We start from the raw sequence: 62,713 nt of genomic DNA, 5'->3' as shown, positions 1-62,713 counted from the left end.
TTAATTCTAGAGCCAACAATCATATGTGTGGCCAACGAGATTTATTTGGTGATTTAGATGAGACCATATAAGGTTTTGTCACCTTTGGAGATACCTCAAAAGTTCCATTCAAAGGTAAAGGCAACATCCCAATCAAGTTGAAGAATGATGATCATAGCTACATCATCGATGTCTACTATGTCCCGCCATAAAGTAGAACTTGGTGAGCATAGGTCAACTTTTGGAGAAAGGTTAAACACTTTACATGAAGAATTGTCATCTGACAATTACTGACAACAATGGGAGATTAATTGTCTGTGTGAAAATGTCCAAGAATAAGATATTTCCTTTAAACATCCAATATGGTGCAACAAGTGTTTGATTGTCATCACCAACAGTGAAGAATGGCTTTGGCACCTGAGGTTTGGACATCTGAATTTCACAAGTTTGAAGATGCTAGGAAGCAAGAAGATGGTCAAAGTTATGCCCCACATTGATCATCCAAAGTCTGTGAGAGCTTTGTCCTCATCAAACATCACAGATCTAATTTTGCCAAAGAAGTTAACTGGAAAGCAAAGAAGCCACTAGAGTTAGTGCACACAGATGTGTGTGGTCCTATAAAGCCTATGTCGAATGGATAAAATAGGTACTTCCTCACTTTCATTGATGATTTTAGCAGAAAGATATAGGTATATTTTTTGAAGAGAAAATTAGAAGTGTTCAATTGTTTTAAAGATTTTAAAGCAATTGTTGAGAAGCAAAGTGGCTATAAGATCAAAATCGTGAAATCTGATCAAGGTGGAGAATATACAGCAAATGACTTTGAAGCCTTTTGTACAAAACAAGGCATCAGACAACACTAGTTTATGCACCACAACTGAATGGTGTAGCTGGGAGGAAGAATCAAATGATTCTTGACATGGCAAAAAGTCTACTCAAAGCAAAGAAGTTGCCCAAACAATATTGGGTTGAAACTGTATCATGTGTAGTGTATTTACTGAATCACTGCCCAACCAAAAGTTTGCAAGCTGTCACTCCACAAGAAGCATGGAGTGGTCACAAACTAAGTGTTACTCATCTTCGAGTCTTTGGTTATGTGACATATACAAAGATCCCAGATGCAAGAAGGACAAACTTGCTGATAAAAGCGAGAAATGCATCTTTTTCGGATACGGTGATAGAAGGATGGGATATAAGCTATATAATCCCATCACAAAGAAGGTAATTATGAGTAGAGATATTATCTTTAAAGAAGATAAAACTTGGCAATAGAATGATGACTAAGAAGCAGTTAAATGGATCAATACTGATTTAATCCTTGAAGATGAAGAAGTACCACAGTACTTGCAGAAGGTCTGATAGGACTAGAAGATGAGTCACAAAGTCCGGTACATAGATTTCCTATATTTAATAGGAGAAACACACCAGAATCATCATCATCACCATCATTACCAGATCCATCATTAGCATCCTCATTAGAAGGACCAAGAAGGATGATAAATCTAGAAGAGTTGGATGATGCCACTTAAGTAATGGAAGATACAACTTTATTTTGTTTCTTTACAAATAGTGACCTACTTAGCTTCAATGAAGCTATCACAGAAGAGAAGTGGATAAAAGCAATGGATGAAGAAATACATGCCATTGAGAAGAATGATACTTGGAAGCTAACTTATCTACCATAAAATAAGAAAGCAATAGGTGTCAAATGGGTTTATAAGACAAAGAAGAATGCAAAAGGAGAAGTGCAAAGATATAAAGCAAGATTAGTGGTGAAAGGCTATAAACAGAGAGAAGGCATTGACTATGGAGAAGTGTTTGCTCCAGTAGCCCGATTAAAGACAATCAGACTGATGATCTCACTAGCAGCACAACATAGATGGAAGATCTATCAACTTAATATGAAGTCAGCATTTCTAAATGGCTTCCTAGAAGAAGAGATCTATATTGAACAACCACTTGGATACATTGATGCTGAAAATGAAGGCAAAGTATACAAGTTGAAGAAAGCCCTCTACGGTTTGAAGCAAGCTCTGCGTGCTTGGAATACCAGAATTGATAGGTATTTTCAAGATAATGGATTTGAAAAATATCCATATGAACATGCAATTTATGTGAAGAAAAAAGCAGATGGCAGCATATTATTTGTGTGCCTATATGTTGATGACTTGATATTCGTTGGTAGCAATCCTAGCATGTTCGAATACTTCAAGAAAAGCATGGTACAAAAGTTTAAGATGACAGACATTGGTCTGATGGCACATTTTCTTGGTTTAAAAGTGGTGCAGAAAGAAGAAGGGATTTTTATATCCCAAAGCGGTTATACCAAAGATATTCTTAAAAGGTTCAAAATGGAAAGTTGCAATTCGGTATCAACTCTAATTGAGAATGGAGTAGAATTGGAAATGTTGATCCAACTTACTTCAGGAGCTTAGTAGGAAGCTTAAGGTACTTGATGACATGACTAAAAAATTGATGTCTTCTCCCAAGTGTAGAAGTGTCGAAGTAATAAATAACCTGGCAAGACCGGGGTCGAACCATAGGGAGGTTAATTGTACAAATTATAAATAAAAATAATACAACAACAATAACAATAACAATAACAACAACAACAACAACAACAACAACAACAACAACAACAACAACAATAATAATAATAATAATAATAATAAAGAAAAAGAAGGAGAAGAAGAGGAAAAAGATGAGAACTTTGAGAAGGAATATTAATGTAACGATTAAACAATGATAATAGCAAATATGAAGGTTAGAGATTCCACTAAGTATAATATAAACTCTTATTATTCAATTGGAAACCACACATAAAGGAGGTTCCAATCAGATTATAGATTGTTAACATGATTACATTAATCATCTTATTCGATTAATGCTAATACTTGTAAATCTCATCAAGCATTCATGATTATAACTTATGTTAACAACAAATCAAGTTCCTTTCATAGCTCAGGTGTCGGTTGTACCATACAGTATGAACTATGAAAGTGCTAAGCATTTGTTGTGCCAAGCATTTGCTATACCAAGTGTTATACAACATAAATCAAGATTAGTTATTTAACAAGCATAGTATTAAAGAGTGAACAAGATAACAAATATAAAACATGTTAGTATCAAACATTAAAGTCCATATTAAGTGTACATTATACTTATTCTTACACCATTAGTGTAACCTTTTCACCTTGACATAATAAACTTAGCTAGACATAATGAAAGAAAGAAAAATAAATAAACAAAATAAGAACATAAATAAGATAAGAGTTAACTAAGTAAAGGAAAGGAAATGAAAGGCATAAATTTGATATTAATGAAAGCAAAGCATAAACATTACAAAAAGTACAAATAGATAAAGCAAGAGCATGATCTTGATCTAGACACCAAGATGCCTAAATGCATGGCAAATGCCTCCTTTTATAGGCCAAAATTGGGAACTATTGATTTGATGACTAATTGATGAGTGGGTGGCCAACTCTTGACTTGGTGACAATCCTTATATTCTCTTGTCTACCCAAAACATCATTGATAACATCAAAATTGGAGCCACTCGAAAACATAAAAGTTATAGGCAATTGTCTCAGCGTCTTTGTGTAAAACATTCAGCTCATTTGGACTTCTAGAACTCCAGATATGGCCAAAATACTGAAGAGTGCTTGGGCTGGAGGACAAATTCAAGCTTTTTTGTTGTTGCTACAATTTGGACTTGAAAATGGCCTTTTTAGATCTTGGGCTCCATATGAAAGTTGTAGGCCTAAATCTGAGATCTATAGCTCTAGATATGACCCAATTACCGAACAGTGTTCTAGTTTGGATTGCATCGACATCTCTTTTCTAATTTTGGTCATCTCTTTGCCCTTGCAATTTAAGTTCTTAAAGTCATCAATCAATCCTTTAATTTATATGATAGGCTTGCATTTAAAATGAACATTTACCATAAATTAAAGGTATCTTATATTATTAGATATATTATTATAAAACATGTTTTAGTTAAGGAGTTATTGATACTTCAAGTGCAAAATGATGATATAAAACCATGATAAAAATGCACTTTTAAGTATTAATCCTTTGACATGTACCAGATCAGATATACTCTACGGAGTCAGACTGATTAGCAGATATATGGAGAAACTAGACCAGTCTCACTTGAATGTAGCCAAGAGAATTCTTCGCTACATCAAAGACATAATAAATAAAGGTATGTTTTATAACTCAATAGTGATTGGGGTAGAGATTTGGATGAAAGGAAAAGCTCAACAGGGTTTGTCTTTTTCATAGGAGATACATCTTTCACATGGTCATCCAAGAAGCAATCGATTGTCATGTTATCAAGCTGTAAAGCTGAGTATGTTGCTGCCAACTCAGCTGTATGCCATTAATATGGTTAAGGAATTTGCTGAAGTTTTTGGAATTTCCTCAAGAAAATCTTATAGAGATTTATATCGATCAACAATTGCATTGGCAAAGAACTCGGTGTATCATGAAAGAAGTAAACATATTGATACACGTCATCATTTTATTCAAGAGAATGTAAAGAAGAAAGAAGTCGAGCTGATATCCTGCAAGACAAATGATCAAGTTGCAGATATCTTTACCAAGCCATTAAAGAGAGAAGTATTTATCAGATTGAAATTCATGCTTGGAATGACATCTCTTGATTGAGTTTAAAGGGGAGATTTGTTGAAGTAAACTCAATTTAGAAGGTCAATGAAGGCAACCACCAGCTGTCACCGCCCAACCAGCCACCGGCCGCCATCCACCAGCCCCAACCGCCTTCATACCATCAGTCACAACCACCTTCACGCTTAAAGGTTGAATTTTCTTGTTTTGAATTCATGTATAAATAGGCAGTTAAGTTTATGCAATTATATGTGGAGAGATTTAAGAGAAACACTATAGAGAAAGAGAGGATGTGTATTCAAAGCTTTTGTTTAAATATTATAAGCTTTTGTTCTTAAAATAAAGAGTGTGTTTTTATCCCCTCTGAGTGTTTCAAAGCCACCACTAGTGGTTTCTTCCACCAACACATATATATAAAGTGATTGAACTCATCTGATTCCTCCATAAATTTTTTAGCCACCAGGTTTTCATTATCATATATAGAGATATAACAACAGGATAATCCTCGCAATTTTCCCTGAGATATGTCCATCGCCAATATAGGGTTTGGCAAGAGAATATAGATTGTGAGTAGCTTTCTGCTATGTAATTGCTATCAGAAAACAATTGTGAAAAGAAACTTGAGACATGGGAAGAAAACATCAACGGGTACATCCAGAATAATATTAGAACCCAATTTTAAAACCACCAGTGTTTTCCAAGCAAAATATACAGGAGGCATACAATGAAGTTTTTATGTTGATCCATAAATCTAGCTCTTGAATATCATGGTGCAAAACATATCCATGAATTAATCCTTGAAGAATCGATAGCTTGCTTTCATTTCAGGTGGTATTTATCTATGTGTGATCTATATTACATTGAAACATCATCTGATCCACAAAATTCATGAAACTCTGCTCTATTTCTTTAACTTATTTTTGGATGGATGCAAGACCATTGAATCATCAAAATCAAGGTTAGGAACTGAAACGAAAAGAACTTTCTACCTGGAATATATTGCATCTTTTATTAGAAGGAATAATAACATATGGGAAAGAATTGTCTGATAGATCACTTATCCTATCTACGTTGGCCTTTAGTTGCTCTTGCTTAGTCATTGAGAAGATAAGACCTAAATGTATGCTGGTAGCTAATCAAGCATCGATGCATGCAGAAATAGTTAACAACTCACTAATTTGTTGTAGCTCAATGAAGCAAACAAGTGTTGAAGCTATTGAACAATGGAGATTACTGACGCTATAGTTGCCTGTACCTCTTCTTGGTCCGATCTTTCTTCAAAAGAAAGAGAGTCAATAGCATGCAAATAATGATAAACATGAAAGACATCACATATAAAAGCTAAAAACCAAGGTTTTGCTTTCATTGGTAACAGTACCTTTCTAATTTAAGCATAGAAGCACTTCCATGAACTCAATCTAACCCACTCTTCACAAACTGAATCTGAAAGTACCAATCCTTATCATAAATGCTTTATAGTAGTTTTGCCCATAACATCAAAGAAAAATGGGGAACACAGTATGATTACCCTTACTAGTCGTAGATAATAAAGTCCTGAAAACTCAAGTAAAAGATTGTATAGTTTGTCCCAAATTAGCTATGAATGGTAATTAATTTTCAAATATACCATAAAGAGATATGGATGGGTAGTCGTGGAGATAATCAAGACAATTTTAGAATAGAACTAGTTATTGATTTCTTTACCACAGTTGTAGCCCTTACACAACCAATTTTTCAACAACTCATGGAAAAAATTAAGTTCCTCACCCAAGGAATGTTGAAAAATCAATAAGCTAGAGAAAACCCATCTTTATAAATCTCGGCTCCTTAGCAAGTTGTTGCATCTCTCTACTCTCTATAATAATAGGCTCCATGATACAATCAAAAGATTGATGTCTTCTTCCAAATGTAGGAGTGTCGAAGTAATAAATAACCCAGCAAGACCAGGATCGAACCACAAGAAGGTTAATTGTATAAATTATAGATAACAATAGCACAATAACAACAACAACAATAGTAGCAATAGTAGTAGTAGTAGTAGTAGTAACAATAATAATAACAATAAGAATAATAATAGAAGAAGAAGATGATGATGATGAAAGATCAATGTAAGGATTAAACAATGATAACAATAAATGTTAAAGTTAGAGGGTCTACTAATAATATGTCAAACAAGTATAGTATAAACTCTTATTACTCAATTATAAACGACATACAAAGGAGATTCCAATCAGATTATAAATTCTTAACATGATTACATTAGTTATCTTATTCAATTAATGCTAGTACTTGTAAATCTTGTCAGACATTCATGATTATAACTTATGTTAACAACAAATCAAGTTATTTTAATAGCTCAGGTGTCGATTATACCATATATTATAGGTTATGAGAGTGCTAAGCATTTGTTCTACCAAGTGTTATACAACATAAATCTAGATTAGTCGTTTAACAAATATAAAACATGTTAGTATCAAACATTAAAATCCATGTTAAGTTTGCACTATACTTATTCTTACACCATTAGTATAACCTTTTCATCTTGACATAATAAACTTAACTAAACATAATGAAAAAAAAATAAACAAAATAAGAACATAAATAAGATAAAAGTTAACTAAGTAAAGGAAAGAAAATGAAAGACATAAACTTGATATTAATGAAAGCAAAATTTCAACAATACAAAAATACAAGAAGAGAAAGCAAGAGCATGATCTTCATCTAAAGACCAATACCTAAATGCATGGCAAACGTCTCTTTTTATAGGCCAAAACTAGGAACTATTGATTTGATGACTAATTGATGAGTGAGTGGCTAACTCTTGACTTAATGTCAATCCTTATCTTCTTTTGTCTACCCAAAACATCATTGATAATGTCAGAATTAGAACCACTTGAACATGAAAATTATAGGAAATTATCTCAGCTTTCTAGGAAAAAATAAATAAATATCATTTGGACTTCTAGAACTTTAGATATAGGTCAAACACTAAACAATGTTTAGGCTGTAGGACAGATTCAGGCTTCTTCATTATTGCTATAATTTGGACTTGAAAATAGCCTTTTTAAATCTTGGGCTTTGTATGAAAGTTGTAGGCCTATGTCTTACCTTTTCATCCATATAAAGTAGACCTAAATCCGAGATCTACAGCTCCAGATATGACCTAATTACCGAACAGTGTTTCATTTTGGACTGCACCAATATCTCTTTTCTAAATTTGGCCATCTCTTTATCCTTTCAATTTCATTTCTTCAACTCATCAATCAATCCTTTCATTTATATGATAGGCTTGTATTTAAATAAAATATTTACTATAAATTAAAAGTATCTTATATTATTAGATATGTTATTATAAAACATGCTTTAGTTAAGGAGTTATTGATACCTCAAGTGCAAAATAATGATATACAACCTTGATAAAAATACATTTTTAAGTAATAATAACTCCACCTAGTGTCCGTAGATGATTACACTATAAAAAAATATAGAAAAAATGATTCAATAGAGGGTTTTTAATCTTAGGGGTCATCGAGCCATTCCAAGCAGCATACATGCCCTCATGATGTTTGAGCGTAAAGTGGTTTTTCTAGACATCCATCTGGGTAACATATAAAAGATGTTGTTTGTCTATCATGTCATTCTACACCAAAGACATCAAGTTCCTTTAAGCTTGAAAGGTGTAAAAGTGGTAAACGACTAAAAAAAGAATTCATCCATGAAGATTTCTACACTCATTCGATTGGAGATTCTTCGCTATCCAAACATCTGCTAAACACCTGCATACCCAAATATTACATCACCACCAAAATGACCTTGGATAATTATAATAGGCTTACATATCCCAGGAAACATGTATAAAATGTACACCACAATCTGAAACTAGTCATTTGGGATAACCACATTATGTGCAAGATTCTCCTTACGACCTTTAGAGGTTCAGTAAGAGCGTGGTACTATAACTTAAAACCAGGTTCAGTCTCCAGCTTCAGTGACCTCTATGCCAAACTGGTAGCATGTTTCAGTACAAGTATTCTAGCTAAAAAGAGTTCAACTAAACTCTTTGGAATTAACCAAGCAAAGGATGAGTCTAGACATACCTTACAAGATTTAATGAGAAAATGCTTAAGGTTGAAGACTTAATCAAATGTAGCTTCAGAAGCCCTTATCAGTGGAATGAAGGTAAAACCCTGTGGAGGGAGTTATAAGATCTATCATATAGAAGATTACTAAAGGTGAAGCAAACCATAAAGAGCTATATTTTGGTTGAGGAAAGTATGCTGCATTACAGTCCTCCTTGTTTTACTAAGGAAAACAACCAGAAAGGTTCCCCAAACGAGGTTGTTCTCCTAAGTGGGATCGTTCTCCTAAAAAATTCAATAATCTCAAGAGGAGTCAGAAGAAACTATTTAAGGAATGTCTGGGTTATTATAAAGCACGTGCTTCTCCATTGAACTCCTCCCTTAACTCCTCCCTTATTGAAGTCCTTACAACCATCTAAGAAAAAAGGTTTGTCAAAAATCATTCGTCTATGAAGTCTTTTTACATGTATATCTAAAAAATACTACTTTTTTCATAAATACGAGAGACATGAGAAAGAAATTGAAAGACTGATAGCTAAGGGCTACCTTCGTTAGTTTTTAAAGAAGGATTTTTGTCCTGAGTATAATAGAGAAGACCTTAGTTAATCCACTATAGCTTTACTTGAAATCAATATAATCCTAGAAAAAACCTCTGCTAGGGGGGATTCTAACAATGGAAAGAGAAAGTATGGGAAAACAAGTCCTTATAATTGTTTGATCGCTGGTTTAATGGCACGAGTCAATAGTCTTCACTCCTAAAGATGGAAAATGAGTGACTTTTTCATATGAGGATGTTCTCATTATTTTCATTATTATCTCTAATCACATAGTAGATGATGACAGTGCAATTAACACGACTAAAAGATTGACGTCTTCTCCCAAGTGCAAGAGTGTCGAAGTAATAAATAACCCGGCAAGACTAGGGTCGAACCATAGGGAGGTTAATTGTACAAATTATAAACAACAACAATAGTAACAATAACAACAACAATAATAATAATAATAGCAATAATAATACTAATAATAATAGTAGTAGTACTACTACTACTAATAATAATAATAAGAACAACAACAACAACAATAAAGAAGAAGAAGAAAAGTTGATGAAAACTTTGAGATGAAAAATTAACGTAAGGATTAAACAATGACAACAAACAATGTCAAGGTTAGAGGATCCACTAATGGTATGTCAAACAAGTATAGTATAAACTCTTATTATTCAATTAGAAACCACACACAAAGGAGGTTCCAATCAGATTATAGATTGTTAACATGATTACGATAGTTATCTTATTCAATTAATGTTAATACTTGTAAATCTCGTCAAGCATTCATGATTATAACTTATGTTAACAACAAATCAAGTTCCTTTCATAGCTCAGGGGTATACCATATAGTATGGGCTATGAAAGTGCTAAGCATTTGTTGTACCAAGTGTTATACAACATAAATCAAGATTAGTCATTTAACAAGCAAAGTATTAAAGAGTGAACAAGATAACAAATGTAAAACATGTTAGTATCAAACATTAAAGTCCATATTAAGTTTACATTATAATTATTCTTACACTATTAGTGTAATGACACAGTAAACTTAGCTAGACATAATGAAAGAAACAAAAATAGATAAATAAAATAAGAACATAAATAAGATAAAAGTTAACTAAGAAAAGGAAAGGAAATGAAAGGCATAAACTTGATATTAATGAAAACAAAGCATAAACATTACAAAAAAATACAAATTCATGCTTTTTTGTTGTTGCTACAATTTGGACTTGCAAATAACCTTTTTAGATCTTGGGCTCCATATAAAAGTTATAGGCTTATGTCTTACCTTTTCATCCATATAAAGTAGACCTAAATCTAAGGTCTATAGCTCCAGATATGACCCAATTACTAAATAGTGTTCTGGTTTGGATTGCACCGACATCTCTTTTCTAAATTTGGCCATCTCTTTATCCTTTCAATTTCAGTTCTTAAATTTATCAATCAATCCTTTCATTTAAGTGATAGGCCTGTATTTAAAATGAATGTTTACCATAAATTAAAGGTATTTTATATTATTAGATATATTATTATAAAACATGCTTTAGTTAAGGAGTTATTGATACTTCAAGTGCAAAATGATGATATAAAACCTTGATAAAAATACACTTTTAAGTATCGATCACACCCCCCAACTAGCTTATTACTAGTCCCTAGTAATCAAAGCATTAAAATAGAAAAATACTTTGCAAATTCCATAAAGCAAGGTAGTCATCATTTAACTTTCATTAATCTATCTAGATAAACAAACTCTCATTAAATTTATATACCTGCTCAATACCTCTTAATAAGATATTCATAAACCTTTCTTTTGTGCTCAATATATCAATACATAATTATAGGGCTTTTCTTAGAAGAAGAAAAAATTTTTGTTCTAATGTTTAAGGTTAACTTCCTTGGGTTGGGATTATTTTTTTTGTTTTTTTTTTAATATATATACATATAATTTAAAACACCATGGATCTTTAACCCATGTAACGAGCTTTTAGCTAATGACTCCCAGACCAGTTGGTCTTAGAGCATTAGGTATTAAGACACCTCTACGAGCTTAGTAACTCTGGTCGCAGATACTAAATTGTAGATAATGCAATGTTTGATTCCCTTAAGCTTTTCTCCTCAACCCATGTAATAAGCATTGGGCCAATAGCTCCCAAGTCAGTTGACTTTAGGATATTAGGTGTTAAAACACCCCTTCGGACTTAATTGCTTAGGTTAGGGAGGCTACGAAACCAAACTTATCTATATTTTTATTATTATTATTATTTTCTTTTTTTTTCTTTTTTTAATTATATACTATCCATTTTCCTTAGTTGTTACCTTTAACAAAAGAACATAAATAATGTAATAATCCAATATGCAACTCACAATCATATGTTAAAGTGTGTGCGTGTAAATTAAGGTTTAAGAATACATGTTAAATAAGTATATGAGCAAAATTAAGTGATAATAATGCGAGAGTTTATAAATCTGAATATTTCAAGAAGTATTATGATAGACCTTGTTACAAATTATTACTAAGATGCGTCTTAAGAGTCATAAAAAATTCTCCTTACTCTGCCATTATAGTAACAACAATTTTGCACATGCTTAATGAAATAAAAAACACAATTTTTTTTTAGCTACTACCCTCTCCCCCCAACTAAAACAAGATATTGTCCTTAATATTTAAAAGTAGAAAGATAGAGTCTAGAAGATATCACCTGAAATAACGAACACTGACAAACCTGAAACACACTAAAACAAATATAAGAAGCAACAAAACACAATAATAAAACCAAAAGACACAAAGATTCACAAATAAAGGCTCAAATCCAATCTAAGCTTTTTACAGCTTTCCTAAGTTGACCAATTTATGCGACTCATGGAAGGATCAATTACAGGAATGAAAGATTATAGTTGGTCAATTAATTGTTCAGCAGTAGCAGCAGAGATTATGATTTGTCATGCAAAAGATGTTAAAAATTCTTGTTCCACAGCATGATCAAGAAAAGACAACAACTTATCATAATAACCATTAACATTTAACAAACATATGGGTTTATGGTGAATGTACAGTTGGGCCTAAGAGGAAATATAAAAGATCTCTTCCAATGTGCCTAGACCACGTGGTAAAGCAATGAAGGCATCAATATGGTTAAACATTGCATTTATTTGAGCGGACATTGTGGAGACTTGAAGTTCCTCTTCAATTATTTTTCCAATTATGTCCCCTTGTGCTAAAGCTTCGGGGACGACCCCTAAAACTTGACTACCTCCTAAAAATGCGTTATTGACACACCTCCCATTAACCCAAGACTGCCTCCCCCATACACTAAATGAATCTTTCTCTCAACTAGCACGTGAGCAAGATGATTTACTGATTCTAAAAACTCCTTTTCTTTCTCAAGACTAGATCCACCGAAAACACAAATATTTCTTATATAATGACCTGAGAAACTTGTCATTTCTACACACTTCTGTATTTGTTAAATGTATAGGTTGAGTAAAAATGAAAGGAAGGAAGAGGATTTTATAGATGAAAAATTAGAAAGGCAATCATATCATCTATATATAGGCCAACTAGAGTCTCACACACACACACTCTCTCTCTCTCTCTTTATTTATTTATTTGTTTACTTTTAAAAAAGCATGTGTATGTACAGGTAGTTGTGATTATGGCTCACATCTTCCCTTGGTTTTATATCCAAGAACGACTTAAACACTCTCTATGGGTCAGGGATAACCTTCCCATCCAGTTTTCTTAAAAACTAGCAAATAGGGTCATTTTTAGTCAAATTCCCAAGACTAAGTCGATTATGTTCTTTATGAAATAGTGGCCATAAATCATGAATTACATGATGCACATCTCTACTAGGATGCATCTCAAGAGTCAATAGAAGATTATCTAAAGACTCCTTACTCAGGCCATCCTTAATGAATTGTATTTTATCTTCACAGTTTATAGATACCTTTCCTAAAGAACGACATTTACAAGTCCATCTAGCGCATCAATGACAGACTTTCAATCGTTTTGCACGACGTTTCTTTCCAATAGTGCTTTTACCTGTTCCAGGCATGTGCCAAATAAAGAAGTTAGAGGACTCACCTGATAATCGGACCTTTTCTTCAATCAACCAGCGAATATCTTCACGAATTCCATGGTTCATTAACAATCTCAATCTTGCACATCTAACATGGTAAATTTTTGTAATCGCATTCTGAGGCAGAGCAGGAAAATACTTTTTCAAGATTAGTGTCCATTTTCAAATGAGAATTGGAAGAGAAATTCAAATAATTGCACAAATATATACACAAATATTAGTTATTGTGGGAAACTAAAAGAACCGACATAAGTCATGAATGGATCCTAGTCTTCACTCTTTATTTTAAGAACAAAAGCTTACAATATTTAAACAAAAGTTTTGAATAAACACCCTCTTTCTTTCTCTTTTTCTCTTTAGTGTTTCTCTTAAATCTTTCCACAGATAATTGTATAAGCTTAACTGCTTATTTATACACGAATTCAAAACAAGAAAATTTAACCTTCAAGTATGAAGGTGGTTGTAGCTGACGGTTGGTAACTAGTGGCTAGCGGCTGAATGATTGGGCGATGATAACTGGTGATTGCCTTCATTGATCTTCTAGATTGAGTTAACTTCAAGAATATATTGGTTTTATAAAGGTTAGCTCTCTTAACTCTTTTCTTCTTATACTTTTGCTGTTTTTCCAATTTTGGGTTAGTAAAGTACAATTGGCTTATTCACCTAGTAATCATGCAATGCTTCCAACAAGTATAGAAACTTTATATATGCTTTTAAATCATAAAGGATTCTAGGAAGAGTGCAAACGATTTCAATCATTTCTTCTTTGAAGGCTCTCTTAGAATCCTGCTATCCACAGGCTAAGTTCAATAACTTGACCTGCTTGAAACTTGAATTTTGCTGACATTTTAGGTGTGAAGCTCAAGAAAAGTTTATTGAAAGTTCTCCTAACCTGGAAACTATTTTTATCATAAGCTCAAGCATATCACAGAGTCAATAATGGAGAGCATTAAAGAAGAAGAAGAAGAACTATTGACACAACCAAGCGCCTCAGATAAGTTCCAGGCCAAAATCCTCTGATATTGAAAGTGTCAGTGTTCCTTGTATAGCATTAACGTTCTTTTAACTCATTTCTTACTACTGCCATTGGCCCAATAAACTGCATCAGTACTCCCATTTCTTCGACGTGAAGGAGAAGAGACTACAGGTCGATTTTGATGAAGAGGATCTTATAGAAGCTGCTGTCCTCAACTTTTCTGTGCGCTCACGTGCATCCGGTGTGATACACTACCATAATTCTTAAATTTTAAAATAATTAAATTAATATAAATCTACACTTAATAATACTCAAAAACTAAATTACTTATTAAAAAATCAACTCAAATAAATTTACAACAAATAAATATACAACAACAACAAAAATAAAATAAAATAAAATAAAATAACTAAAAATCATTTTCATCTAATCTAGAAAATCTATTCCAAAACCCAACATCCAACAACAAATAAATTAATTTAATTGAAATTAAATAATAAAATTTAAAAAAAAATAATTAAAATCCAACAAAATTGACCTTATATGAAAAAAATCATACAATAACATTCATACAATTATTTAAAATAAAAAAATTAAAAATAAAATAAAATAACAAATATAATGTAAAAATAACACAAAAAAAAATCTTACCTTAATTTAATTTTAAGTGAAGTTGAGAAGAGAAAAAAAAAATAAATTAAAAAAATATGTTAATTAAAAAAATGAAAAGAAAAAAGAAGAAGATATACCTTAATATAAATTTGAAAAAAAAATATGGATGGTTTATCTAATACTTGATTGTAAAACACTTAATTTCAACATAGATAATTATTTAAAAAAAAACATGATAATTCATATCAGAATATTGTATTTATGCAATGAAGAATGTGTTTAAAATTATAGTAAATATTATTTTTTAAAATATTTTTTATTTAAAAGTTTATTAAAAGATTTTTTATTATTTTATTTTTTATACCAAAATATTGAAACAATCCAAAAACATTTAAAAATTTAATTGAAAAATTAAAAAATTAAAAAACTTGTTCAACTGCACGAACCAACATCTGATGAAATTCAATTGCAACCCAAATCTACTTTAGCTTCAACGTTACCAAAAAGTCCTTGGCAGCCACCATCTTGCAATACGGGAGAAAGCAGTAGTTGAACTTTCGTTGGTGAATCACTATATAATTTCAATACCTAGCAATTAAATCATATGGTATAATTTTTTTTATCACCTTTCCCTTTTTTATCCAAATCAAAATTTACGAAATTCGAGAGAAATCAACTCTGAATTCAACGAGTATTGTGTAGAGACTTAGGTCTCTTCTCTCAATCTAGGAAAAAGCAAATTATGTATATCCTTTGAACATCCTGAGAACATGGAACTCTCAAGAGAATCGAAAACCTAGCAGAAGTCATCTCCTCTTTAGCTTTGTCAAAGTCTTTGAGCCCATGTCAAATTCTTCATGTTCATGCTTCACGCAAACACAAAAAGGTCAACACGTGTACATTGCTCGATTGGTTAGAGCCTGAGAACCCATTCTGCCAACAACAAATCTTTGCACACAGTAACATTTGCCGCCCCCATTGACACCAAACTCTTTTCTTTTTTTTTTTCGCTTCCCTTCTACCTTTTCCAAGAGGAAAGTTGTTGAAAAGAAGGAAACTTCATTAAAACGTATAAAATAGATCACATGAATTGATGCCGAACGTCAGTCTTGAATTTCTATTTGGACTGAGACTTCAGAGAAAGTAAAATTAAAAGCCACCTTCTTCTCCTGTCCTCTCTTTGTACCCACCCACCACCAATAAAAAAAGAGACTCTTTTTTTATTTCACACTATTTTAAAAAAATATTTCAGCTACTCCGTAGATTATAAATCAGTGATTTTTTTTATTTTATTCGGAAACAAATATATAACCCTCCAAGATCTTTATGTTTCCCTGCCTTTTACCCTTTGGTCGATATTTTAAGAGAGAGTCTTAGGGTAAAGACATTGGTTTGTTAGAGTTTGTGTTGTTTTTGAAACTTTCTCTTGATCTTTGATCTTCACGGGTTGGTATTTAGATTTTGAGTTCGTTTTTTGAGATTTTGAGATAAACCCATTAGACCCTTTTGGATTTTGAGTCAAACGATCAAATTTTTACATCATGATTTGCAGTGTCAAGCAATCTGTTATAACGCCAACAATCAACGGATCTGACACTATTTTTCGCCGAAAAAACCCGTCGGCTATACAAAGATCTTTGATTTTGCCTTCACTTAATGGCAATAAGAGTTCAAAACCAGTTCTTTCGATGTCCAAGCCTTTGCATGTGTCAAAGGTTGAGTCTTTTGCTTTGTCAAAGCCTCAAAAGAGGAGCTTGATCACATGCAATGCCTATGAGGCTGATCGATCAGAGCCAATTGAGGCACCTGTGGTGAAATCAGAGGCTGCAAAAAAGGTTAAGATTGGGATTTACTTTGCTACCTGGTGGGCTTTGAATGTTGTGTTTAATATTTACAACAAGAAGGTTTTGAATGCTTTTCCATATCCATGGTTGACTTCTACACTCTCCCTCGCTTGTGGATCTCTGATGATGTTGATCTCATGGGCTACCCGGATTGCTGAGACACCAAAGACTGATTTTGAGTTTTGGAAGACTCTATTCCCTGTAAGTTTTTATATCTGGGTTTTGTTTGGTTTGATAGAAAAGTGAGAGAATTGATGGGAAAGTGAAGTTTTTGTTTGGTTTGTCAGGAAAAACAAATGATGGAAAACATGGGAAAGTGATGTTTTATTTCTGGTTTGGTTATTAAGAAAATATCCCTTTTGTATGATTGCTGAGGAAAGCTGAGAGATTAGTGAAGGAAAATTATGATGGCTTGTTATTCGTGCTTTTTATGTTGTTTTGGTTTTTTTTTAATTTATTTATTCTGATAAATGAAATAACCCTTGTTTGATTGCTGATAAAGCTGAGAAAGTAAAGTTTCAAATCGCTTGTTTTAATTTTACTGGTTTCAAATGGATACAAATTAAGAATGCACTTCAGGTCAGGATGATATTTGAATTTGGTTCGGTTTATAGTGGCTTTTGATGCTAGAATTCAAATTAGGGAAATTTCCAAGGTCTGGAATTCTTTTAGCAATTTATACTAGATTTTTGTTATTCCAATTTTCTTGTCTTCAAAATATAATTTGATGTTTGTTGGATTTGTAATCTGGTTATGATATGCTTTCATTTTTTTTTTCTTTTTTGGCAACTCTGTGCTTGCTAATAATTATTTTCTCCTTAAGGTTGCTGTGGCACATACAATTGGGCATGTAGCAGCAACTGTGAGTATGTCGAAGGTTGCAGTTTCCTTTACCCATATCATTAAGAGTGGTGAGCCTGCTTTCAGCGTATTGGTATCTAGATTCCTATTGGGTGAGACTTTCCCTTCATCAGTTTACCTGTCCCTTGTTCCAATCATCGGTGGCTGTGCATTAGCTGCTGTTACTGAGCTCAACTTCAACATGATTGGTAAGAATATTAGCTTTCATTTGTTGAAATTTGATTTGTTTGTCTTAAGATATTCTGTAACTTATTTATAGTTTTGCTAAGAAGATATAGGGAAAAAAAACAAACAGCAGTTTTGATCTCTGAGCTTTCATTACATGGAATTTGAGATGGCAAAAAAGCCAACACTCAAGCTATACTCCATTTAAATAAAAGATTGGACCAAAATTTGTGCTGTCTAAAACCAAATTCAATGCTCTCTTTACTTTTCCTTTCTTTGTTCATGATAATCAAACCAAAATTACGATCTGAGTTCCTATCATTCATATTAATTCTGTTGCATTGTTTCTGACTGTATTGGAGTCAAGCTGTCAGCCTGTTTTTCTTTTTATGGTGATTGGTTTCTAGCAGGTCATGTGACACGGGTTTGGCATTTTCCTTGTATTTCAGTCATTATAGGAAATTATCAGGGCTTAGAACATGATTTCAATAATTTTGCTCTTATGGGTTGTTTTCAGAATTATGAATTTGATTAGCTGCCTGTTTCAGGTTTTATGGGGGCCATGATTTCCAACTTGGCTTTTGTTTTCCGCAACATATTTTCAAAGAAGGGCATGAAGGGGAAGTCTGTTAGTGGGATGAACTACTATGCTTGTCTCTCTATGTTGTCACTCTTGATTCTCACACCTTTTGCTATCGCTGTGGAGGGACCACAGATGTGGGCTGCAGGTTGGCAGACAGCCCTCTCTGAAATCGGACCGAATTTTGTATGGTAATTGCTGACAACTACGAACTCAATTTTCCTTGTATTGGTTGGATTGCTTACTTTTCATCCACTTGGATTTGTTTTTACGTGGTAGAAATTTTTAAAAATCATAATGTAAATTAAATTTGCAAGAATTTGTTTGATTGACCAATAATAAGATCACCTAGTATTCTTATCCCTTGTTGTCAAGAAAGTTGAGGTCTATAGGTATTTTGTTATCTGAAAAACTTAATGGTTTATATTGCAAAACAATTTAGACATCCTGATAAAATTCCATGTGATGGCTCACAATTAGATTTCTATGCAGTGTTGCTTTTAATCAAATAGCTTAATTTTACTTGTGCATGTCATGTCTGATGTACAACATATTGAATTGAGTTGGTACCAGACATCAAGCACAATCTGAAGGCTTTAATCGCTAATTTGGTCCTGTTTGGTTTATGCTTGATGAGTGTGAAATGAATTCTGGTCATTTTGTTCCGATTAATCAGCCATGCGTTTTATTGACAAGAATATATTTTTGAATTGACCACCTTTTTGTGAATATTTCACTGCAATGTACTGCAAGCTTTTTTTAATTTTCTTGTACAATAATCAAAAGCATGTATTTCATCTTCTTTGGAATTTGACATCAGATTTCTGCATTTGTTCATGTGGTGATATTTATACCTTTTCCCGTTGCTTTTCGTTAAACGAATGCTTATGTGACTCTTATTTTGCCTTGTAGGTGGATTGCAGCACAAAGTGTATTCTATCATCTTTACAATCAAGTGTCATACATGTCCCTAGATGAGATCTCTCCCTTGACCTTTAGCATTGGAAATACCATGAAGCGTATATCTGTCATAGTCTCATCCATTATCATTTTCCACACACCCGTCCAGCCTGTCAATGCTCTTGGAGCGGCCATCGCTGTCCTTGGAACCTTCTTGTATTCCCAGGTAATTTTCCCGCGTCTCTGGATGAATATAGTATGACACTTCATAATTCACCTTTTTCACCCCTGAGATCTTCAAAAAGACATGCATGCCCTCGAGACAATTCTGTATGCTACGTACTGAAATTTTATCTGTATACATTTTCCCCTGTCAATTGTCTGAATGTTAAAGATGCCAAATGAAAAGCTGAAAATGCTTGCGGTGGGAATAAGATGTATCGGCTATCAGGGGCTCATGAGAGAGTTTTCATGTTGCATCCTAAGCATAAAAGGCTGCCTCTATAAGTTTCAGAAATATCACTCACCTGCTTAAGAAATATACAATACACATACAATATAGCCGGACCACACTACCGAATTCATCTCAACTTCCTCTTTGGCAGTTAATGCTTTTGAATACAAAAGAAAGTTGAATATCAGATGCAAGGGTAGTTGAACTCCTGATCCAAGATTTAGGTTTAGGGAACTATGCCATGTGCTTCTCCTCTGATAAAAACAGATATGGGAGATCGATCTTTTACCTACATCACGTGCACAATGTGATGATTAGCTTCAGTTCCAAGGGAAATTTTACAACTTCAGTAACCGTGCTATAGTGACTCTGAGAGTTATGTAAAATTGGCAATAAATGGATCGAGATTTTACGGGATTGTGTTTGACTGTTAGATGCGGTAGAAAATGTAATTACTGCACTTTTCTTTTCATCGTCTAATCTTGCAGCATGGAGTCACTGACAGTAGAGACGTCAGCTGACTGCAGCAAGCAAGCACTCGAACAAGTTAATGATGGGGTTAGGTGTTAACTACCCATTTTGAAAGCTGATCGCCTAGGTGACGTAATATTTTTGGAGTTAGTTGACTTAAACATTCTCTGTTAGGTTGGGCCATACAGGATGCCTACCTAACATTAATAATGTTGTAAGGTAGGTACATATTATTTATTTCTCTTTGTGAAGACAACGGTTTCAATCTGTTCAGAGGTACACCTACTGTTTATGTCTCGGAACATTCTTGGTTTCTTCCTTAAGAGGAAGAGATCTATGCTTAAGATTCTAAATCTTGTTAACCCTCTGGTAAACATGATTTATCTATGTAATTTAATCATTTGTTTTGGTTTTTTGCAGGCTAAGCAGTGATTGCACCAGACTCGGCAATTTTAGTACTCATGTAATTATGATGAGAGAACAAGCATGCCGACAGCCGGAGACCTTCAGATTAGGGTAGTGGTGTGTCAATAACTATCCGCGGGTTGATAATAAAAAACAAATGATGGAAGTCATTATATATGTAGTAGTTTTAGTTCTGTGTATTTTTCAAGAATAATTGGCAGTACATGGAAATTGAAATGAGAGAAGAATTTTGTTGATGAAATCTCAATCATCATTGTTTAATTCAAGGATACAGCCCTTAATGCCCTAGCTGATGCAAGGTTCTTGGTGACATATCCTTTGGTTTTCACTGTTGCAGAAGTCTAGGAGCAACTATCTTGAACAAAACTTAGAGTAAGGCTAGATATAATAATCGATCTTGTAACTTATTAGTACTCTGGATCAAAATATTATCTATGGATTTGGCAATCAACTGTGCTAAGTGGTGTAAAACGATCATATCCAAATAAAAGCTGAACAACAAAACTAAAGTTGTTGAACAGCCTCTAGATTTCATCACTAATGAGGCTCATGTGAACATTTCTTCGTGCGCAAAAACGTGGCAATGCTACATGTCGTCAACATTGAGATATGGAGAGTTTATACCTGCCATCTGACTGTCCATGAGTCCATGTGCCCGAGTATAATATGATACTGCTCATGTCTCAAAGCTCGCGTCTCTTTCGAAGGGCATGAGGTCATATTGTCGGCTAAGATTTATTAACATATCTTACTCAGGGATTGATTGAGGAGTGGGTGGCTGTGGTGGCTCCTTCACCCATTAAGGTGCAAATAGACTCTACTGGCAACTGGAGGCACCGTCTCTCCATGGCACTGAAAGGTCGACGTATTTCTCAGCATTTCCATTGTCAATCTACACGATAATATATACTCTCAAAGTGTTGTCTCATATGGGTTAAGATTATTTTTTTTTGTGAATATTCTACTTCACGTATAAATCTTTGGGAAAATCATAATATTTTATATGTAAATAGCAGGATTAAATTGTCTGGATCAAGTTACCTCTCACAACTTTTCGCCTGGAAAAGAAGTATAGTTTCTGAATTGCTCACAGATACTCATCAACTTTTCCTATCAAGTACCGCAAAAATGATTCATGTTGTTGCTCTTGATGTCTTCATGGTTTTTTTTTTTTTTTGCAGAGCTGATTCACAAAAAGAAAATGAAATATAAATTGGTTGATTGGTTTTACATGAGCTGAATTGCAAATTATGCTTGGTCTAAAACCTATGAGCTGGAGACCCCCAGCACAGTAAAGAGAAAAAAAATAATACAATGGGCCATCATTTAAGCAAGACTAGGCCATGGACTGTTGAGGATTTTGTGACCTTGATGGAAGAGCCTCCCTGCTCTGTGGGCTCTCCTCAAATATGAAAATCAGTTACATCACAAAGATGGGGTTTTGGGTATTGTTTATGTGTTTTCAAGAACAATCTTTCTCTGTCTAAATCTAAATCACATCTTTATTTTATACGAATGTTAAAAATAATTTCAAATGAATAATAATTTAAAAAACAATTATTATCGTAACCCTAAACAATATCACAGTTATCACAGTTCTAAACAATAGCTACATCTGCAAGTTTGCTTTCACTTTCGTTTTCAAAACAAAATAGCATCGAAATATTGTTATATCCTGCAGAATAACATCACCTCAATTATTTTGCAATATCAAATATGCATGCTTTACTCCAATTTCTGGATTGATACATATTCTAGCACATCCCGCATACATTAGATGCACCAACTTTGCTGATACATATATGGAGTGCGTGCATGTCTGTATTTCAAGTAAATGAACAAAAATTCACAATTTGATTTGACGAAAAATGGAGTTCTGCCAACACATTTGACAGCATCGAAGCTTTTCATATAGAAAAAAGCTGCAAGACTTTCATGACCAAGATAGCATTTGCCTATTATTCCTCTATCAAGTAAACAAACAGCATCACAAACACCATTAAACCTGCAAATACTTTATGGCAGTTTGAACATCTTTGTCCCCTCTGCCACTGCAGTTAACAACCAACTTTGTTCCATCAGGGAGAGTGGGGCAGAGATGCTCCAAATACGCCAGTGCATGTGATGTCTCCAAGGCAGGGATTATGCCCTCTAATCGTGATAATCTCTTGAATGCTGCACGTGAAGATTAAAAAACTAGTTAACAAGAGAGAAAGGACATGTCATAATTTTGTTGCATCACATGACAAGAAACCCAGTAATACTGAGAAGGTATGGTTTACATAGAGAATCAGAAAGCACTAATGAAAATCAGTGATGTGAAATCTTTAAAGCCTGAAAATGGAGCAAACAATAAATCTTAATAGGATTTCCATACCATCCAAGGCTTCTTCATCTGTGACGCTATAGTATTCAGCACGTCCTTTATCTTTCAAGAAGCTGTGCTCGGGTCCTACTCCAGGGTAGTCCAACCTACGCAAAACAATGATATTGTATAAGCACAGGGAAGAATGTGATAGTACGAAACAAATAAAAGCAATCAAAAAAGTCGACTACAAGTCTTACCCTGCACTAATAGAATGAGGCTCAATTATTTGTCCATCTTCATCTTGTAACAAATAGCTCATAGCTCCATGCAACACCCCCACTTCTCCTTTGGTCAGAGTGGCAGCATGCTTGCCGCTATCTACACCTAAACCCGCAGCCTCCACACCAATCAACCTAACATCCTTGTCCTTAATGAAATCATCAAAGAGTCCCATTGCGTTTGAACCACCACCAACACATGCAACCAGCACATCTGGCTTCCCACCCCATTTTTCCAGCGCCTGTTTTCTTGTTTCTATACCAATAACCCTATGGAACTCTCGCACCATCATGGGAAAAGGATGTGGCCCTGCAACAGATCCCAGAATATAATGGGTTGTCTCCACGTTAGTTACCCAATCTCGTATAGCTTCTGACGTAGCATCTTTCAAGGTTGCAGTGCCAGAATGAACTCCTCTCACTTCAGCCCCAAGAAGACGCATCCTGAAAACATTAAGCGATTGTCTTTCCATATCTTGTGCGCCCATATAAACAACACATGGAAAACCGAACCGTGCACAAACGGTAGCAGTTGCAACTCCATGCTGACCAGCTCCAGTTTCAGCAATTATCCGCTGTTTTCCCAAACGCTTTGCTAGCAAGACTTGGCCAATCGCATTATTAATCTTATGAGCACCTGTGTGGTTTAAATCTTCCCTCTTGAGATAAATATGAGGCCCTTCACCATTAGGACGCTTATAATGCTCCGTAAGCCGCTCAGCAAAATAAAGAGGGTTTTCCCTTCCAACATAATCTTTCAATATCCCGTCTAGTTCTTTCTGCAATATACAAATATTCATTCCATAAATTTTATTCAATTAATAGAAATATTCTGGCATCATTGCATTACATCCTTAGTCCTCACTCAACCAAAATCTGTCAAAACATGTTCCATCCAAATTCAGTATTTTGAAAACCCACATTCATATTTTAAGTTCATGAATCCCACAAATACTTAAATTCTTTACAGGCAATGTGCTGTATAAAAAAACAGAAAAACACTTCAAGATTCCGAATTTTTATATACCAGAAACGCTAAATAATTGCTTCAAATGTGTAATTCTTTACTTTATTATATACATAATAGGCACCGAAAATGAAAGAAACATTCTTTTACAGAGAAATTAAGTAAGCCCACAAATGCAATATATAGAGAAAGGCCAATGTATGTGCAGATAGGCAGAGATACCTTAAATTCAGGGTCATCTTTTAAGGAATGGAAAGCAGATTCAAGCTCAGTGAGTGCATGCATAAGGGTTTCAGGTACATATTTCCCGCCAAATTTACCAAACCGACCAAAAGAATCAGGTCGTTGCCATTGGACCGGGTCAGAATCCACCACGTCCTCCATTTTAACCACAGCCTCTCGGGCCAAAGTGCAAGAAATTGCCAGCCTTGAAGGTGCGCGAGATGCTGTGAATTTGGAAAATTTGAGGGGTAACTGCGAACAAGAGTTGGGTTTGAGGAGAGAGGAAGATTGAGATTTGGTGATGGTTGCAGCGGTGGTCGCTGCTGCTGCTGCGGTCATGGATGCGGCGGTGGTGGTGGTAGCAGCCATTAGGATTTGATTGATTTTTTTTATGGATTTATGTCACTTTGAAGTTTGATTTGAAGGATTGTTTTGTAGTTTGAACATGAGTAAGTACACGTGGGATTTGTTTGGTTAGTGGACAAGACAGATTGCAGGATGTCGGCTGGTGATGTGGAAGATTGTGGACGATGAGTTTTTTCTCTCGCTCTTTAAAATACTGCCTCAGAAAAATGTGAGGAGTGCTAGACAGATTTGATTCCTTGATATTAAAAATAAAAATAATTATTTTAATATATTTTTAAATAAAAATTATATATATATATATATATGAATATATCACAATACGAAATATATATTAAGTATTTGTTAGTTATCACAATAAAAAATTACTAAAAAACTATTAATTTAATATTTTTTTCAAATTAAAACACAATTAAATATAATTTCAAATATAAAAACAAATTTTTTTTATCAGATTTCATATAATTATATTAGTTGATACTTGATTCAAAAATAACCAATTCCATAATTTTTTTCATTAATATTCAATACTTAATAAAGTGATGGATCTAATTAGTAATTTTTATAGTTGATGATGTTAGGTAAGAGGCTTGTTTGTTTGAATTCAATATTTTATAATCACTAAGTTATTTATTAAAATATTTAGAAGTGAAGGTCTTAAAATGTTTAATAAATATTTAAGGTTAATAAGGATTATTTTTGTTACCAGCTTACGTAAAATTGATATAATAAAAAGAAGTTATTATATGTTGGATAATAATATAAGAAGTATTGTAATTATCAATCAAATTAGGTTTTAAAAATATTAAAATAATTAAAACTAAATATAAAAAAAATGCTAGAATTCTAGATGTTCTGTATATAACAAGTATATAATAAGTGCCTAATTTTAATTTAAATATAAATAAAAATATATATAGATTAAACTGAAAGTATTATTTTATTTTTAATAAATAAAATTATATAAATATTATTTAATAAAATAATAATAATAATAATTAAAAGGATAGTGAATTATTTTGCTCCTTGACCAACCTTTCCTTGTGAATTTATATTAATCTTCTTCCATTGAACAAAAACATCATTTTTATCCAAATATTTAGTAAAAGATGGGATAAATCTTATACAAGGAAATTGGAAGATAAAGAAAGATTTGTATTCTGATTAAAGTGATATGCAATTCAATGTATCTTCCTTTATTTTGTATGCTCTATATCATGAATAATTGAATTTTTTTTAAGATTAATATAAATATTCTGGCCAGTTTATATCATAACTAATTTTATAGGTCTCGAAGTTAACGACCATGTAAGTTTTCAATAACCATTATATAAGCAACTAATGACTCGAACAATTGAAATTTGTTTTCAATAACCATTATATAAGCAACTAAGGACTCGAAAAGTTAAAAAAATTTAATTTTATAAAACAAGGATTTTAATGTGTTATAGGCAGAAGTTAATGTGGTTTGTCAAATTTGATAATTTGTTATAAAATGTTTTTTAAATATAATTTTTAATTATATATATATATATATATATGTATGTATATGTATTACATTTTACTCTTTGATTATATATACATATATATCTTCTTGCATTGTAAAAGAAATCATGTTTATCCAAAAACAATGTAGTAATAGATTGTAAGCAAAAGGATTAACAAAAGCTACCTGGGAATGCACTTTTTATGCAAGGAAATTTAGTGATAATGATTTCATGGTTCCACTTAAAAAAACTTAACATTAGTAATTGGAATTATTTTTATCATTTGACAAGGTCCATTGAACCATAACAAGTTGATTTTAGGTAAATAAATCTCTTTTTTTTTTCCTTTTAGATTGTACAATGAAATAACTAAAACATCCTTAAAATAAAAATATATAAAATTAGAGTCAAATGATAATTTTTTTATTTTTACAATAGTTTTTACACAATTATCATGTTAAATGAGGGGTCCTTTGCTCTTTCACTAAGCATTGAAAATAATAATTAAAAAAAAAAAGCATGGTGAAACAACTATACAACTTTTGAAAGCTAAAAAAAAAAAAAGATTTCAACGGGCTTTTCCATCTATTTCCAAAAAAATTTTAAATTGATATGTGATAAACGTAAAGGCTTAATGCATACATATCACTTTAAAAATATCATACCATTAATAATAATTAAAAAAAAAAGCATGGTGAAACAACTATACAACTCTTGAAAGCTAAAAAAAAAAAAAAAAGATTTCAACGAGCTTTTCCATCTATTTCCAAAAAACTTTTAAGTTAATATGTGATAAGCGTAAAGGCTTAATGCATACATAGCATTTTAAAAATATCATACCATCATAGTTACCACCATGGTTATAAAAGTGCCTCTATGTTTTTGTTTTTTCAAGTAATATGTGTTTTTATTGGATGGTTGGTTTGTGAAGCTTTCTTTTTATTTTATTATTTTGAAATGACACACTAATCTTCTTTATTATTTATATTTCAAATTTATTTATTTTTTTTTTTATCTTTTTATAAAAAAATATTTGTTTCCAAATTCATCCATCAATTCCAATTATATATATATAAATATTTGATTCTTATTCTTTTGATTTATAATTTTTTTCCCTTGTTATTTTCTAAAGATTTTATTATTATTTTTATTATATCCTTCAATGCAAATTTATGGTATTATGTTTTTTGATTTGATTCTTATTTTTTTTTTTTAACTTTTTTCTTAGTTTTTTTGTAAAACATTAATTTATTTTTAATTTTATCCTTCAATTCAAAATTATAATATATTATTTTTATCAATTTTCCCTTCTATTAAAGTAATTTTTCTTCTCAATTTCATCCTTCAATAAAAAAATTAAATTATTTTTTATGTCAATTTTACATTTCAATTTCACATTTCAATCCAATATAAAATTAATTTTATATTTCAATTTTTATCATCATTCTTTTAATTATTGTTTTGTTAATCCTTTTGTAAAATTCAAAATAGTTTTTTAAAAATTGGACTTCATAGTTTTTCTAGATAATGTATTTTGGTTTAATGATCTAATTTATGGGTTTGAAAAATTAACAAGGCTTGATGTTTTTCTTTTAAAAAATATGCTTTACAATTTTTTTTATTTTTTTATTAGGTTATTCTAACATCATGATTCAAGTAATGATTTTAGCAAAATATCTTGAATTGGCATGATCTTAATTATTGAAATTATAAATTTATCATACTAACTTAAATTAACCAAAACCTTTTTATTTTTTTATCTCATTTTGTTTTTTTCATTTTTAATGGGTTATTAATTGAGATGCATCAATTATCTCTTTTTGAAACAATATTTATTTTTAAATTATTTTAATCATTTATTTTATTAAATTTAATCTATTTATTATAATTTTCTATTTTTTCCCTCTAATTAAAAAAAAATCAAACTTATCTTATCTAACCCAATCAAATCTACAAGTAAAACCACAAAATTTTATCTTTTAAATTAAGAAAAAACATAGTATGGCTCCACGATGAAACGCGGGCAGAAAGCCTAGTTGACTTCTAACATGCAATTCAATGCATCTTTCCCCGGTGCAGATGCTGTGTTGGATGAGCAATTGAAATTTCTGAATTTGACTAGACAAGGAGTTCGGCTAGAAAAATAGTAAACTTGGCTCGCCGTTGCCCATTTCAAGGCCAAGTGGCTAGGTATTTAAGGCTAAACGTGGTTCGATCTTTTTCACTAGTGCATTTGCTCATTGGGATGAGCAATTGAAAATTTCCATTTTCGCAAGACAAGGAGCTTGGGAAGTGTGGTTGGAAGAAGTTAACATGGCTTGTCGTCCCCATTTCAAGGCTTTAGGGTTTATACAGTCTAGACCCTTTTTTTTTAATCATATTTTGTGTAATATTTAACATTATTTTTAATGAAAATTCCATTGTTTTATAAAAAAAATTATATATAAGTCAGCCAATAAAACAAGAAAACAACATCTAATGGCACCATCCAACTTGGAGATGAGCTCCACTTTTCCTTCCTTTTCTTTTGTTGCAAATTACATTTGGAATATCATGTGCCGTCCTTTTATACAATTACATCCCATTTAGTCCCAAACCTACATACTAATTCTTAATTGAATCCCTAACTTATAAATTCTATCAATTAGGCCGCGAATGTATCACAAAATTCTCAATCAAGTCTTTTTTATTTTGAATCTCATGATATACCTATCAATTAGACTGCGAACATTGATATTCATTAATATTTTTATGAATTGTTTTTAGAGTAAAAAACACTCTAGTGCATAAATTTTTCCTTCCTTTTCTTTTGTTGCAAATTACATTTGGAATATCATGTGCCGTCCTTTTATACAATTACATCCCATTTAGTCCCAAACCTACATACTAATTCTTAATTGAATCCCTAACTTATAAATTCTATCAATTAGGCCATCCTTTTATCCTTTTATATAAATTCTATCACGAAATTCTCAATCAAGTATTTTTTATTTTGAATCTCATGATATACCTATAAATTAGACCGCGAAAGTTGATATTTATTAATATTTTTGTGAATTGTTTTTAGGGTTAAAAACACTTTAGTGTATAAATATATATGCATTAGACATAAACTATTAAAATAACACGATTTAGAAATAGAGAAAACATTTGAGACCTAATTGATTAAATTTATAGATTTGGCATGCAATTGAGATTGAATAAATAGTTTTGGTACTAAATTTAGGTCTTCCTTATTTCTTTGTAGGAGTGATGGCCTGGGATTAACGATGAAAGCCCATTGAAGCAGATGAGTCGACAATGAAAAAGGCAGGCCTAGCTTAAGCAGAATCCATGAAATAAAGAAAACATTTGAGACCTAATTGATTAAATTTATGGATTTGGCATGCAATTGAGATTGAATAAATTGGTTTGTTGCTAAATTTAAGTCTTCCTTATTTCTTTGTAGGAGTGATAGCTTGGGATTAACTATGAAAGCCCATTGAAGCAGATAAATCAGCAATGAAAAGGGTAGGCCTAGCTTAAGCAGAATCCATGAAACCCAGGTCCAAAGCCCAGGATTATGGCCCATGTAAAATAAACAAACACTTCAGCGTTCGTTATCAATAGCCATTTTCTGCTCACAGATTGGATTCCCATTGAAAACCCGTTTTGGGCTTCTAGCCCATTAATGTAATTCAATCCTTCTTCTTTTCATCAAGATGCAATTAAGTCCTTGAAACATCACTAAGCCATTTTGTATTGTTTCTTTTCCATTTTATTTCAAGAAATCGAAAAGGTAAAATTAAAATTATTGATGAAAAGGGAATAAATGTTTTGAAATAAATAATATTAAATTATGCATGATGGTTTTTGAAACTAAAAAGACTATTTAATTCATTTTGTAAAACTAGAGGGACTACTTTATAATTTACATAGAAAATATGTGACCTTTAGTCTTAATATTACCGTAAAACCATGCTCTATATTATTCTCAAATATTTGTTTAATATCCATGGAAAGTGTTAAGGGATTAATATTTATGTTTTTCTTCAATTTAAAATCCAAACTTTTCTTTTCTTTTCTTTTCTTTTTTATCAAACATTAGATTTATTTACCGTGAATATGTTGTTATTCTCACCATAATAATTGCAAGTTTTTCTTTATAACATTTTTTATTAACCAAAATAATCTATCTTTATATTTCTATTTAGTGTTATAATTGAAGTTTAGAATATAAAAATCACAAAAATAAAAAAAATGCATTTACAGGTGATTTTATTATGTTTTTTTAATGGAAAATAGCTTTTTCCCCTCAGTAACTATTCAGTTAAGAAAATATTTTATGATTATTAAGTATGTTGAAAAAAATATATTATGTCCATATATGTGATTGGAAGCTAAAACGATGATAAATATATTAAAATCATATAAAAAATCAAGTTAAAAATTTAAAAAAAAAAAATTCACAAGCAAATTATTAGTATTATTATTTTCATATTAGATATATAATAATTAAGAAAATAATAAAAACTTAAATATAATTTATAATATTATTTAAAAACCATATTAAAATTAAAAAATAAATAAATCAACATAATTTCTTTTTAGTATATATAAACAAAAAAACAACTTAAAAGGGTTAGGCTGAACATTTAGCCCCATAGTAGCAATTGCGCAAGGGCTTGGAGGCCAAGGGTGCACACCTAAGCTACTTTTTTTTTTTATTATTATTATTAACATGTCATTTATCTCATATTCTTGTGATTGAAAAAACATAAATTGGACAATGTGTCATTTATTAAGGGAGATAATATGTTATCTGTTTTTCTAGATTCCAATAGTCTAAGTAGCCCAAAACTCGCATTTTATTTTTTTGAACCAAATAACATGCTTTACTTGCAAACATATAAAAACGTAAAATATATAACTCAACAAATCTAGATATGTTCTTGAAATTACCAAAATCAGTCAAAAAAATATAAAATCAATTCGAGAGCACAAATATTTCCAAGTCTCAATTTATTTTTTTGAATAATTTTAATATTAATAATAAATAATAGTTTAAATTATTAGATAAGATCTCGTGATATAATTTATATTATTTTTTAATACAATCTCTTAATTGAAAGCTCTTTTCAGGTTTTAAAATTTATACAGATATATATTACTTTGTATTTAAATTTTATCAAATAAATAAAAATAATGAGATTCAAATTCATAATCATTTAGTTATGAAAGTTTTGATACCATATCAAAGAATTATCTCAACCCAATAACTTAAACTATTAGATAAGATTTTAAAATATAATTTATATTATTCTTTAACATATCAAATTTTAAAATATTTAGACACCAAATTTAATTGTTTTTCAGCTAAAATCACAAGAATTAATTATTTTCTCCCTCCACTAATTTTTTTGCGAGTTTATCTCTTATTTAGAGGCTAAAAAACAAATAAAATAAATATGATAAAATAAATTTATTATTTTCCATATTTTACATTTTAGTATTTTTTGTATTTAGTTATTATACCATAATGACAATACGAATTCCATCTAATTATGCCATTGAAGAATGTAAACGAATGAAACAATAAATTGAAAATGAAAGCAAAAAGAAACAACTGCTTTATTGCTTGACAGTGGAGTGCCTTCAAATAGTCCAATTCTTTTAAATGTTTTAAATAATTAAATAGTTTAGTTTCTCCTTTGCCACCAAACATTATTTAGTATTAATTTATTCTTAATTTTTTATAAATTTTCAATTAAAAGCTTCAAGCCTTTCATTTGTATTTTAATTTCAAATTGTACGTTTATCAACAAGAACTAATTAAAGGAGGGAAACCTTTACATATTATTTTTTTTATTCATTTTATTATTTAACAATTAAATTTCATTATTTAACAATTCTTATTGAAAATTAAAATTTATAATTTATTTTAATTTTTTATAAGATTATTTTATTATTATGACCCGAGTCTTGAGTTTGATGGATTAAACCAACTAGATTGGTTTTGTTGTTCTTTTTTTATTCAATTTTATTTATCAACAATTGATTGAGAATTATGATTTATTATTTATTTTAATTTTTTTATATAAGGTTATTTAATTTTATAATGCAGGTCGCAAATTTGGTGAGTTAACCTGATTGATCTAGATTATTTTTGAAAAAACTTTAATTAGTTTTTTTATTTTTTAATTTCATCCATCAACCTTGAGTTGATTAAAAATTAAACTTTATAATTTATTTTAATTTATTATCTATGATGTTATTTCAGTTTAATTACTTATATTATAGGTTTGGCTGGTTAACTTAAGTTGACTTAGGTCTTTTATTTTGCTTTTGATTAAATTTTTTAAAATTTTATCATTTAATATTGGGTTAATAAATAATTATAGTTTATAATTTAATTTAATTTATTTTTTATACGAATATCTTGATTTTATAATTCAAGTTGCATATTTAAATATATATTACAGTCTGATTAAAGTCAATTTAGTATATTATTATTTTAATATGTTATTAAAATATTATTTTTTAATTTTTTTAAAATTAAATTATAATTTTATTAATTATTCATGTTATTTTTGAATTTATAAAAAAATCAATATATTAATTCTACACAACTTATTTTTTTATTAGAAAATATATTAATAATATTTATATTTTTTTTATACGTTGAAATAAAATTTAACCTAATTCCCAAAATAACATGAGTAAATAATTAAAAGAAAGTAGCTCATTTTATGAAAAGCTTAACCTTTTTTTTTATTAAGTGATTTTAACGAGAATTCTAATTAAAAATCAAAACAATTTACAGGTATAATTAAAATAAAAATAGTTTGAATGTAAAAATTTTACCCATTAGTCAGAGAATATATTTTAAGCTTTCCTTTTCTTAAGACCACACCCATGGTTACAAGACGGTTCTCACGGTTTGGGCCAACTCAAAGCAAATCATGGATTAATTTATGGATTAGTTGATTAATTCAAATTTTTTATTAAAATAATATTGTTTTATTTTTTTAAAATAAAATAATGCAGTTTTTATATAAAATCTGGTTTAAAATGAAACCCAACTGATTACTGGGTTAACTGATCAGACCGGTCCGGATTTTATAACATTGACCGAACCGGGCATGTGGGGAAAGAAATAATCAGAAAAGGAAAACCCTATCTTCACTTTCTCTGGACGTTACAGGCGACTATTAGCTGTCAAAGTGTTCGCCAAGTTCTTGCTTTTGTTTTCTTCCCTCAAAATCTTAGGGTTTAAGTGAGGTTTATATTATTATTACTATCATCAGTGTCCATTGGAATTGAAAAATCAGTGGCAATGGGGCGCAATTTATCCCAATCTCCACACAGGGATCGACATAGAAGCTCTCATAGAGATAGAGATAGAGATAGAGATAGAGATGCTTCCCCAGTGAAAGAGAAACAACAACAACAACAGCAACGCTCTAGCCGCAGTAATAATAATAATAAATCTCCCAAGAAGCGGGAGATGTCTCCTCCTCAATCTCCTCCAGCAAGACACAGGAGCTCGCAAAGGGACCGCTCCCCAGTTGAAAAAGAGAGAAGTTCAAATCGCGGGAGGTCTCCTTCGCCAAGAACGAAAAGATTAAGGAGATCCCAAGATGAGAAAGAGGGTGCAAAAATGAGAGATAGAGAGGTTGACAGGAATCACGACAAAAAGGGAAGCGAGAAGGGTGGCACACGAAGGGAAAGAGAGGGTGAGGGAGAAGATTATGAAAGGAGTCTTGGAAAGGGAGGCGATAGGGGTTTGCAAAGGGAGGGAGAAGCTGAGAGGAATCGTAGAGAAAGAGGAGAGAGGGAAATAGGGAAGGACAGAAGGTCAGGGAGGGATGAGATTGAAGGAAAGTCTTCTTCTAGAGGAAGACATAGGGGGCGGTCTACTTCACCATTGGAATCAGGCCGTCGCAACAGGAGCAAGCATGGGTCTCGATCGCCGCTGCCTCAAACAGAGAGAGACCGCAATGAGGTGTCTGGTGATATTCACCCCTAACAACACTTTGGTCTAAACATCTTTTTTTTCCTTCTTCTTATTAAATTATCTTATTATCGTGTTGTTTGTGGTTAAAAATTGTCTGCTTCACAATGTTGCTGATGAATGTAGGCTAATTTGTGTTGTTTTTCTGTTTGCAATTCGATAAAATTACAAACTAAATGTAATTTGTGTATTTGAATTTTGATAAATTCGTTTTTCCCTTTTGTGTAATTTTTATTGTTTGATTCAAAGGTTTGTATATGTTTTCATGAAGTTGTTGGAAACTTGGTAGTATTAAAAGCTGATAACCTTTACAAACAATGCCATTCAATTCCCATTGTTAACTTACTGGTTGCACTTTGCATATGAATTTCAAATCATTAACTTTAACATAAATCTCATCCAGAAACCCCACCAAACCCCTTAATCTCTCATTATAACCATAAATCTCCTCTTTTGCCCCTTTCCCTAACTGCTTTCACACTGTAATGCTAATCCATAGCAAAAACCAAACAAGTAGCCACTAGCCAGAAACATTATAATTAACAAAATCCCAACCCTAGAAGTTGCAAGAGTATAAAGAATCCCAATGGAAACCTATGGAATGTTTTGCTAGAAAATTAAGGCCCCAAATCATTTTGGCCGGAAGTCTACTTTTCCTTGAACAGAAAGTGCCTTGTGGATTGTGTATATCTTTTAAGATTTCAAACTTGATGAATCTTTGGAATTGCTTTTCTTGAAAAGATTCTCTAACAAACGCTAATTGAAAAAACTAATCATTTCAGGAGACAAACTCAAGGGGAGGTGAACAAAGGTAGGCTGCTTCTTAAGCTTTTCTTTTTCTCATGTTTGGACTGGAACATTGGTAATGTGCCTCTGCCATGGAAATGCTATTTAGAAACACCTCAATAATAATAATAATAATAAATTTTCCTACTTAAATTTGCTTGGGCAGGAATAGCGATGATGACAATTATGATGATTCTGTGGCTAAGATGAAGGCTGCTGAGGAGGCTTTGGAAGTCAAGAAGAAGGTAGGAACAGCTTGTGTGTTTGCTTTACTTCCCCATGCTTAATGCTCTTTATTTAGTTTGTAAACATACTTTTGTTTGGCTAAGAAATACATCTTCCTTTTGTCTGGCTAATGACCTTAGTATTGATCATTATCTTTACAAATTGCAGCAAGAACCTTCTTTTGAGCTATCTGGAAAGCTTGCTGCCGAAACCAATAGAGTTAGAGGTGGGTGATATGTACATTGCTTTTAGTTTCACTGAAGAGAATTTCCTTTCTTTTTTTTTTTCCCTTATCACTAATAATTCTGCTGAACCTCTCTCTCTCCTCTTTTATACAAATCTGGTGGCAAGCTAAAAGTTGGCATCTTTGGTTAGTTGGTTTAGATATAGGGGTCTTTTTGTCGTGCAATTGCTTTACATATTTTGACATAAACGCATCATTTTTCTGGTCAGTTTAGTTGAACCCATGTAGAGTTACTCAGTTATTTTGTCATTTGAAAAATAATTGGGGAAGTTTAACAGCATTTGGGAGGCAAGAAAGAAAACAGTAGATTCCCTGAAGTGACATATAGGCTATACCTTTTGAAATTACATCCATATGAGAGGAAGAATTAGGCACGGGCACTTGAGGCTTCTTGATTGATGGTGGATTTGATCTCCGTAAGCAGTTTTACAAATTGAGCCAAAACATGTTCTGTTTTTGTTTTCTTTCTTTCATTGGTTCATGCCTGATGCGAAAAAGCTTTACCAACACATGCTGTGTGTAGTTTCCTTTTTCATATTCACTTATGCTAATTGGTTTTTTCATTTTCTAGGTGTTACATTGCTGTTCACCGAGCCCCCAGATGCTAAGAAACCCAATATAAGATGGCGACTTTATGTTTTTAAGGGCGGTGAGGCTCTGAATGGTAAGTCCTGCATATGCATGTTGTATATGTATATGTTTCTGGGAGACATGGAAATCCATGAATCAGACATCATCCATTGCCTTCTCAAATCATGCAATTTTACTGTCATCAAATTAAAATGTGTCTGGCTTGCTTTGATGCTGGGTTATCTGACTGTATAGTCGAAACAAATTTGTATATAGTAGCTGCAAAATCTTAGTAGAATTCAGGGTTACATTTCAATACATATGTAAGATGCCAGGATACAGGTCAGAAGTGGACCTTTTGGTTAGGTCTTGAAGCTTTCACTTCTTAAGGGGAAAATTCAATTATTTTTTGTAGTCTTGTGAAGAACTTACATGACTTCTTTTGTTTTCCTGACAATTTCTTTCCCTGCTTCTCAAGGACAGAACTGTACTTTATTATGAGGGTGCCACCGAAGTCTTAGAAATTTTAAATTTTAGTCCTTCAAATTTGAAGATTTTTAGTCTACCCCTCCATTTAAGGCTTATTTAATAGGAATACATGTTTTGCACCCCCAAACAATTATGTATTATTAATATGGATTTTTCTTTGTTATTTAATTTTCAAGTCTACCCTGATTGCTTTCATATTGTGCCCCTTCCCCATTCCAAAAACTCAAGTTCTGCCCCCTGCTAGTTGTCCTTGAAGAGCTCTTTAAAATACTTTAATGCTCCCAAAAACAAGAGTGTATAAACGTTGAACAATTTAATTTTCCAATCTAAACAAAATAATTTTTTTTCCTCTGAAAAGAGTGCACAGCCTTTAGCCCTTATCTGAAAGGAGTCAATAGTCAGTTAATTTCCTTCTGTTTTTACCAGAGCTTTTCTGTACTTGGTGTGTTGATATTGCATGTGGATTTTTTTCTCTTATGGTCAGTCCTTGTTCAGGATGGAATTTCTGATTATGGAAGAAACCTGTTAACTCACCCTTTGGCTGATGTTTATGTTTCTAACAATTGTATTGGTGAACAGAACCCCTTTATATACATCGTCAGAGCTGTTACCTTTTTGGGAGAGAAAGGAGGGTGGCAGATATTCCTACAGACCATCCATCATGCAGCAAGCAACATGCTGTTATTCAATTCCGGTAGATCTAAAATTAGCAGTTTAATTTTTCTTCTTTGCTGTTTCAGGACATTTTTATGATTTCATGTTTCTGGTTGTTAGGCAAGTAGAAAAGGAGCAGCCTGATGGCATGTTAAAAAAGCAAGTAAGGTAAGAATCAGCTGTGTCATGACTATTTTCATTGATGAATGGCAATTTATCACATCTCATAGTAACTTTTTATTTTCCATATGCCATGGACAGGCCTTACGTAATGGACCTTGGAAGTACAAATAAAACTTTCATTAATGTGAGCAATCTCTCTTAATATCAAGTTAGCATATACTGAGCTTTTCTCTTATTTATTGCTGTGATTAAATCTAAAATTTCTTCTGCACTTGCAGGATAATCCCATTGAACCTCAGCGTTATTATGAACTATTTGAAAAGGACACAATAAAATTTGGTAATAGTAGGTAGGCCTCCAATCAAAATGCAATTTCTATTTTTTATTGTATGAATCATGCTAAACTTTCTTTGCCTCTCCGCTGTTATTATACTGGCTGAAGTAGGTTCTTTTTCTTTGGTATTCATACAATATATGCTTTGTCTGTGATTTGATTGTGTTCATCTCTTTGGGCATTTGGGTCTGCTTTTCCATGTTCTTCAAAAGCTATTGGGAAGTGGAGTGGCATACCATTGTCTCTGATTCTAAAAGTTGAAGCTGTGATTTTTTTATCCCTTGATGCTTATATATTTGATATAGCTTCAATCTATTCTATTTTATCTTGGCCATTTTTCTCCTATATAAGAGTATAATTTCTTTTTTTTTCCTGCTTATAGATGGAGCTTATAGATCTCATAATTTTTTGCCTTACCATTTATACATAACAAAACTCTCTTTTTTGTTAGAAGGCAAACTTTGAATCTGAATGTTGTGCAATTTAGTAGTAGTCACGGCCTATTTGTTTCCTGCTTTGTGCAATTTAGTAGTAGTCACAGCCTATTTGTTTCCTGCTTTGCAAAACGAAAGTCGGAAGCTAATTATGTATTAGTAAGTTGCATTTTGATGTGTGAAACACTATTTTGTATAGAGATTAATTCCAGTGGAAAGTTGACATTTCGAAAAATCTGTTCTATTCTTGACCAGTATGAAATGCTTCACATTGACATGAATGTTTGTAGAACTCTGAATGAGTTTTCCCAAGCTGGTTATGCTCTGCTCATTGTAAATAATTTACATGTCCTGTTTTTGTTTCAGCCGAGAATATGTACTGCTGCACGAGAACTCATCTGAATGATGTTCATTATGTGGCTTCTCCAGTATGATTTTCTGACATCAGCATTCTGGAGAATCAAGAACATTTTGTTTATCCATCAAATCCATATTCTGATATGTATGAGACCTTGTAGTAGTGCTTATTTTGCTTCATCTGGGGATCGGAGTGGTCTTGTGTCAAATGTGAGAACTCAGTTGGTTCGCTCTTGCCTAGGCTCAGGAGGTCTTATTATGGTAGTTTTTTTGCCGATTGAGGTTTGTGGCCATTCCAGTCATGTGTACTGCATAACTGGCCGTTGTATTTGATCCTTTCTTGACTAATCACATTGATGGTATGGTTATTTGTTATCTTGGTTTATTTGTTTGTCCAATATAAAAGTAATGGAAAGAAAATGGACCAAGGTTTAGACTGAGGTTGAGGATATGGTAATGGTTGTTTTTTAAGTATTTTTACTTCTAGAAATGTATTAAAATAATATTTTTTATTTTTTAAAAATTATTTTTAATATTAGTATATCAAAGTAATTTAAAAATATAAAAAATATTAATTTTAAAAATTAAAATTAAAATTTTATAAAACGATGTGTAACCACAACTGTGCCTAATCAACGGTGAAGTAATAAAGAGCCAGAAACATCATTTAATGAACTGTTACATTGAAGTGCTGCATGTAATATCATTTGCCTTTACGAACTTCGGTATGCAATAATCTTTCCTCTTCTATTCTCTCTTCCAAATGCTTTAATGATCCAAGTTCTGTGTTACAGAATTAGTTTCTTAACAAAAGAAAGTTATGTTAACTCAAATTATGCTCTCTAATCCAACTTAATTCAGAATTCCGAATGTATAGAGTTATTCTTATGAAGAAAGTGACGAGCACGTAATTTAAGTCTTCTTAACATAGGGGCGAGTACAATAGTGCAAGTGCAGCCAAACACTAGCTATTACAACACCGATGAGGCAAGAAAAAGATTAACGTGCCGATGAAGCAACAAATGATTTTTATTTTCTTGTAGGCAAGAAAAAGATTAACGTGCCGATGAAGGAACAAATGATTTTTTTCTTGTGGTAATAAAAAATATTTACAGCAAGGTGATGATAAATTTGGTAAGTAACCATGTGTAACTCATAAATGTTCTTTGGTCTTTTTCTACACCAGTTTTGGCTTACCAACTTGTGCCGATGAGGCGCCGATGAGACTTTCAGTTTTGGCTTACCAACTTGTGCCGATGAGATTTTTTTTTTTCTTATTTGGTAATATATTGAATTTTTTGTTTAGTGATTTTTGAGTGTTACCAATTATGAATCAAATTGAATCACTCGAAAATAAAGGTCCAATAGTTTTTTGTTTTTTTGAGAATCAGATCCATAATATATACAAGTTCTTTTTCTTTCTTGATGCAACAAATTAAGGAGCTCATTCTTGGTTGAATGTTCTTCTCATTTTCCCAGTCCTATGTCTTGCAATCCCATCTTCCTTGCTTAATTTTCCAGTCAAGGGCTGTTTTCCCTGCCTGTGTTTCAATTTTCTGAACAGACAGACACAACCTTTCACGGGAAACAAAAGGTCACTGTGCAAAATAACTTCATTTCTTCGCTATAAAAAACCTCTGCAACTGTCTCTTCAGATTCTCAGACAAACCCCTTCATAATCATGGACAGAAACACAGACATGTTCTCAAACCTGCCAAGTTCTCTACTCATAATCATTGCAAGTTTCCTGTCATTCAAAGAAGCTGCTAGAACATGCATCTTGTCCAAAAAATGGCTTAATATTTGGCGCGAAGTGGAGAACGTTGATTTCGATGAAAACAACTTTGTTAAACTTGATGAATCTGAGAAGAATCAAAAAGTTCAAAGAGAAGTTTTCATCAACTTTGCACGGCAGTTTATTGCAAACCATTCACAACAGGTTATCAAAACACTTGGACTCAGATGTTCAAAGCCAGGGAATTTTCTTGTCGATATGCAAAACATTGTCAAGTTTGCCACCTCGCATAACGCGACAGGATTAAGACTAGATTTCTCTGATCCTACATGGAGAGAAGACGCAATTATGAATCATGAAGCAGTATTTGAATTGCCTTCACATGTTTATGAACATGGCCAGGCTCTTGAATCCTTGAAGTTGTTTTCGTGCAGGTTTGATGCATCTAAGTTCACTAACTTTAGTGCAATAAAGAGCCTTTCTCTGGGGTGGATTAACATAAATATTGGATCTATTTTGGTTATATTGGAGAGTTGTCCATTGCTAGAGACTTTGCGTCTGAAAAAGTGTTGGAACTTGGAATATTTTGAGGTATCCAAGCCAGGTTTGAGGCTACAAAATTTGGTTCTTGACAAATGTGATTTTAGGCATGAATGGTTATTAATTGAAGGACCAAGATTTCAATTCTTCAAGTACTCAGGAAAAGTGGGTCAATTTCTCTTGGAGAACCAACGTGACATGGTAGAGGCTGAACTTGATTTTGGGATGCAGACTGAATTTGAAGAAGTTGGTGCCTTACTTTATGATCTCTTACAAGAGCTTTTTGCTGCTCGAATTCTGACTGTCTGCAGTGTCTTCTTACAGGTATAGATCCTTACATTTTTTTTTTTGGCATTATGTCTTAATTAAAACCATTTTCCTAGTGAATTTTATGTTGCCTCTCACATTTAGACAGATTTTGTCAGTTTTATGTAAGAATTCCCAGTTCCTGCAAATATTGTCTCAAATTTGCCTTACATTTTTTGTAGTCTTGATTTCATAAGATTAATTTGTGTGATAAAAAAATAGATAGAACTGGTATATCTGATTTAATCTTCTGCTATACGATCTGCTGCTTCATTTATATGTTGCGATCAAATTCTAAAGTTGTTAGGGATGTGTAATGAAGTCGCCAAGTATCATAAGATGTGACAAAATATGCTGTTGCCTAAACTCCTTGGTGACGATGTTTTCACTCTAAGAATTTAAGGATTTTTTGGTATCGTTTATTTTTTTCTTTTTTCCATTTCTGAAAACTAAATATAAAAATAGAAATTCAAAAAACATAAAAAATCAAGAGTTCATCATCAAAGTTTTTACAAACCAAACAAAGTGATTTTAAAACAATTGTGACAATGATTGTTGGTTTAATTGCCAGCTTTTTTCAATTACAAAAAAGTCAAAACAATCAATTTATTTGTTTTCATTTTCAAAAAACTAAATAAAAAAATAGAAAATGAAAACTTAAAATATTGATTCCTTAGGTTTTTTGTAGTGTTCAAAGTTCCACCCATTAACATTCATTTTTGTCCGATATCATGGTCTCTCTAGAATAGGTTTTTTAGTTGATTTAGTGTAATAGATCCAAATCATAAATTTTAAAAATGATTCAGTTTAGTAAAAGAAAAATTTGTAAAGGATTATACTAGTTAATTTAAATAGTGCATGATCATATGATTTTTGACTTCAAAACTTCAAATTAGAATGTGATTTTTGACCTCATTTTTATTGGTTGGTTTTTTAGTTGAAGTCCTTTGTTAAAAATTTTAATTACACAGACTTTAATTTTTGTGAAAATTCTGAATGTATAATAAATTGGACTAACTAGTCCAGACTATAAATTCCTTGCTTTTTTTATGTTTTTTTTTATTTCCCTGCAATCTTTCTTATCTTGCAGCCCTCATCTTCTTAATAAGGAAGTCTTATTTATAATATTTTTGATTACTATAAAAAAAATAATTTGTCAATATTATATTCAAACCCCCAGATTTTTTTTTAATTTCTCCTAGTATACAATACAATTTTGCTTTGCTTTTCTTCTCTCATTTCAAAATATTGGAAAAAAATCAGAAGTTTTCAAAGGCACCGATCCCATTTATCATAATTTTTTAGTTTTCATACATGGATCATCTTCTCCTTCAATTTCTCTCTTAGTCTTACAATTATGATTTATGTTTTGTACTGAAAAAGGGGCAAAACTTATATTTATGATTTGATTTTGAAAACACTCAATTTAATCCTTAACAGTACATTTGAGTTACAAAACTTGTGATTTTATGCAATGTCATCCTTTCATCCATATATTATTAGTGAGGAAGCTAAAAGATTTCGTTCATAAATGTAAATTAAATGTTTTTATCCAGGGCATTAAAACAAGTCCTAATTTTCCCTAGAAGACAATTTCTTCAACCTTAAATCATAATAGATTCTGACCTAATTGACTAGATTGTATAAAAGGAGAAGTGGGAAAATCTTGTTTCCACAGAAATTTCTTTTTTACAGTAAATTAAAGCTTAATACTGTCGCCTATTTGGGACTAACATCATTTTCTTATGTTGATGGTCACTCACAGATTATTCCTAGCGGAGACGAGCCATTGGGTTTGCAAGCTCCACTTGAAGTCCGCAATCTGATCTTGAAAACAGCACTGCACAGTAATGAATATTGTGGTATCAAGTTCATGCTAAGGAGCTGTCCTCGTCTAGAGACGCTTACCATAGACATTGGCCCTGCAAGAATTTTCCCAGTAAGTACTCTTGCAGAAATCCGGCCACCATTTTCTGCCGCGCAGCAATGTTTTTTTTCCGAGTAGCTTGAACTTGAAGAATTAACGTTGGTCTTTAAACTATGTTCGTTTCAGGATTATGAACCTCCCTATCCATTCGACCCTGAGAAACTTTGGTCAAGGAACTTTCAAGTTGAATTTTGCGTCTCTGGGACTCTTAGGGTGGTGAATGTGAAGGGATTTAAGGGCACGAGGAATGAACTATATGTGCTGAGATACTTGCTCCACTTCGGCCGTGCAATGGAGGAACTTAATCTTTATGCCTCCAATGAAGATGGCGATAATGGCGAGAATAGGGAGTTCTACATGGGAAGAGCACAGATAGTCTTGGGATTCTACAAGGCATCTCGGAATGTAAGCATATCAGTCCTATAAACCAGTCTTCCCAACAACCATTTTATTTTGGTATCCGCTTTGAAATAATACCAGCAACTTGGTGATGATTCACTAAACTTTGTGCTGAAGATGATGGAAGCTTGTGTTTTCATCTCTACTTTTATACATTGTGGATTCTTTTGAATAATTATGCATTGATGGCTTGTGTTTTCATCTCTACTTTTATACATTATGGATTCTTTTGAATAATTATGCGTTGATGTTTTCGTATGTATTACTCAAGAAGGTTCTTGAGTATGGATTTTTTACAGAGAAAACTCTTAATTATTAAGAAAAAATTTTAATTTATAGCCGATCGATCTCGATTATATGTTAGATAACCTTGTTGATACGTCTAGACTTCTTTTTAAGCCTCGTCTTTATCCATCCAGTTCATAATTTTAAAAAATAATGCCCAGGTCTCTTGAACCTTCTTTTCTTGCCCTTAATGTTAACAAACGAAAGCTTTGTTGGCCATACATGGAGGAGGAGGAGGGGGCTTCTTCCTTTCCATGGAGGTCTTTTTCGTTGCATCCAGTTCATAATTTTAAAAAATAATGCTCAGGTCTATCGAACCCTTTCTTTTTTCCTTAATGTTAACAAACGAAAGGCTTTGGTGACCATAAATGGAGGAGGAGGAGGGAGCTTCTTCCTTTCCTTGGAGGTCTTTTTCGTTGCGATGGTGGGATTTCTGTTGTTTAGTTGAAGTGAAGGAATATGAATATGGGCAGGAAAAAAGATGCCGTGTGGTGGACTCAACAGATTATGATCAACAAACTGGCCCCGAGGGGGAGAAAACAAGTATACTTATATTTTAATTTCATGTGGCAGGAAGAAAACAATAAGAAAACTGATCATGTGAATATTTCTGTCCTGAAATTTTAAATATTTTTATGCAAGAATTGAGAAACCAATCTCTGTGCATGAACATGGTTAGCCGACTAGTTTAGAAAATGGCAGTAGGCAGGCAGGGAGAGAGACATAACATTGCAATGATTTCCTTCCAGAAAAGGTGTTGCTTAACTATTTTTTTTTAATTTATGTGGGTGTAAGGCACTTTGATGAGAGATGTATATATTATGGCTAATCTTACGGTCCACTGAATATCTTATAAATTTAATAAATATATAAAGCACCATAAAAATAACAGACATGTATAATAAGATTTGAACTATGATACATAAAAAAACAACAAGTTTCTTTTACTGTTGGGCTAATAGTCACAACACTAATACTGCATTACTAACTATTTTTTTTATGTTTTTCTATTTTTTTAATAAATTTATCTGGTTTTACAACTTCAATTGAGAATTGTCTAAATTAATCTAGATTATCTAGATTTATTTTTTTATTTTTAAACTAAATATTTTTTAATTAATTTTTTGTGAATTAATTCAAGCTAATCTAATATATTACATTTTAATATTTTTAAAAAATATTATCTAACATATTTTTTAAAAAATTCAGCATATATTATATTTAAAATTAATAATTTAAAAAAACATGTTAATAATACTTTAATATTTTTATGTTAAAAAAATTGACCTAACACATAATACAACGTGGGGCAATGATCTAATTATGACTAGGACACTGCTATTAAACTTGTCCATCCTTAACCCCATCAACTCAAGACATAGGGCGGGGTTTCACAAAAAATAAAGAAATTGATTGGATATGATCCGATAAAAAAAATTAGATTGACCCATAACTTCATTAAACTAATTAAATCCATTTAACTTTTTCTTTTTTTAAATCTGGATACCCAGATTTTATGCTAAGTTGATCCAAGTTGTGCTTAATAAACATGTACTAAGTTGTTATATATACTTTATCTCATTAGAACGAATATAAAACTATTCTTAAGATAATATTTTCCCCTGAAACAAGGAATTTTTGTAGGGCATTGGGGTAGGTATGGGGGAGGAGCTGACCATTGATGGTTATAGTTTAAATTGGAAATGGAATAAATGTGGATTCTCCTGTCTTTTTGATTGTCCATACCTGGATATGGGCTTTATTCCTCTGTCGAAAAAACGTGAACTCAGATTTGAAAAATGGCATGCAGCAGCATGACAGTGTGTTTAGAATTCCTGAGGAGACCAGCTTGGATTATTTTAGTTTAAGCAGCACTGATTCCTTCTCTAACATGGAGGAATATATGAGGAAAAAAAAAACATTATTTTTACCATACACTAGGTAACAGCAGCTATCTCCAATCCAGTGTAGAGTTAGAAGAAAAAAAGAAAGAACAAGGAGAACCATACAATATAAAAAAAAGGGTCTGCAGAATCCATCTGCTGAGCTGCTTGAAGTTTTTATCTCTTGTATACATCTTTTTCCCTCTTTCGGCTATGTACAGGAGGATCAGTGCGAAAGCGACCACCTTTAGAAGTCAATTATAGGTTCTCCAATTGTCAAGTTTCTCTCTACTGTCCATGGCAGGTTAAAGAGTTTAGCCATGATAAATTTGAAGATCTTGTTCACATTTATGTTATGTTTAGAACTTGAAAAGAAAAGGGTTGCCTTCATTGCCTTTGCATATGCCCTTGCCTGTAATGCATCACAGTAGAGAATTCAATTTGACAGGCCTAAAGCACATTTAACCACAGTTCTTTCCAGTCTTAATTAACATTCATCAATCAATGGGGAAACATGTGGCCCCTTGTGCTCCTTTTTCAACACGGAAATACAAAGAAATGTCAGTTTCTTCAATTTCTCCAGAATTTCTTTTTACCAAAACTTGACTAATTAGGACTCAAAAGGTCTTCTTCTTATCCTATCGTGTATTTGAGATTGCTTGTTAATTTTTTTTTTTAAATACATTAAAATAATATTTTTTTATTTTAACACTAAATACACACAAAAATAATTTGAAACTAAAAACAATTTAAAATTTTGCAAAAGCATGGTCCAGCCACGAAGACAAACACCGCTGAGCCATCCCCACACCACTCTTCAAATTCACAGTCTAATCAATGGGATGTCTCGTTCATGAAAATTAAGTCCTACGTGAGGGGAGAAGTGAATCTGCATGAACAAGCTTAAGCTGCAGACATGATACTTGAATTTAAAGTTTTTGGCAGCATAATCATGAAAATTAAGTACTAGTTCTTGGAGTAGGACTTTTCTAATAAATAACCTTCAAGCTTCAAAAGTAAAAGAAATACCCCAGAATTTGAATTTTATGGTGCACGGAAACCTGTGAAATTCTATTTTTTTTCAGGTGTGATCCACACGAGCTCCATGAATTTGACCAAACCAATCAAATAGTTGAGGATTACAAGTAAATTACCTGAGTCACTATTGTCCACTGCAAATTTGGTGGCAGCTGGACAAAATCATCAAATTTGGTCCCTATTAGTATAGGAATAGCTGTCTGCAAACAGAGCACAGAAAACTTTGAGATACAAAAAGCATTCACATTAAAACAGTTTGGTCTCTTATTAACACCAGGGCTCCACTCTATAAAAAAAAGTCTCACTGTACGATCTAGTGATGCAGACCCCATTAAATAAAAGCAAAAAAGCATACACAGACTGTTAAGAAGATCATGAACAATGAAACATTGCATTGAAATCATCATTAATTTTGTGGCTCCTCTTTAATTGGTTTTGGTAAAATCATAGATTGTTCCAGACCATCCCTTGAACTAACAGTAGCTTTATGGTTCAGTGATTCAATTGACATCAATGTTCCTTTTCTGGGCTCATGCACAAACTTAATCATCATCAGCATACATGATGATTAACTAATCAAGGTTAATCAAGGTCACATTACTGAAGGATTACTCATCCCTTCAATGTTAATTATTGGTTTATGATGAGGCATTTGATGACCATCATTTCAGAAAGGTTACAGAATCAATTGTTGGTAAAGAAAGGAACTTTAAATCGGTACCTGATTCCATTTTCTCGCCTGATTGTACCATTCAACCACGCTGCAAGGCCATGACAAATCAAATCATATGCTTAGAAAAGTCTAGCAATGCCTAGAGTTTTGCATTGAAGAAAAGGGATTAGTTCCTAACTTGTTAAGAGTACACCGGCTAGTAAGATCAAACATGAACAATATTGCTACTGCATCTTTACATGCGATCGGGACATGATCAAGTGAACTGCTATCACCTACATCCAAAAAAAAAGAAAAGAGAAGCTAAATAACAAAATTCCATTCTTAAGCCTTAAATTATCAAAAAAAAAACCAGTTAAACATTCTTAAGCCTTAAATTATCAAAAAAAAAAAACTCAGTTAAACTGTTATATAATACCTGCTACATCCCATATACTAAATGAAATTCTTGCACCTTGAACAAATAATGTTTTGTCCATCAAACTCAATCCTGTCATCTCCAAGCATTTTTTCTCCTGCTCATCTCCCACATACTTTATCTTCATTAAAAAAAAGAAGAAAAAAAAGAAGGGAATAATATAAGAAATCAATCCCAGCGCCAGTCATGCTAACCCATGACTCAATATAAAAAAAGAAAGAAGATAAAGAAAAGGTCATATATGCATACCACAAAGCTTGTTTTACCAATTTGGCAATCACCCAACAAACTAATCTTCAAAGAGACTAAATCCGAATCCTTGCTAAACCCACGACAACTTGCAGCCTCCAATGACGTCTCTACACCGGCTTCGATGGCCTCCGGTGGTGGAGAGCACGATCTGTAAGTTAGCCTCCGGTACCTTGCAGGCTTGCCTATAGAGCAAGCAAGAATCCTGTCCCAGATGAAATGAAAAAACTGCTTAAACACAGTTACACGTTCAAGAATGCTCCACTTGATGCTATTCCCATGAGCAATCTTTACACAAAGTTGTGTCATCTTTTCACGAACGATCTTGGACATGAAAATACAACTTTACTTCAGGTTTTTTCATAGTACTTATTTCTGTCAATGTTGTACAGTATGTTTTTTTTTTCTGTGGTATGTCTGGTTCTTTCTTTTTTTATTTAACTAACCTAAGCTAAAAGAAGAAGGTGTCGTCTCTGTATCATACATAGGATAGACAGTTGACCGGTACTTGATGTATGCCCAAACAGTCCAAGATGCCGCCTACTTGGGTTTTAAGCATGGGCATTTGGGTCAACACGGAGGTCTTGACTCTTCGAGCGTGCAGGGTGTTTTGGTCATTTAGCAAAAAGGGTATTTTGGAGATAAAGCAAAGTTCAAAGGGATAGAATTTCGCCTGCGTAGACCCATCACAGGCATCTTGTGACGGACAAGAAATCTAGATTTGAGAATGTGATGCTTGTAATAATTTAGAGGTTTTACGGGGTATAATGGCGGTACCGGTACAGGGAGATGGTCACAAGCATCAACAATGGTAGGAAAAAGTAAAATATATATATTTTTTACTCTTGAAAATTAAAATAGAAAGCAATAATAACGGTGGAAATTATATATATAATCTTAAATTGTTGTTTGTAGGGTTTTTTTCCCCTTCCAAAACGGGGTCTTGAATTGCGACACCAGCACTCTCTATTTTAAGGAAAATGCTACGTGAATAGAATCTCAACTTTTTTCTTGAAAAAATCTACGTGAATAGAATCTCAACTTTTTTCTTAAAAAAAAAAATTGCATATTTCTAAAAATGTTTAATTTCAATGTTTCAAATCTTGGCTATTTTTCATTTGAGGAAGATAGGCATTAATCATGGAGAATTACTTGACAACAAAGAGTACTTTTCATAATACACTTTTTATTTATTTATTTTTTATTTAAATATTTCTTGGACACAGAATTTAAAAGCCAATTAATGATGAACTAATTAACAAAAACAAACAATTAGATTCACTATCTCAGCACTATAACGAAGTATAGATTCAACCATCATTACTTATCTGGTTTTCTGAGAGAAAGACTGTACTTGAGCATAAGATAGGGCAAAAAAACTCAAGCCATGATCCATGTCTAATAAATAAAAAGTCGAAAGAGTTCAAGAAAGCTGAGACATGGCATGATCGATGGCATAAACCCTAGCAAAATGTTTCCCTTTCATTGGTGGATCTAGATCACGGGGCTTTAAGCCTTTTGGAATAAAGCAAAAATTTCTTATGCCATAAGGCACAGTGCTTCACAGAAAACCTTTTTCTCCTTCACCAAAGCAAAAGTTGCTTATACCATCATGCACAATGATTCGCAAAAACCCCTTTCTCCATCACCAAAACCATGAGGATATGGTTAAAAAACGAACAAAAACAACTTCTAATGTAGTTGGGTTGGTGGTAGTGGCCCTGATCAATCTTCCTCTTTAATCAACCTTCCATAATAAAGAAGCTTTCTCTTTGGCGAGATGTGCACTCCATGGATCGTCAAGAGAACTTGACTAATCTCCAAAGGCACCCTCACAGGAATTGCTGTATATAAATTTCACTTTTTTTCACCTGGTTGATATGAACAACATATAATGATAACCCACAGAAAATCATTCATATATATCTCCTGCTTGTCGCAGAGCGGATTAAGATTTACAGGAATAAAGAAGTTATCACCTAGTTTTTTTATCAAGTTTTTTCTTAAAAAAAACAAAAAATAAGCATAAATATCATCACTTTCATAAAATAAGTTCTTATTGCGTAATGTTCACCCAATCCAAGTATCCTTGCAAAGGTGGAATGGAACATTTAACAAGACCTAAACAAAAATTACCAAATAGCATTTACATACTTTTTTTTTTAAAAAAACAAAAATTACCAAATAGCATTTACATACTTCTTTTTTTTTTTTTTTGAAAAAGCTGAAGTTTTAACTTCAAATATACAACTCTTTTAAATATTTTATTATAATTGGGTCAATTCTTCAATCAAAAAAATATTTTTTTAAAAAAATATAAAATTTCAACTTCTTGAAAATATAATCCTTTTAAAGATTATACTATATATCCACCGGTCAATTCCTAGGTAAAAATCAAATGTAAAAATAATTATTATTTACACATCTTTTTGGAAAAAAAAAGTTATATTTTTAGGCAATAAAATTCAACTTCACGATAATAAAACTCTTTTAAAAATTATATCATCTATATATTGATTCTTTGATAAAAAACCAAGCTTTGTTTAATTATATCTTGAAATTTTATTTTTTTATGGAGAAATTAAAATAGCCTAGCATACCCCATGTATGGTACAACAAAAAAATAATTAATGAATGTGCATACCACATCCTAAAATAAACTATCATTAGCCTAAAAAACAAATAGGCACTTAAAGCACAACAATTAAAATCCAGATAGCTTGTTTACTTTAAAAAAACTTATTTTCATCGACTTAATTACTTATTCTCACTTCTCCTTTAACCCTCATTACTCAATCTACTACCAAATCAATTACATTGTGTGTCTATATATATATATATATATATATAATGTTCTTGTTCTTTGTGGAATGTAACTCATGTTGAGATAGACTAGCGATGATTAAGAAGATTTGAGGGGAAAAAAAAGAATAATGGTTGTTATGCTAGTTATATATTGTTTTATAAAATAACAAAGTCTTCACGAATACAAAACCCTTTTAAGGGTTTTACCACTCCTGAGTTAATTCTTTGAATAAAAAAACACAGTTTCAACTTCTTAGAAACTCAACTCTTTTAAAGGTTATACCATTCATAAGATGATTATTTAATAAATTAAAAAAACTTTTTATTTTTATGACATTCATAAGATGATTATTTAATAAATTAATTTTTTTTTATTTTTATGATTTAAAAAAAAAGGTTTTAAAAAGAGCGACTAGATTAAAAAAAAATAAGCGATGACTAAGAGGATTTTAGAGAAAGAAATGGAATCATGGCTATAATGCTAGTTATTGTCTGGTGTTGCTAAAAAATAGGAGGGAAAAGTAAGTCATGATCAAGTTGTGTATAGACTATTAGGGAAATAATAGATCAAGATATATGGAATTACTTATGGTTGTTGCTTCTATTAATCATTATAAGGAAGCAGAGTTTTAAAGTGAAAGAAAGGTAGGGGTTTATTTTGAGAGATATGTTGTTGTGGATTAGTAATGATGATTGGAGCTTTTAACCGGAGAACGAGTCTACTTTATTATGGTTATGGGAAAGGAAAAAAGATATGATCATAATAGCTTGAGCTTTTGATAGAGTGGATCGATAAAGATGATTAGATCAATTTTTAGGGTAGTAAAGGCTAGAGGTATAATTGTTACTCTTGTTAAGAAGATCTAGTAAAGAGAAAGAGTTTAGCTTGTTTGAGTTGTAATGAATAGGTTAATTGGCTTATGGTTGAGTAAGAGTTGGTTCTTTAACATGGTGTTGATAGAGAGAAGATAATATCTAGTTTATTATTTTTTGGTGCTAGGAGGAGTTAGGTAATGGCTTGTCAATAAGGAAGGCAATAAGTGTGGTGGTAGTGTGACCAAGTTTAAAGAAAGATGGGGACTTTTTTAGTTTATTTCTTTTCGCTTATTACACTATATATGAAAAGAACTAAGGTTTTTTCAAGGTAATTTAAAATTTATATAATAGAATAGAATTGGATTTTTTTCCTAGGTGCTTTAACATTCATATAAACAACAAAGAATCTTATGTTTTTTTTTCTTCTAATTTTCAAACTTCTTTTATTGTAATGAATCTTTTCATAGCCTAATAGAATTGCACTTGAAATTATAAACAAAATATTAAATTAAAAGATAGGAGACCGAAATGTAAAAAAAAAAAAGGAAAAAAAGGCTAATCCTATATTCTTAAAATTTTTATTTAAGCTTAAAAATTCATTTCATTTATTTTTAGTCCTTAGCTTTGAGAGAGAAGATGTAAACCCCCAGTCAGAATTCTCTTACATTAGTGATTTATTAAAAAAAATTAGAATCACTAATGAAGTCAGAAAATATTTTAAATAAGAAGAAGTAAAGATTAACCTATGAAAAAGAGAAATTAATTTAGAAATAATAATAAAAATTAAAAGAAAGACAAATGAATAAAATAGAATTAATTAAATGAAGGTTAAATTGAGTAAGATTAAATGATTGGAGTGGTGTTGAATAAAATAAAGGGCTAAATAAGTGAGGTTTAAAGTGAGAATTTAAGGAACTTAGGGGTTATTATGTAAATAAAAGAAATTTATAATATAAATACATGAATGACATCCTTATTCATGGTTGATCAAGAGAGTAAAAAGGGAAGATAAGGGTTTGTGTGATTATTATTTAATTTTCACTTAGATTACACATCAAATTAAACACTAGATAAGAAAGAGTTTAGACAATAGAAGGAATTTGGAAGGAATTTTGACTAGGAATCAAGAAATGTTTTAGGGCTTTAGAGTGTGGTGGTGATAGGTTTTTAAGGATAGGAAAAAGAGAAAGGAAAAATTGATTATAAGATTTTCAATTTTTATATTTTGATTTAGAATTTGATGCACTCCTAATGATGTGTTCATGAGTTTTAGATGAAACAACAACACATAAAATTGTATAGAATGATTGAATTAGAGTTCTTATGATAGATTGATGTTGATATAGATGAAAAACAAAAACTTGAATGGATATCTTGTTTTGGTTAGAAAACTATTCAACCATAATGGGGGTTTTGAACTTATGAAGAAATTGTTTAAATTGTTGTGAGAATTGTACGGAAATAAGTTAATTATATTATTTAAGTATGTAAAAATACAAGGAATTGAAAAAGAGGGGTCATCCAATTAAGAATTGGCTTCAACTAAAAAAAGGAGGAAATAACAAATAAATCAATGGATTTAATTTGTTAAAAAACATTATGTAGAGTCAAGTTAAATGAATTCAGATGAATGAAGAATACATCAACTGTGAGAGGCTAATATTAGAAAGATATTGACATGACCAAAAGATTGATGTCTTCTCCCAAGTGCAGGAGTGTCGAAGTAATAAATAACCTAACAAGACTGAGGTCGAACCATAGGGAGGTTAATTGTATAAATTATAGATAACAATAATACAAAAACAATAATTATAATAACAATAGTAATAACAACAACAATAATAACACTACTAGTAGTAGTAGTAGTAGCAGCAGCAGTAATACTAATAATAACAATAATAATAATATTAATAATAATAGAAGAAGAAGAAGAAGAAGTTGATAAGAACTTTGAGATGAAATATTAACATAAGAATTAAACAATAATAACAATAAATGTCAAGGTTAGAGGATCCACTAATGGTATGTCAAACAAGTATAGTATAAACTCTTATTATTTAATTGGAAACCACAAACAAAGGACGTTCCAATCAAATTATAAATTGTTAACATGATTACATTAGTTATCTTATTCGATTAATGCTAATACTTGTAAATCTCATCAGACATTCATGATTATAACTTATGTTAACAACAAATCAAGTTCCTTTCATAGCTTAGGTATTGGTTATACCATACGATATGGGCTATAACAGTACCAATCATTTATTATACCAAGTGTTATACAACATAAATCTAGATTATTCATTTGACAAGCAAAGTATTAAAGAGTGAACAAGATAACAAATATAAAACATGTTAGCATTAAACTTTAAAGTCCATGTTAAGTTTACACTATACTTATTTTTACACTATTAATATAACCTTTTCACCTTGATATAATAAATTTAACTAAACATAATGAAAGAAAGAAAGAAAAATAAACAAGATAAGAAAATAAATAAGATAAAAGTTAACTAAGTAAAAGAAAGGAAATGAAAGGCATAAACAAAATATTAATGAAAATAAACTTAAACATTATAAAAACACAAAGAGAGAAAGCAAAAGCATGATCTTCATCTGGAGACCAAGATGCCTAAATGCATGACAAATATCTCCTTTTATAGGCCAAAATTAGAAACTATTGATTTGATGACTAATTGATGAATGGGTGACCAACTCTTGACTTGATGACAATCCTTATCTTCTCTTATTTGCCCAAAACTTCACTGATAACGTCAATATTAGAATCACTTAAAAATATGAAAGTTGTAAAATAATTATCTTAACTTTCCAGAAAAAAAATGAAGGTTATTTAGACTTTTAGAACTCCAGATATGGGTCAAATACTGAACAGTGCATGGGCTATAAGATAGATTCAAACTTTTTTATTGTTGCTACAATTTAGATTTGAAAATGGCCTTTTAAAATTTTAGGCTCTTATGACAGTTGTAGGTCTATGTCATACTTTTTTATCCTAATAAAGTAGATATAAATCCGAGATCTACTGCTCTAAATATGATCCAATTACCGAACAGTGTTCTGGTTTGGACTGCGCCAACATCTCTTTTCTAAGTTTGGCCATCTCTTTGTCCTTTCAATTTCAGTTCTTAAATTCATCAAGCAATCCTTTTATTTATGTGATAGACTTGCATTTAAAATGAACATTTACCATAAATTAAAGGTATCTCATATTATTAAATATGTTATTATAAAACATGTTTTAGTTAAGGAGTTATTGATACTTCAAGTGCAAAATGATGATATAAAACCTTGATAAAAATACACTTTTAAGTACTAATCAGATATACACATTACCATGAAATGATGTTTCATTTTCATAAAAAAGGAAAATGAAAGGAACAAATTAATTAATAGAGGAAGACATAATGTCTTGGAAGGAAAGATTTCATGAAACTAAATAAATTTAATTTAATGTTACATGAGAAGTTGCTGGAGGGTCGCAAACAAATATAGTACACCAGACAAACACATGCAAGTGAAAAAAACCCACATCGAATAGAGTTATTTGAATTTTTAGTATGTTAGTAATTATAGTTACTCAAATGTTTAATTATATTATTTCGTCTTAATCATTATCTAAGAAATTTAAATAATTTAATATGTGAAACCATTGCTATCCAAAAAGGAATTACTAGAATACTTCGCATATGAAAGAAAATATCAAAATGATTGGTTTTCAAATTAGAAATATCAAATTAATAAGTATCCATATAAGGATACTAGATTTCATTGGTAATAAAAAAAATACCATATTTGTAGGCTTTTGATAAAAATATTAGATTTGTAGATACTTGGTTGAAAGAATAATAAGAAAAGATTAGGGATGATTAAGGCAATGTGATATATAATTGCTAAATTTGAATTGATTATGATAAGAAAATCCGGCTAGATTAGCCTAATTAAATATTCCAAAAGTTTTAGGCAATGTAAGTTTGTGCACCTGAACTGGCTTGTTTTTAGGCTTTTTTTTCTTTGCCATACTATTTTTTTTTGTAATTGTTAATTCTATTTTTGAGATAACTTAGTTTTATACGAAAATAAAAAAGAAAATATGAGTTTTGTTTTTATAAATAATATGGGTTTGTTAGTTTAGTGTTGTTTTTTGTTATTACATTATATCTTTTTAATTTTCCTTTTTACAAATTTTTTAAATAATATTTTTAACAAATGTAACTAAATTTTCACATGATAATTTTTTATTAGTTTTATTTTTTTAATTTAACATTTTATTTATATATATAAGATTTGAAGTTCAAGCATGATATTAACCAATTTTTATTGGTTAAATGCATTGATAAAAGGTAAAAACAATTGATATATAAAATCCATAAAAAAAAATGGCAAATGATCTCTTAACTAATTTTTATTGGCATATGATCTCTTAACTAAAAAATAGATAAAAGGTAAAAAAAATTTAATAAACACAACTTCTATATGTAAAATCCATAAAAAAAAATGGTATAAAAGTAGAATTACAAAACATATCAATAACATATAAAAAAACATATAACATTAAAAGTTTTAGAAGACTAGATTTAATAATAATAACAACAAACAAATCTTTGTTTTGGGTCTCTCTAGTATTTAATGATAGCAAATTTAATGGAAAATAAGGTTATTTTTGTTATTTTGAATTTAAAGTTTTTATTAAAAAAATATATCAATAATGTTAAGAGATTTTGGATTAGTATTGTTCTGATAGTTGCGCATAAGAGGCTAAACATACTGACATAATATTTAACGTAGTTTGGCAAATAGCCTACATCTACAGGAGAGGTCTATATTATCAGAGATAGAGAAATGATACAATACAAATACATGAAGGAGGAGGATTACATCCACTCAACTCAACTCTGAATTCTCAAACTGCTGCATATGACAACAACTCTTTCTCTCTTCTTCTCTTCACTTCACTCTTCCCTCTCACTTTGTTCTCTAAAATTATACCTTTTTTATAGGCATTAATGGTAAGCTTCTCCTGCACATTTATGCCACAATTTATGCTTCCACTTTGTACCAAATGGGTGATGATATGTTCCACTTGTACAAGTGGAGTGGAGTAAAGTGGGGTATTTGCCACAATAATAGCAATATCCTAACAATCATCCCCTTTACCATTTATATAGGCAATTATCTTTTTACTTCTTCAATACAAGCTTGCATCCTGCAGCTCTTTCAAGTTTATCATTCTGAGAGCATCTTTAGCCAAGTTTACAAGTACTCGCCAAACCTTTCAATCACCAGAGTTACCAAAGCACCTCTTTGCTTACTTCAACTAGATGGTTTACTTCATTATATCTAAAAAGTGTTAACGCTTATTTCTAGAACACAACACTCCCCTTCGAGCATATCAACCATGCTCGGTCCGGAATGACTTTTTCAAGCCTTACACCAAGGCTTACAACACTCTCTCAAATGGATATTTCTAAGTGCGACAATCATTAAGTTTCAATGTGATCACGAGCTTACCACTCTTTCAAGAGTCTATTTATCTAGGAGTTGCGTTTGCCCTCTATTCTACCCTAGAAACCATGTCTTACTTCTCTATGAGTCTCCTACTCTTAGTCTCAAGAGTTCAGGTAGCTCTCGACCTTTAACCATAGGGGCAAACCATTAAAGGTTAATCCATATTTGTCTCCATACTCTAAGTATTACAATGCCATTACTGAGTTCACCATCTTGACAAGAGTCAACTTATTCTAGAAACCTGTGCATGCTCTTTGCTTATTTCTAGTAGTCGTGTCTTAATGCTCTACAAGCCACCCACTTGTTGTGCAAGGTAAATGTCTTCTAATTCATTGATCTTTAGTATAAGGGTAATATCCATTAAAGTCAATCGGACATTTATCTCCATACTCATTATAACCATTTTATTAGTTACCCATACAATTGTCCACTCATATCCAGCCATCATATTGGCTCTAGGGTGTTCTGAACTTGGACTCCTTTTATAACCCTCACACCTTCTTTTAAGGTGTCTTCGCTCATCATTATACGACAGTTTGATCTTATGCTCATCTTATAACCCTTACATCTTCTCATGAGGTGACTCCGCCCATCATAAGACAGCTTGAACTTGGGCTCATATTATCGCTCGCACACCTTCTCTCCAAGGTGCCTTCGCCTTTCATAGGAGCTCGTATCCTTTTTTAGTTAAGACACTTCAAAGTGGCTCCATAATTCTTTACCACTATGTGGGGCTTATATTATCGCTCGCACACCTTCTCTCCAAGGTGTCTTCGCCTTTCATAGGAGCTCGTATCCTTTTTTGGTTAAAACACTTCAAAGTGGCTCCATAATTCTTTACCACTATGTGAACTTGGAGGAGATCACCACCACTGATATATAGAAAGAGAGAGTTGTGATATACTCCTTGCAATCCTTCATCTTGATTTCTATGTTTAGAGCTTTTACGCCTTTCTACTTGATAGCTCCACCTACATCAGCTCTCTTTTGGTGTCTTTGCCTTTTATCATAGGCGGTCGTACCCCTTTAATTTGGTGCTTCTGTAATATCTCATCTTTCCATTCTTATATGTATTGGAAAGATCTTCGCCTATTGCATTTATCAAAAGCAAAAGAGACTTCCTGTTGTATAATTATTCACACAGTCTCTGCTTTAAGCTTTATCTGGGAACACTTCTTCTCCTTGCACCTGTCGTCTCATTATAGTACCTCATTGGATCTTACAAGTACTCCTGTATAATCTCTGTGTGCTCTCGTGCAATTTTTGTTTTCTAGATTTCTCCATATTCCTTACTTATGTTTAGTAGCAGCTCATCCTATCACAACATCTATCCAGGTTAAAATAGGGTGTCAATCTTTATTCTCTTGCTGTATTTCACTTCTATTTATTAGAGTTTTCATCAATTCTACCCTCGAGAAATCACAATCATCGAATCTAACTTCTTTGGAGAAATCACTACTCCATTATATCCTTAAACATACGAAACTCAACTATTTCTTTGTGTCGTTGTCCTGCTAGTTTTCAACAGTTTCATTACAAACTTTTACATCTACAAAAATAGTATCGTAATGATAATCTTTCAACTAAACAAGTTTCCAATGGAGAGGTCACACCGGTCCCGCTTAAAACCTAATTTCCTAGTAAGAACGTCTTAGGCCATATATATCTATTGTATTGTCTTTCCATATATACAACCATTTGCTAGCTTTATTGCAACTTTCCTTTGCAAGTGATTCTGGTTTTATACTGATTTCTCAATATCTAGCGAAATTACTAGTGCTTACATTCATCAAGATTGGTTTTTATCAGTTTCCACTCTCCACTTTAAATCATCCATTTAATCAGGTGTCCAGAGTGTCTCAATTTTGCTTTCCCTCAAGGCAACTAAAAAAATCTCCCCACTTAGCAATTCAGCACATGTAATTGGATAAACATATGCGACTTCTTCTTCATCATCATCTTCATCGACCAACATGATGACCTTTAGATGCCTCCTAATGAGGCAATCTCTTTTTAATAATTCACCACCATCACTTTCAGTCCACATCTCAATGATCTAATAATACCACTACATCCAAAATAATCAAATTAGCTAGAAATAAGTCCGAAATCATCTAAATCGCATTTTAGACGACTAAGATTTGATCAAAATAATTATGGCCTGATTAACGGCTCAGATTCAATATCAGATCCAGTTGCACGTAGAATCAACTACACTAGATCCTTTACCTTGGCTTGTGGCTCGGATCCACTTAGTTCATCTCGACTTAGCTCAACTCGAGGCTAATGACGTTGCAGGTAGGTCCCACAATGCTGACATAACATGCCAATCATCCATGTTGATGCCATGATTATATCATGATGACATCATCCTCAATCTAGGTCAGTCACGTGGGTCGGTTTGTCTAGTATTTAGGTAAGGTCAGCCAATCCCGGCGAAAAAGACGTGTGGCACTTGTGGGGTGCATTTGTGTGCGTGGACAACCACCTCATCGACGCGTGAGGGTGTTTATTAGTACTTAAAAATATATTTTTATCAAGGTTTTATGTCATCATTTTGCATTTGAAGTATCAATAACTCCTTAACTAAAACATGTTTTATGTGTATTTTTATCAAGGTTTTATATCATCATTTTGCATTTGAAGTATCAATAACTCCTTAACTAAAGCATGTTTTATAATAATATATCTAATAATATAAAATACCTTTAATTTATGGTAAATGTTCATTTTAAATGCAGACCTATCACATAAATGAAAGGATTGATCGATGAATTTAAGAACTAAAATTGAATGGATAAAGAGATTGTCAAACTTAAAAAAGAGATGTCAGTGCAATCCAAACCGGAACACTGTTCGGTAATTGGATCATATCTGGAGCTATAGATCTCATATTTAGGCCTACTTTATATGGATAGAAAGGTAAGACATAGGCCTACAACTTTCATATAGAGTCCAAGATCTAAAAATATCATTTTCAAGTCCAAATTGTTACAACAATAAAGAAGCCCGAATCTATTCTTCAGTCGAGCATTGTTCAGTATTTTCACCATATTTAGAGTTCTAAAAGTCCAAATGAGCTGAATGTTTTACACAAGAAAGTTGAGACAATTTCTTACGACTTTCATATTTACAAGTGGTTCTAATTTTGATAATATCAATGACGTTTTAGGCAGAAAAGAGAAGATAAGGATTATCACCAAGTCAAGAGTGGGCCACCCACTCACTAATAAGCCATCAAATCAATAGTTCCCAATTTTGGCCTATAAAAGGAGGCATTTGCCATGCATTTAGGCATCTCGGTTTCCAGATTAAGATCATACTTTTCCTTTCTCTCTTTGTATTCTTTGTAATGTTTATACTTTGTTTTCATTAATATCAAGTTTATGTCTTTCGTTTCCTTTTCTTTGCTTAGTTAACTTTTATCTTATTTATTTTCTTATTTTATTTATATATTTTTCTTTCTTTCATTATGTCTAGCTAAGTTTATTATGTTAAGGTGAAAAGGTTACACTAATGGTGTTAGAATAAGTATAATGTAAACTTAATATGGACTTTAATGTTTGATACTAACATGTTTTGTATTTGTTATCTTGTTCACTCTTTAATACTTTGCTTGTTAAATGACTAATCTTGATTTATGTTGTATAACACTTGGCACAACAAATACTTGGCACTTTCATAGCTCATACTGTATGGTATAACTGACACTTGAGCTATGAAAGGAAGTTGATTTGTTATTAACATAAGTTATAATCATGAATGCTTGACGACATTTACAAGTATTAGCATTAATTGAATAAGATAACTAATGTAATCATATTAACAATCTGTAATCTGATTGGAACCTCCTTTGTGTGTGGTTTCCAATTGAATAATAAGAATTTATATTATACTTGTTTGACATACTATTAGTGGATTCTCTAACCTTGACATTGTTTGTTATCATTGTTTAATCCTTACGTTAATTTTCCATTTCAAAGTTCTCATCAACTTTTCTTCTTTTTCTTTATTGTTGTTGTTGTTGTTGTTGCTGTTGTTGTTGTTATTATTATTATTATTATATTTCATCTCAAAGTTCTCATCTTCTTCTTCTTCTTCTTCTCTTTCTTTATTATTATTATTATTACTACTACTATTACTACTACTACTACTAGTATTATTAGTATTATTATTGCTACTATTATTATTGTTGTTGTTATTGTTACCATTGTTGTTGTTTATAATTTGTACAATTAACCTCCCTGTGGTTCGATCCCGGTCTTGCCGGGTTATTTATTACTTCGACACTCCTGCACTTGGGAGAAGACATCAATCTTTTAGTCGTGTTAGTATGTGCGGCCATGTCCGATGTTTGATTTTGATGTCATTTTCACCAGTGTGATCGTCTCTTCCTCCTTTATACAGTTGTATGGTCAAAACATAATTCTGATAACTTTTATTTTTGAGTAAAAATCAAACACCACTTTAAACCCTATGTTTTGATACCAATTGTTGGGAGATTCCAAACCGGTGATGTTCTGTTAGTTGCTCATATGAGACTAAATACACTAATATAATATTTAACGTGGTTTAACAAATCGCCTAAATCCACATGAGAGGTCTATATTATTAGAGATAGAGAAATGATGTAATACAAACACATGGAGGAGGAGAATTACATTCACTGAACTCAACTCTCAACTTTCACACACTGCTATATATGGCAACAACTCCTTTTTCTCTCTTCTTCTCTTCACTTCACTCTTCTTTTTCACTTTGCCCTCTAAAATCATATCTCTTTTATAGGCATTAATGATAAGTTTCTCCAACACATTTGTCAACATGGAGGGGACAACAAAGCCATAAAACATGGCATCAATTATGCCATAATTTATGCTTCCACCTTGTACCAATTGGGTGATGATTTGTTTCACTTGTATAAGTGGAGTGGAGTATTTGCCATAATAATTACATATCCTAAAAAACAGATAAATTGGTTTTTATCCAATAGACTCTCTCAAATATAATAGTATATAGTTAAAGTATTTTCAAGAACTAAATTGATAAAATAATATTTTGAATAGTATAAATATATTTTTTTTACTATGTATATTCCAATGAGGAAAAAAAACATTTGAAATGCTTGTTGTATTGGAATGAGAGAAATAAGTGTTTTATTTTTTCTTAATGTATTTAATATCCTTTTGTTTTTTATATGACTGCATTTAATTAGTTTATGTTTTTAATGGTTTTTATTTTTTTTGGAAAGATATGTAGTAATAATATTTGTGGAAGAAAAAAATATTGTCATAATTTATTTTGCACTTCCTTTGTAGAATATAAAACATGTATGAAAAAATTAAAATATTTTTTTTTTAATCTAGGTTTTCCATATAGCACATTTCTTCTAGTTGCTACTAGGAAGACGCATTTAAAGTGCTGTCTCATTGCATTCAAAATTAAACAATGAATGTATTTTTGTCATTTAAGATAAGCGGATTCTTTTTTGATGTTGTGAAGAAAATATTTACGTGAATCCCAATAGTGTGGATATAAATAATATGTTTAAAACATTAATAAAAAAAATTATTTAACTAGTCTTGATGAAAAAAAAAAAGAATAAATATTCTCCATAAGATATGAATATATACATGAAAACCATGCTAATTTGTTTTTTAATTTGCACGGGCGGTGAGG

At 31.7% G+C, this 62,713-nt stretch overlaps 5 protein-coding genes and 1 long non-coding RNA gene across 8 annotated transcripts; 3 read left to right on the top strand and 3 right to left on the bottom strand.

The window, feature by feature from the left end:
• Positions 1–15,913: 15,913 nt before the first annotated feature.
• GPT1 (glucose 6-phosphate/phosphate translocator 1) lies at positions 15,914–20,895 on the top strand. 2 transcript variants are annotated; one of them, XM_011011001.1, is made up of 5 exons: positions 15,923–16,941; positions 17,564–17,789; positions 18,315–18,537; positions 19,259–19,472; positions 20,592–20,895. In XM_011011001.1, exons 1-5 carry the CDS (start codon positions 16,438–16,440, stop codon positions 20,601–20,603), a joined length of 1,179 nt encoding a protein of 392 aa, XP_011009303.1. In that variant the 5' UTR covers positions 15,923–16,437; the 3' UTR covers positions 20,604–20,895. The 2 variants fall into 2 exon arrangements, with proteins under 2 accessions (XP_011009302.1, XP_011009303.1); XM_011011000.1 differs by lacking the exon at positions 20,592–20,895 and having other exon boundaries at positions 15,914–16,941; positions 19,259–19,523.
• Positions 20,896–22,275: 1,380 nt separating this feature from the next.
• On the bottom strand, positions 22,276–24,821 carry LOC105114453 (tryptophan synthase beta chain 1). Its single transcript, XM_011010999.1, has 4 exons — positions 24,373–24,821; positions 23,163–23,962; positions 22,975–23,069; positions 22,276–22,772 (listed from the first exon to the last, which is right to left on the bottom strand). Exons 1-4 carry the CDS (start codon positions 24,739–24,741, stop codon positions 22,597–22,599), a joined length of 1,440 nt encoding a protein of 479 aa, XP_011009301.1. The 5' UTR covers positions 24,742–24,821; the 3' UTR covers positions 22,276–22,596.
• Positions 24,822–33,372: 8,551 nt separating this feature from the next.
• DDL (SMAD/FHA domain-containing protein) lies at positions 33,373–38,816 on the top strand. Its single transcript, XM_011010998.1, has 10 exons — positions 33,373–34,206; positions 34,998–35,026; positions 35,168–35,246; positions 35,395–35,452; positions 36,042–36,134; positions 37,109–37,223; positions 37,304–37,351; positions 37,445–37,490; positions 37,585–37,655; positions 38,441–38,816. The coding sequence occupies exons 1-10, from the start codon at positions 33,538–33,540 to the stop codon at positions 38,478–38,480; spliced, it is 1,248 nt and encodes a 415-aa protein (XP_011009300.1). The 5' UTR covers positions 33,373–33,537; the 3' UTR covers positions 38,481–38,816.
• On the bottom strand, positions 38,013–38,434 carry LOC105114450 (uncharacterized). Its single transcript, XR_840134.1, has 2 exons — positions 38,183–38,434; positions 38,013–38,140 (listed from the first exon to the last, which is right to left on the bottom strand). It is a non-coding gene; the product is annotated as an uncharacterized LOC105114450 (long non-coding RNA).
• A 1,296-nt stretch (positions 38,817–40,112) lies between the features above and the next one.
• On the top strand, positions 40,113–43,513 carry LOC105114449 (F-box protein At3g62230). The gene is made up of 3 exons (XM_011010997.1): positions 40,113–41,030; positions 42,778–42,951; positions 43,066–43,513. Exons 1-3 carry the CDS (start codon positions 40,113–40,115, stop codon positions 43,363–43,365), a joined length of 1,392 nt encoding a protein of 463 aa, XP_011009299.1. The 3' UTR covers positions 43,366–43,513.
• Positions 43,514–45,414: 1,901 nt separating this feature from the next.
• Positions 45,415–48,388, bottom strand: LOC105114448 (septum-promoting GTP-binding protein 1). 2 transcript variants are annotated; one of them, XM_011010995.1, is made up of 6 exons: positions 47,885–48,385; positions 47,636–47,756; positions 47,396–47,492; positions 47,266–47,305; positions 46,661–46,744; positions 45,415–45,918 (listed from the first exon to the last, which is right to left on the bottom strand). In XM_011010995.1, the coding sequence occupies exons 1-6, from the start codon at positions 48,215–48,217 to the stop codon at positions 45,754–45,756; spliced, it is 840 nt and encodes a 279-aa protein (XP_011009297.1). In that variant the 5' UTR covers positions 48,218–48,385; the 3' UTR covers positions 45,415–45,753. The 2 variants fall into 2 exon arrangements, with proteins under 2 accessions (XP_011009297.1, XP_011009298.1); XM_011010996.1 differs by lacking the exon at positions 45,415–45,918 and adding an exon at positions 46,272–46,395 and having other exon boundaries at positions 47,885–48,388.
• Between the last annotated feature and the right edge of the window lie 14,325 nt (positions 48,389–62,713).

Source organism: Populus euphratica, unplaced genomic scaffold, assembly GCF_000495115.2.
Source record: "Populus euphratica unplaced genomic scaffold, PopEup_1.0 scaffold943.1, whole genome shotgun sequence".
Taxonomy (NCBI): Eukaryota; Viridiplantae; Streptophyta; class Magnoliopsida; order Malpighiales; family Salicaceae; genus Populus; species Populus euphratica.
The sequence above is the reverse complement of the archived record's forward strand: the minus strand, read 5'-3'. Positions and strand labels throughout refer to the sequence as shown.

Bases quoted from the DNA above. Each gene is read 5' to 3' on its own strand.
- GPT1 (XM_011011000.1), top strand. From the start codon at position 16,438: ATGATTTGCAGTGTCAAGCAATCTGTTATAACGCCAACAATCAACGGA. The intron at 17,790-18,314 runs GTAAGAATATTA...TGCCTGTTTCAG, and splicing joins GCTCAACTTCAACATGATTG to GTTTTATGGGGGCCATGATT. The intron at 18,538-19,258 runs GTAATTGCTGAC...TTTGCCTTGTAG, and splicing joins ATCGGACCGAATTTTGTATG to GTGGATTGCAGCACAAAGTG.
- LOC105114453 (XM_011010999.1), bottom strand. From the start codon at position 24,741: ATGGCTGCTACCACCACCACCGCCGCATCCATGACCGCAGCAGCAGCA. The intron at 23,963-24,372 runs GTATCTCTGCCT...TGTATATTGCAG, and splicing joins AAGATGACCCTGAATTTAAG to AAAGAACTAGACGGGATATT. The intron at 23,070-23,162 runs GTAAGACTTGTA...TGTTTTGCGTAG, and splicing joins CCTCATTCTATTAGTGCAGG to GTTGGACTACCCTGGAGTAG.
- DDL (XM_011010998.1), top strand. From the start codon at position 33,538: ATGGGGCGCAATTTATCCCAATCTCCACACAGGGATCGACATAGAAGC. The intron at 36,135-37,108 runs GTAAGTCCTGCA...ATTGGTGAACAG, and splicing joins GGGCGGTGAGGCTCTGAATG to AACCCCTTTATATACATCGT. The intron at 37,352-37,444 runs GTAAGAATCAGC...TGCCATGGACAG, and splicing joins ATGTTAAAAAAGCAAGTAAG to GCCTTACGTAATGGACCTTG.
- LOC105114449 (XM_011010997.1), top strand. From the start codon at position 40,113: ATGGACAGAAACACAGACATGTTCTCAAACCTGCCAAGTTCTCTACTC. The intron at 41,031-42,777 runs GTATAGATCCTT...GGTCACTCACAG, and splicing joins TCTGCAGTGTCTTCTTACAG to ATTATTCCTAGCGGAGACGA. The intron at 42,952-43,065 runs GTAAGTACTCTT...TGTTCGTTTCAG, and splicing joins GCCCTGCAAGAATTTTCCCA to GATTATGAACCTCCCTATCC.
- LOC105114448 (XM_011010995.1), bottom strand. From the start codon at position 48,217: ATGTCCAAGATCGTTCGTGAAAAGATGACACAACTTTGTGTAAAGATT. The intron at 47,757-47,884 runs GTATGCATATAT...TTTTTAATGAAG, and splicing joins TTGGTAAAACAAGCTTTGTG to ATAAAGTATGTGGGAGATGA. The intron at 46,745-47,265 runs GTACCGATTTAA...CTCTGTTTGCAG, and splicing joins AGGCGAGAAAATGGAATCAG to ACAGCTATTCCTATACTAAT.